The sequence below is a fragment of the Phalacrocorax aristotelis genome, chromosome 2 (assembly GCF_949628215.1).
Source record: "Phalacrocorax aristotelis chromosome 2, bGulAri2.1, whole genome shotgun sequence".
In the NCBI taxonomy this organism is placed as follows: Eukaryota; Metazoa; Chordata; class Aves; order Suliformes; family Phalacrocoracidae; genus Phalacrocorax; species Phalacrocorax aristotelis.
The window spans coordinates 93,592,179-93,664,267 of NC_134277.1; the positions used below are offsets into that span (position 1 = coordinate 93,592,179).

Genomic DNA, 72,089 nt, shown 5'->3' on the forward strand with positions numbered 1-72,089 from the left:
CAAGAGGTCTGTAATGTTCTCAGGAGTCAAAAATGATCTGAAATTATATACTTGTTCTTTATAAAACTACTTCTTAATAGGCAGAAACACACAGTGGGAGAAGAATATCATTTAGATAGTCCTGCTTTATATGCTATGCAGGGTTTCAAAGCACTGCCATGCCGAATGAGTTGGAAATTCTTATTCTAATTCTTGGAATTACAATAAAACACACACCTTCATGAGTGTGTGGTGCAAAGCCTGTTTGTTCTGGATTTTTAAAAATGTGTTACACGATTTTAACTCAGCTTTCAAGTAATGCAGGTGTTCCAGCTACACAAAGATCATTCTCTTGGAAACAGTTTATTTAAGCCATACTGCCACTTACCTTATCTTTCATGGATTCCTTACAATTAGTTCACTGACTCCTCTCTCAACCCTAGAATTTACCAAGTTCATGAGACGTCAGACTAAACCAGATGCAGGCTGGTAAGGTAGCTGACCTAGTGACAGAGACTTCATATCTTTGGATTTCCAGCTCTCCCCAAAATTTTCCATACTACCTCAGCAAATACCAAATTCTCAAGCTTCTCGCTACTGTAAGATGCAGGTGATAATGCTTCCTTCTGCTATTTACTGTCCTTAAACTGAGCAACAATGGGTGTGCATTGCCTGGGACAAGATGTGGGGTTATGGTCCCATCTGCTCTTCTGCATGCACAGGGGCTGCCTGAAGGCCTGTGCAACAGCCCAGAGGAGAATACTAGTGTGCTCCCCGTCACATCTCCGGTTGATGACTGGTCTTCGGGTCTTTTCTTACTGTTGACTGATGGAAAGGCACATAACTAACTCTGCTTTGCTGGAAGGGCTTCATTATTTGCGTCAACCCAAGTATTAATCTTTTCTCTGTATAAATAGAAACAATACATCTATATTGCCTGCACCCCTGGAAGCATTCTTTGAGCAGAATTTGGAAATTTAGATTAAAGCAAAAAGATGTCATATTAGAAAGCAAGCCTACAGCTAACAGCCTTCTCTTACGGCATGGGACATTCTGAGACACAAAGTTCAATGGCAATAGAATACAGCACTACAACATTTGCAGTTTCTTTAGGGGGGTTAGAGTGCATAATATGAACAGGTCATCCAAAGAGAGCTTTGCTACAGGAATTCTTTATTATTATTGTTATTATTGTTATTGTTACTACTGTGAATCTGTAATGATTGCTTTGCTGCTGTATATTTCCTGCTCTGAATCCCAGTTACAGAAATGACAAAATACTTCAACAGATGAAAGGCTGTCCTTAGGGTATTTCCAGCTCAGTAAGAAGTGGGAACTACAAGATATCTCACAAGAAAGCCTATCTTTTAGCAATTTATAGCTGTATTGTGCACAGCCTGAACCTTTTGAGCAGGATCTTTCGGGCACTCTCCTTTTGTCCATTCTGAGTATACCTCCTTCTTCGTCATCCTCCTTCTTTCAAATTTTTTTTTCCCTTTTTCTTTTTTCTTTAAACAAGGGTACCTGCAGGCTGCTCCTCTTGTTTCACTAGGGCTTTAGACTTCAGTATTAGGTCAGGTCTGTGAACTCTTCTGTTATATTAAAAATCCAGAGGCAAATCCTAGTTCCTTTGTGGTCCATGAGAATTTTGCCTTTGACTTCAACAGGACAGGATCATACATAGGTGCTTTGTGCAAAGATCCAGGAAAGGAGGGCTTTCTTTTCCTTCACATTACCTCTTTCCTAAAAGACACTGAAGGCGTTGTCATTTTTGGTTCTTGGATATGTAACTTATTTGAAATAATAAAATTATATAGCTCTATATTGTAGACTCACATATGTTTATCAATCCACACCACCAAAGGGACTGAAGATCATTAGCTATCCTTAACCAACATTACAACTAAAGGACAGAGGCATTTACTCAAGGTCATCATAGTGACTGCTAACAGGAAAAGTCACTAAGCTCAGGCTTTCTCATTTCAAGGACAGCACCTTACCCTCAGGAGCCATATTAGCAGCCTGAGAGAGAGGTATTTACTGATTGTGCTAATTTAATTTCTGAAAAGCTAATTGGTGACTTATGCTCTGAAACAGGAGTCAAACTACTACTTTTGTGTCCAATTCTCTTGAAACATAGTGGGGATTTTGGGACAGGACATCATATTGCAACAATCAAAGACTATACCTATCTAAATCTCATTCAAGTATTGGAACCACAGTTGAACTAAAAAGGTAATAAGCGTCAATAATTTAGCAGGTGTCATTAATGCTTGATCACCTTTAATAACATTCAGTCTGGAGTTTCTGCATGGCTCAGAAGTGGGTGAATGTTTCAATCAAATTGAGATGCCTAAACACCATAGCAAAAAAATGCTGCTGTGATACATCCTGTGTCTAGTAGAAGCTCTTAATCCTGAAAGCTGGGGAGCTGCTTCAGTAAGAGACCCCCAAAAGTTGAATATCTGTGGATTCATCAACACCAGAAGTATTGCAGGTGCTAGATCTGACTATGCGCTAGTTAACACCAGGACTGGAAGCTAAACAGCCATTTCAACATGGTTCTGTGACCACACTAATAAGCACTAATGGGAAGTAGGCATTGCATCTTTCTGGTAGCAATGAGCAATATCTCTCTGCACAGAACTGCCTTGTACCATGTCAGCTCTGCACTTATCTCTCCTCTACCTTTCACTATGTGGTGAAAAAAATATCTGTTGAAGATGCTGGGACTTTCAGTTTCCCAATCCTATGCTGCAGAGCAAAAAAGGATCTCATAGTTTAAATATACATTAGGATTTGAGGGAGTTCTGTTCCTTTGGCAGTTTCTGTGCCACTCCAGAAAAGCTTTAGAAAAAAAGGGCCAAGAATATTATTTTTGGTTTATTTTTATATGGAGTTTATATCCAACAAATTATATTAGTATGTTTTTCACTGGTTTCTATGAATTTTATAGTACAGAAGAGTTCATGAATTTGGGAGCATAAGATAAGCATTGACAGAAGTACAGAAGGGTAAGTGGCAGCATAGCTACGTCGTTAAAAACAATAATTTGCAGTATTGATTGACTGTTGCCCTGACTCATCACTGCTATGCTAGCTGCATACAGTATATTGCTGCCAATATCAGACTATCCTATATTCCTATGAGCACCTAGCATTAATGCAACACTACTGAGACATTAGGAAAAGAAAAGTAAGCACACATATATTACGAATACAGATATAGATTTTACAGACAGGGTGAGCTAATGGGTCAAATTTTGCCATTGGCTATACACCTGTAACAACCACAGAGAGCAAAGAATCTGTGTAGCTGAGGTTGCTGAATCTCATAATAACCACAATTTAGCTTGCTTATTTGTACATAATATTTTTTATTGTTACATTTTCAACTGGCACATTTCTACTCATAAACAAATAAGCCAGTCTGATTGCTAAAGGTAATTTCTTAAACCCTCATCTTGGCTTGTAAATGTGGGACCTGTTTTTCACAACTGAAGCAAATGCAGTCCTCACTTATTTTAATAAAATATCAGGATGCTTACTGAAAAAAGCTGTGACAAATTACAACCTAGGAAGAAATATTGATATTTACATGTTCTTAGATGCAGTTGTGCAATTTCTTAAAAAATTCTGAAGTCCCCTGGTTTGCCCAGCTGGATGACAACTTCACATCCTTGAAATCAGAAATCATAAGCCACATCATACCCCCCCATGGTGGGCAGACCCTGTTATGCAGCATACCAAAGGGCAAGGATAGACTGGGAAGAACACATAACACAATACAGGCTGCTTTACAATGTTGCAGATTCCCTCTGGCCTTGGAGAAACCAGAAAGAAATAATATAGCAGGTATGAGTAAGTTCCCTGTACTTTAGAGACAGATGGAGAAAAACTGAAGGAGCAGGTAGGAGAGACCAGGATACTAAAATTCCTGTAGTCCAGCTAATAAACCTATATTTACATATGTTTGGTCTCCAAATTCTGTTTGAGTAAGAATAGTACAAAGATTGCAACCAAAAATCTTAATGATAGATTGAGCTTCCAACTTCACTTGGTAAAAGACAAAACCAGGTGTCGTATGAAACTGGTTTAATGACTCTGTAATGGACAAAGATCAGAATGTCCATGCTGTTTAAGAATGATAAAGAAAATGATACTGTGGGCATCCAAAGCCTTAAAGGAATGCTTTCAGACCTTTGAAAGAATAAATTGTCTAACAGTGTTGTGATTCCTGCCTTCCCTTTTTAGAAACACCTCAGGGTGGGGGTGGGAAGACGACACAGCTGTACAACAAGATTCTTGTGTAGATTTTTACAGCTTTCTTTCAATAGCAAAGTTAAAAAAACCTAATTACTTCAACAAGTATGTACCACTACTATACTATGTTACGTGCACTTCTGCAGTTCAAGGGAAATAATCAAGTCTGATCCGTGGTACCATCAGCATATACATAGAATACCATGATGTCTTTTCTGAGCCCTCAACAGAACAATTCGGATGCTTTCCTGGTGCCTGGCTGAGACTGAATTGCCAAAAAGAGGAAGTTGTTTTAGACTGGAGAATAATCAATAAAGGTAGGCATGTACCATAAGCTGGTGAGCAAAGGAGAAGGAAACACAGAAAATATTAAGTAACTTTTTCAGTTTTAAAATCTCAAGTCTTCAGCTATTTTTGCTTAACTTTAATGGAAGGAGTTCTGCTTGTGTTTCTGACTGCAAAATCAGTCTTACTCACTGACAATTTAGGAACTGCACATGGCAGTCACATATTCAGAGATGGAGCGGCAAGAAGTGTCAAAAACAAACACACATTTCTGTAAACAAATTTTGTGTACCTTTAAAGACAAGCAGTCATGATTTTTGAACACAGAAGTGGCAAGTTGGAGTATTATGGTTATAAGCACTATACTGTAATGACATAATAGTTGTTGGGTTTTTAAAATAATAATTAAACTCTCAAAGTAGTTCGGAGAAATTATGAGGTAGAATGGAAGGTATGAGCAGCAGGTTATATTATTAGGGAACCAAAAACTGGACAGCGTAAAATGAAATAAAATAAATAAATAAAAAGCAAACAACCCACCCTAATTTAGAGTTGTGTTTATGCTTCATTTGGACTTTGCAGCGAAACCACCCCATATGTTTTTGCTGGCCAATAAATACCATACTGAAACTAGACTTTCAGAAATAAACAGAGTTCTGATATCTGCCTCTTGCTTTACCTCCTTCCCAGTCCTTTATGTCTGAGGATGAATATTCTCAGGCTCTGTCTCATTCTCACAATGTAAAGAGCTTTATAAAACAGCTTTTCAAGTAACATTTCAAGGAACAGAGCTCTAATGATTGCATTAACATAATGGCTGTTCACAGATTTAACTGTAACTGAGCCAATGCATTGCCATTTTAGTGATGTTTAATAAAGTTCATTAACCCTGGATGTATTTATTTATCACTGCTGCACTGAAATTTTAATGAAAAAAAAAAGTGCACAGGACATGCATTTAGAAGGATTTAATATATTTGTATTGTTAGTAAAACTGTCTTTAAAAAGAATTGAACAGTACTGCACATAGGTATTTGAACACATTCTTTATAATAATACATGAACATCTAATGAAGGTGGGAAAGATGATCAATAAAATTACCTTTCTTTTTCGTATAAAGTCTGCAGAATGAATAGCTAAGAATCATGCTGACTTTTATTAACAAGCAGATTTTAGTCATTAATTCATTTATTGATTTACGTTATGAATACGAACAGGGGTGATTAAATTGAAAAAGTTTTACAGAAAAATTCCATCAAGTTGTCTAAAAGGGCATCACAACTTTATGATTCAAATTAGATCTTCATTTGGGATAAAAATCATATCAAATGTAGTAAAGAAACCTGTTGAATGTTTCTGCAGTGATTCTAACTAGACAGTAGACAAAATTTCAGTCGAAGGATTTAAATTGCTTCAGATGCACTTTGCATTATCATTGCTTACATAAGTCACTAACAGAAGCATTGCCCCTATTCTGTGCTCCTTTTTTCCCCCCTAATGTAGGAATAAACTCCTTCAGATTGTACCAGTTTCTAGTAATTATTCCTTCACAAATATTCTCATTCAGGATCTTTAGAAAGCCCTAGAAACAAGCTTTAACACACACAAGAAGGTTAAATAGCACAAGGGTAGTCCCTGATAACACGAAAATTCCAAGCTCCATGTTGCCTTCTTTCTGTAAAGTCAAACTACACTACTTACATTTGATTTCCTATAGCATAAAGACTAATCTCCACAATTTTAAGATGTTTAATGGTTTTCTAGAGCCTTCTTTCAATTGTGTCCCACAAGGAGACAATATTTTTTTCTAATTGGGAATGAATCAAATTATTAAGAGAAAAAGAAGCCACAAAACAGGTGTTTCAGATGAAAGAAATTTTGTCACATGTTCTCTGGGTTTTATCCTTTTTAAACGGATCTGTGGACCTGCCAACAGCCATTAGTATCCTACAGCAGCTGCTGTGTGTCAGTCTCCTTCAGCTGCTGATGGTAATGTGTCACCTTTTGCTGTTCAATATCCTTGCTGAGCAAGCTGGGAACATGTTAAAAGGGATCTACATCCTTCTTTCACTGATAGTGCACACTGCAGCAGTTTAAGAGTTTTTGCTGTTGTCTTACTAACAATCTCTTCATCCGTAAATGACCACTTTAACTCTTTCCCTTCTGCAGTCATTTAGAAGTTCTTATTTCACAAAATCCTGCTGATACTATTGGCCAGTGGTCAACAGGAGAAGAAAACAATCTCATTTTCCCCTTTCTACATGGTTTCTTTCTGAAGTTCACTTTATAAGTACCTGTCTCAGTAAGGTATTTTTCTCTTTTGAGCTCTGAATCTGATTTTTTCATTCACAGATGGGGTAGATCCATGTTTAAACTAGCTAAAGCACTCTTCTAAATCCCAGCTGGTTTTAATATATCCATTTGGCTCCTACATTTCCCACATCTTTTCACCACACCTTCACAGGTAAGAAGTTCCTTCATGTTCAAGCTATCAGCCATAGTCATGTGGTCTCATTTGCAGGGTGGCATGGATGAATGGAGCTAATACTGTGAAATCTCAGCAACTAGAGAAGAAGATAGAAATTGTCAGCTTCTTGTAGTGTAATGTCTCATTGCAACCTACTCAATATTTATACAGTAGGTAAATCCATTTCTGAAAGTCCCAGATAGAAGTTCAATGTCTTCATTATTCTAGATGTTGCTAATCTAAGTGACCCAAGTAGTCAAACACTGTTTTTCTGCTAATACTCCTGGTCGACCTGCCATTGCTACCATGGGCATTGCTGGGAGGGACTTGCAGCCCTGTAGCCCAGTAAAGCAGTACTGCCGGGCTAGGAGCAGGCCACTGACACTGAAAGTCCTTGGGGCTGAGATCCCTCAGGCATGCTTTGTCCAAACTTGTTTTTTGCCTACTTGGAACTTTGTTTTGGCATATTTAGCTGCAAGAGCAATTTATCCAGTGGCTAGGTGGCTATACCTAATTTCTTTTATTTCTTATCTTTTTATGGTGTAGTCATAACATTTTCATACATAGTAGTAACAAACGGCTATTCTGTGTAAACTGGAATATTCAAAACTGCAGCATAATGATGCAATGTAGAGAAACACAGACCTGGTATGATAGCAAAGCCCTTGAAAGGGAGGACAAGTGTTGCAGAGTAGGGGAGCACAGGTATGGGATGGTAAGAGACAGGATGACACTGAAGACTCCAGAGCTAGAAACAACTCATCAAAGGGTAGATAAAGAAATGCAGCCACGGGAGCTAGCTAAAAATAAATTTAAGAGTAACAAAGAGAACAGCAGACAAGTATTCAACACATCTAAAACACACTACACATAGGAAATTTGAACATGACATGGACTTGTAGACCAAGGAAGACCAGAGTGTAAAGCATGTTAGAAAAAATACAAAATTAGCCCCAAGTAGAGTGTCCTAGAGTGAGGAAAAAGATGTCATTGTGATCATTCACTGTCCTCCTGGTGAAGAGTCTGGGACACTGTCAGCAAATCCCCTCTTCACTTCAACCCAGACTGAAGCTACTCCCTGAGGACACAGAGGGCTCTGGATGGGTGAGTGTAACAGCAGAGAAAAGGCCAGGTAGTAGAAAGTGTGCATATAACAATTGTAACTGTATTGCTCTTATTTATTGTTGTTAAGACTTTTTCTCTAATAGTTTCTTTTCTTTACTTTCTTAGTCTTTTTTTCCATGTACTAATTAGATCTGTACTAACAATTATTTGATTAGGCTCTTAAGCTTTCAGTTACACACAATAAATTCTTAGCTTTGTATGTAAAGTGTTTTTCTGTTTTACCAATATAGTATTTTGAGTGTAACAGGCTATCAGAATAATGCAGGAGTATTCAACCAGAGATCTATATCTGAACTACTCACCTTAAGCTTTCTTTAAAGTCACTAAAAGTCAGTCTGTGATCAATGGAATCAAAGATATAATTCATCCTAAAACAAATATTTAAATTATAACCTCTGTTTTCAGTGATTATAAAGGGATCTTCAACTTGTAGCTTTGACAGAACATCTGCACTTGAGGACTATTGAAGTTAGAGAGATGAGTTTTACTGTGTTTAGTACATGAAAGTTAGCATCGTTTTTGGTTTTGTATGGTGTCAAAAGCTTGTATTTCAGTGCATATTCAGCCCAACAAAAAGAGTATGTCTTTGAACCATCAAATATCATGTTGCAAGGATTCAAATAATCACACTGCCTTAGTATTTGGATCAGTGGGAAAAATGCCACTCAGTGTAACAGCAGAAAAATCAACACTCTATCAGCCATATACACCATCACAGTCTTTCGAGATCATATACATATACAAGTAAATCTAGCAAGGCTGCTTTTTTCCATGTTCATTACACCTTTTTCTCTCAAACTTCCCTGCAGTTATTTAATTCTTAGAGGAGTATGTCTTATAAAGAATACAAGTTAAATCATTAGATGTTTTAATCAGAGTAGGATTGTTAACTGTAATGCTATATAAGTATTTATTAGGGAAATATCTACCCTAGTGTTCTATATAATACACAGCAAGAAAGGAAAACTTAATTACTGGTCACCTGGTCTGGCATTATCTTCTCCCTCTACCAGGCTCCTTAGCAGCAGAGCTAAGAAGCGGTATTATGGTTCCCCCATCCACAAAACACACAAAAAATAGTCATTCAATTGAGTGTGACACCGCTCATCTGATGACATTTTACTTCAGTAAGAGAGGCTTCCAAACCCCAAAAGATAAATAAGAAACAGCAATCTCAAAGTTAAAAACACCTGTGGAATATACCCAATATTTGCAAAAAGATAATTAGTAATTTTGCTCAGCTCTGCCTTCAAGAAATAAATTAATCTGGATCCTGTATGTACTAAAGCAATCAGCATCCTTTACAAACAGGCCCAACAAGAGAACACTGCAATTAGTAAGTGCAGGCACAGGCTTGATTTATAATGAACCACGAAATAAAATACCTTATATACATGAACACAAAACATTTTACCTACTTATAATGATTTGATCTTTAAATTTCTGTTTGCTGCATCTGAACAAGTGGCTCAATCCTTTGACTGAAAGAGTGGTTCATATCCAAAAAACTTTGCTTACTTTCACTCGTTTGCTTTAAGTAGCCAATAAATGTTGCTTGCTTTCATTAAGTAATGAAGACTAATACAAAAATATTGGTGAGAATTATATGGATTTTACCATTTTGATTAAATTTTAAAACTGCTTACAAGTTGAAAATACCTAGCCTTATATGTATTTTGTTATCAATTTGTTGCACCAAGTTACAGAGGTTGTTTTAATTTTTACTAGTTTATTAGATTCAAAATCTTCTTATGGGCAAAATGGGCATATCTGAGAATTATATTAGTCTAATTAAATCTTAACAGACTAACCAGAGAACTGTTTCTAGTGCACTTACAGTGATCCTAATGCTTATGGTTCAACCTAAATACAGTTAAAACAACACACAAACCTTCTAGTGTCTACTGCCTGTCTTTGCCATTATGCTCACCCTTCTGCTGACCCTTTGGCTTCTTGGTCAATCAATGGCTTCAGCTGGGTCAAGCTGCCAAGTATCCCATATCCTGTGCTGGGAGGAGTATGACACTGATGATTCCTTCTTCCTCATTATAGGGTCCATTTGGGGTAATTTTTACGTGTTTACTAATATGCTCTACACTATGCTCTTTCTTCAATGATCTACAATTCCACTTTACATCCAAATTTGCTGTATACAGTAGTGGATATTTGTTCATTTTATTTCCTTAGTTACCTCTGAAGTCGCTTTAGCTGGCTCCCAAGGTTACCTTTCTTTGATGAGTAGTAATCATCCTAACTGAGCTGTTTACATCCCTGAGTCTCTGGTACCCTCCTGTGCCTCTCTTACCAACTCATGCCCATGCTTCTCTATGCAGCATTTTATTCCAGGATCACGGCTAGCTCATTTACACAGAATAATTACTTATTATTATAACCTGCTAATTATACGTCTATATATGTATAAAAATTATGTATGCTGGTGCGTGTTTATAACATATATGCACCATAGAATTGTACAAAAGCTTAAACATAGGAAGTAACAGTTCCCTGGTCATTAGATAATTGTTCTTAGTTACACAAGCTAAAACATGGCTCCAGAAAGGCCAAGACAATTCCAAATATAGTCCAACAAGCACTGAAGCATGTGGTCTGAGCTTAATGCACAGCCTGCGGTCTGTTACTAGCAATAGCAATATCATATTTGCTGTTATAAATTCTTCTAAAATAAAACCAAAAATTAGTTCTGAGGAGGTCATCTCAAAGAATTTTCTTGGGCAGTATTCAGGCCATGTTAGAAAGAAAGCCCATTTATAAAGTATAGTTTTCCAAGAACTAAAAGAGCTGCGCATGAATAAGAGAAGAGCACAAGGACAGATCAGTAATCTAAGCAAATAGTCACTGATGAATGAGATGGGTTTGTATTAGGCAGGACCTAAAGGACTTGTGCTCTTGATGAATTCTAGAAAATAGATTAACTGGAATTATATTTTTCAGTGAATTATTACATTCAAAACATAATTAAGTTACAAATACATACAAGGCTCATGTTTTTTCTCAGGAAATTGATGCTAACAAAACTACCATACATAAGTACACACATGAACATCTGCTTATGCCAGGTAGGAACAATCATCTACTCTTCATTCTGAAAAATAAATCTGGAAAATCCAAGGCTAAGAAAACTAAATTAAAACATGTCATGTTACTTACTAGTGTTATGATAAAGTATGATGAACCATGGCATGCTTCTGAAATTCCAGAGTGTTTGTTTTCTTTTTCTGTGTATCACATGGTTACAATGTCAAATTCGTACTCTAAATGTCATTTCAAGAGCACCGTTAGAATGTAAAACTGTCCTGTTTTTGTAATGTATTTCTTTCTTAATTAAGGAGTAGGTGGGTTGAAGTTCAGTGGCTAGAAATGCTTACCCCAGGCAGAGGGTGGGTGGTAAGCTGCTGACAATGTTTATTGGAGCACTTAGTTTATTACTTCAGGGTTTGAATGTGATCCTCTCCTTTATGGCAAAGCTGGGTGTGTTGATGTATCCTGCAGTGATGTTAAAAGGCTTAAAGTGGTGATGCTGTCAGACTAGCCGTGTCACCACATTCAAAGCTTTAAAGTGCAGTTACAGCTTGAAAAATTATTATGAAAAATACCATATTGCTACCCAACTGATCCAATCCCCATATGCACTTGATGTATATCTGCTTACTTTACTGACTAAAACAAATATTTTGTACCATTAGTACCTCAAAACCAAAAGAGCTCTGAAAGATTGCACAGGATTTCACCTGCACTCATATATCACCAGCAAACTTGTCAGATGAATTCCAGTTGCAGAATATTTATTACTGATGACGATGTAACAGAGAGGAAGAGCAGATTCCTAGTTGAATTTGCACAGTAGGCAGTTAAAAAATTCATTTTTTGACTTACACAGAAAAAAAAAAAAAGGAATCAGGCAATCATTACAAGGCAATAGAGACTATTTATCCCAGTTATTTCCATCCTGAATCTTGGTGTCACTCAGAAGACCAAAAGTGGGGAGCTCAAGTCCTCTGTCAGTCAATGAGAAAGGGTAGGTTTCTCTGTGAGAAACAGGGAATATGTACATTTTGTGTATGTGAGATTTCAAGTTAGATATTTAAAACATCTAAAATGAATTATGTGAATTTGCACCAGTGTTACTCCCCAACACTTCAACAGTCTTTTTCTGAAGTATCCACATTGTTATGAATATATATGTGTAAAGTTTCTTGGGTATACATACCTTCTTTATCAAGATGACTGACACTCTTCTAGTATACTTAATGACATCAGTTTCTGAAGCTTTTTTAGGCACTAGCACAGGTTATTTAAATAACTATCTACCTACTTACCTTTCTACCTGTATACTGCAATTCCTTCTTAGAGTCTGTGTGAAGCAAAATCACATTGCCAATAATACAGACACTGTTACTAGAGTCAGGACTGTCCAGTAGTGCTCCCTGATTATTCCTGCATGGTTAATGCTATAGCTAGCTAAAGGGCAATAAAGGATATGGATGCTGTGTATGTCACCTGCAACTATATCTGAGACTGTTCTCACTGTCTGTGCAGTGCAAGTCTCCATACATGTTCCTGTAGGTTCTTAAAATCTGGTCCCTCAATATACTTCACACTGACTCTTGTCCATTTTGAACAGAGAGCCCAGACTTTACAGCTCTGTGCCTTAAAAGAGCCTTGATGCACCTTATTATCATGAACCATGGCAAACTAGTAGCTCACTGTAGCAAGAAACCTCGAGATGTGTGTATATAAACTGCTCTTAAACTCTCCCTAACATGAAAAAGCTCAGGAATTTTTTCCCAGGTTGATGCAATCGACAGCTGAGACCCTAGGGCTTTTTTCTTCCAGCTCCTTCATTTCTAACACTAGGTATATTATGAAATGAGATTCGAAAAGAAAGCTACATAAGGCAGCGGCTTTTCTTTCTCTCTGTTTGATCAGAAAAGAGATACACTTGCTCAGTATCCAAAGTATGAGTTTCTGCTTAACAATTTACATGTCAAATTTCAAACTCAAAAGAAAAATAAAGCACAGAGAAAAAAATTAGAGATTAAAACAAACCTTAGGAAGAAATATGTGTGTATTCTTAATCAGCATCAGTTAATTTGTCTTATACTGCTTCTGTGAAGATGTAATTCCAAAGTCTGGAATTCAGGCTGTTTCCAGTTTAAGCCTGATCTTTTGGTCTTCGGGATCAGATCTAACTGCCAGACATCAGCTATCACACTGTGACCACAAGATCCCACCAGTAACGTCTTCTCACTGGAATCAATAAATTTGCTGTGCTGCAGGAGGAGGTTTGTGAATATGGGAGAATTTTCACAGGTACTTAGCTGAGAAATGATCCTTTATTGCTTTCAGCACTAAATACAAATTTCATTTATTTCGGCTGAGCTTTCTTCCATCAATTCTTCACACATGTAAATCCAATATCCCCTACCCCTTACCCCCAAAAGGAATCAATCTGTTTCTCCCAAAGGGTATAAAATAAAAAGGATTGTTCATTTCTGTTTTAAAATATTACGGAGGTTTTACAGGGATTAGGACTTAGACAGCATGAAGATTAAAAAAAAAGACACAGAAGTAAAGGCTAGAATCATCCACAAAATTTAGATGGAACCACATGTTACAATGAATAGCAGAAGAAATATGGGGCTGACAGCTATTCAATGATTTTTGTTCCTTCTTTTCCTCACCCTTCTTTTAGTAGGGATCTTACTTTTCTACGCCCATGTAACAGATAGGCAATGTACAATGATACATGAGGGAACTTCAGTGGTTTATCTGTGGAAACCTGTTAGCTCACACTAGACTGAAAGGTCAGTAAAAGTTGTAAAAGCCAACTTTCAAAATGTAAAGACTACTGCTTACTCTCCTAACTGGCTGTCTATTTTAGGGTCATACAGAATCTTCTATGTGTGCTAGACACATAAAAACTCCATGAATATTGTTCACACAATTCAGTTTGGAAAAAAAAATTGTGCCCAGCAAGCTGACATACCTCAGCAATTTGTTCTAAAGTCCTGCATAAAAGCTATATCACACTTCTCTCTCTGAGGTCTTTTTCCATGTTCCATGTGCCTGAAGCTTCCATTTTTGCATGGTACTGTTCTTTGGATAAAAAGGCATAATTGTTTTGCTGCTGCTATCCTAATTTCTCTTTGGAATCATATTCTGAGACTACAGAAATGCTTATCTAGAAAATATCTGGCAATCTATAGAAAATATAAAGAGAACATTTCCCGACTTTGATGGTGGCATTGAAACTAATGGAGTGCCCTCCTCAAAAATCTTTGACAGATGGCTGGTGACACCAGGTGACTCAGGGGTCCTACTGCCTCCGGCATCCACCGTATCATTTTTTGTTCCTAAAATCAACTGTTAGCAGCTTGGCCCTCAAGTTACAAATTACCTTGTCTTTGGATAGAATCGGCAAGGAAATAAATAAATAAATAAGGTCACTGCTTTTTTCTTAAGTTATCGAGAGTTTTACGAGCACAGCCAACCTCATTTTCATATTAGCTTGTATACATATTACACACATATGCCATCTTAAGAAACACCCTCAGTGTTGGCAAATAAAAGCAAATGACAGACATGCAGAAAAAGTCACCTCTGCAGTGTTAATTCGGTCTTGGGTTTTTTTCACTTGGTCAGACACTTACACATGACCCCTGCCTTGCTCAGTAAAAGGATGGATAACGTTCAGGAAAATAATGAGATGTTCAAAACTGTTTTTATCTTCTTTTTTTGTAAAGTGTGGCCTTAGGTCTTGTTTGCACTGCATTATTCAAACTCTCCTTTGAAGCCATTTGTTTAGACTTCTCTGTGGTGCCCATGACTATATTTCATGAACAGTAATGCCTTTACTTTTACAGTTGCCTACACCGGATAGCTAAAGCTAAAGCTATTAAGAACCACTTATTTGGGAAGCCCACTGTCTGGGATGACTCAGACTTGAGCGCTGTGAGCTCTCCACCCCACTTGAATCACAGCTCCAAAGGCTGCGTCCTCCACACCAGTCCATCAGCACCAGCTGCCTTTCCATTTGGGGAACTTCTACCACCAAGTATCAAAGGCAGGTCTTAGAGAAATGGGAAAGGTCATTAGTCAGGACTCTGAAAAATGTGTTTTAAGCAGCTTGCGTAGCATCAGGCAAAAATCCTGCAGCAGTGTCAGGAACAGAAATAGAAACCAGCTTTTCAGCGACCCCACTGTGAGTTAACCTTTGTAGCTTTGCCTCACGCACAGTACAAGTTCCAGCTTCTGTAAGAGGGAGGTGGGGGGGCCTGGAGGAAGCAGCCTCCCTCATGCTCCAAGGCACTTCGTTCCCACAGTCCAGTCCACCCTCTCTGAGATCAAAGTTAGGTCCTGTGGTATAAAAGAGTTGCAGAGATGTGTCATTAAGAACATAATGGGGGCTATGCTGGAACAGACCAAAGGTCACCCAGTATCATGTCTGACAATGGTTAGTAGAGGCTGCTTAAAGGAAGAGGCTGCTTGAAGTGTAAGAAACAGATGAAATATGGACCGATATCACTGCCTTGATATTGTTGCCTTGCAGCAACAAGAAGTTTAAGTTTTCCCCCATCCACACCTTTTCTGTTTTGGTTTTGTTTGGTTTGGTTTTTAATTTTTTAAGCCAGAAGTTGCATCCAGGCTAGCGCATTAACAGTCACCAATGGGCATTCCTGAAATAAAATTGTCTGATTTCTGAACCTTTTTTTTTCTCCCTGTACAATATCTTACAGCAAAAAGTTTCACAGTTGAGGACTGCAATAAATATATTTCTCAAAAATAGCCTACAGTCCTGCTTAGGACACTCTCCTTGAAGGTTCAGGCTGTGCATTTGAAACCCTTGGGTTCAGAAGATAAATTATCCTGAATCCTGCACATTAAAGGATGAGTGCTTTAACCCAAATGTACAAATCAAGATATTGATTCCTGTGTGTAACCCAAAACAGTGAACATGTCAGGCAAGCTTTTTGAATGCTTAGACCCTTCTGGCACCCCAACTCATGTCCATCTCACATTACAGGTCACAGTTTCTCTGACATACACACTGTATAAGAATAGAGCTTGAATAATAAGACTTTTACAGTTCCTAACTAACATGAACACAAGGTGTTCACACATAGTCAAGGCTCATTATATACTTAGAAGCAGGTGGTGTAGAGAAAGCTTCATTGATATTACTCAATACACCTGAATGCCCAGCAGGAATAGCCCTGCCTACTTTCTCCCCATGTATAAATACACACATGTATACACAAAAACGATGCAGTCATTTTAATATTAAATGTTAAAAATTCTTTAAAAATAATTTTTTAGAAAAAGTTTCCTCTGGAGATACACCAGATGCTTTTTCACCATATGGTGAAATGCTGAGCATTTCACTTTAAATTCCTTGCTGAAGTCCACGGGGGTTGCTAAAATATCAAATTCCAAATGGCTTAGAAATATCCAGCTCATATGATTAGAAAGGTTCTACTATGTAACCTTGGAACAATTAAATCTTGCCAGTAGATCAGGCTGGTAGCCATACACCAAAACCATACAGTTAGATATCGGTTAAATGAACCACAATTTAAGGAAATTATAAATGACTGACCTTTATCAGGTAGTCATAAAAAGAAGGAGCAACTATACATTACCCCCAAAAGCTTTCTTGTTAAATCGCAGACACTGTTCAGCCCATTATAATTATCCTAACTTATAAGCAGTAAAATGTTTAGTGGGACAACTTAGGGAAGCAGAATGTATGAGGGAAATTATGCAGTTAATGGGGAATTGCTGAAGTTGTAATTTACTAAATATTGTTGCAGATTCCTTGTGTCAGGTTGCAATAAAAGGAAGATCTTCCTAAATTAATTTATACTGGTTAATTAACTCCCAGATAATAACTAACTACATTTTTATGCAACGTGAACCCAATATTTTAAGCTGGACGTCTGAGGTTAGACACCCAAAATTTCACGGTACCAGCTGCTTTGCAGATTCTTAACCTGAGCATGGACTTAGATGTCCGAAAGCAGGCAGCCACATTTGAATATTGGTCTGTCACAATGCTACTGTGTTGGTTCAACAATTAATATAATTTGTTACTTCATTCTGATCAACCCCTCTATATCTGAGACATTTGCTAAAAAATGTTCCCTGAAAAATTAAAGTAAGGATGAAAAACGAAAACTGGGCTGCATGCAGATTGTTATAAACACTGCCCAGGAGTACAGAAGAGTAGAGTAGGTAGTTATTTATTTGAGTGGCACATATTTACTTGAAAGTGCTGGACACTCTTCAATAATGCATACCACCTCAAGCTAGGAAAGTGTGACTAACTAAACGCAGGGATGCAAATGTTGCTGTGTAAGCCTTTTCCTCCTTTCCTCAGTCCTTTATTTACAGTGGAGAGGGGGGCAGAGGAGGACAGAGGGAAAGAAATTATAAGAAAAGACTTGGTGTGCTACATTTGCTGCCTGGGCTTGCTCCTGCTGTTTCCTTTTAAAGCAGTCTTACATGGCTGTTGCTCTTAGAATAAATAAATAAAAATAAGTAAAAAAGCCACATTTTCAAAGGATTTGCTTTATGAAAAGCCTTGACAGGTTTTTCTAACTAACTATGGAAAAGCAGCTGGAGGAAAAGTCACACCTGCATCCTAGGTTCAAACAGAACCCAAACCAAGGCAGACTTAATAGTTGAAAAGGTTAGTTTCGCTTTTTGGGGGAATCCATTTTTCTGTTCATTATCCTTCCAAAGTATGGAAGAGAAAAAGCCCTGATAAAAGTATTTTTTAAATCCTGATGGTAATTGCCTATCTCTGTGCATTTTTAATACTAAGGCTCTAGAAGACACAAACTGGAGCAACTCCCTGAAGGTAATGGGGCTCAGGATTTGACTTACAGTCTTTTCACGTTGTTTCTCTGAAATATGGCACTTCCAGGAAGGGCAGTACCATGCCAGGAAAGCTCACTCAGGCCCTGGCATTACAACATCACCCTCAGATGAACCAGCACGTGAAGTAATGACGCTGTGCTACAGCAAGTGGGCAGCTTTAGCAAGTGGCCACTAGCAAGTTTAACTTAAGACCAATACTTCAGCCTTCATCTGTGAATTCCAGAGCTCTTTAGAAAAAGTTATCATCCTTAACCTAAACTTGGATAAAGGGCTTCTAATTATACACAGTGTTCCCAATGAAGCAGAGAGTCAATGCCAGAAAAAGGATCAGAGCTGAGCTCCTCCAAAAGTATGCCTGATGGGATTTAACCAACAGGCTGAGCTGTAGCTTTTAGTCAAATGTTTATAAAACTGCATTCTGACACCTAGAGAGCTCACTGAGGGGAAGAATTTCATACTGTGATTTGGTGTTTCCCAATACTTCATGGGCATTTCAGACAAAGTATGAAAGTATCACACCAGGGAGGAGGCTGGCCCTTTATTTTATTTGTTGGCAGTTCTCTTAATTAACTGAGCCTAGCTCTACTCTTTTTGGAACAGGGGAAGCCACACCACTAATGGGTAGAGCCAATGCATGCTTTGGGACAGTGACAGAGAAACCTGTATTATTTTAGAAAAGGCCCCAGTAAGCATGGTGTGAAAGTCACTTGCTTTCTGCCCCTGCACCCCTTCTATGGGCTGCTGGGGAAAGCCATCGCTCCGCAAGCATCACTTTATGCTTTTCAAGGCTAAGGATGGAGCCATATTCTTGTAAGTGCACTTGCAGTAAGTGCAAGAACTGTTGCTGCTGTTGGGCAACTTTTAACTTCCTTATCGCTCTTTGAGGTACCTGCAGGAAACAGACCTGTGTGTTCAGAAGGAAAGTCCATCTTTCTTTACTTTATGCTTTCACAGACTGTTACAATTTACCAAATGCTCCCCAGGAGTCAACTTGCGTAGCAGCACTGTGCATTATGCAGTAACTACCATCGCAGTACTTACACCAGCACTAGAGAGAATTACACCTGAAACGCTCCCTTTGGTTTTATAGGACAGAGCAGTGTCTTCCACAATACCTCCGACTTCACAGTATAAAGAATTAGAATGACTCACTGTCCTACTTCAGATTCAAGAGAAGGCAGACTTTTCCCTTGCTATTAAGGGGAAAAAAAAAGCTTTCAGGCATCTTCTGTTCCAGCTGTAAAGATGTGGCAGGCAATGTAAATTGAGCGTTCTTGGCAGATAACTTCTTCCTAATGTTTATGGGTCAGGTTGTCAGACATGAACAGCAGGGTCAGCCAACTTCTTTCCTACAATAAGTGACATACACTTTTACTTGTAGAGATCTAAGTCATTTTATGCTCTGGTCACCTTAGCCCTGTGTTTGTCTTCTAAACAAAGTCTTAAATGAAATTTTATGTGATATTTTAAATTATCATCAATCAAATGGTTGTGTCCTGTACCTAGATACAGAAGACATTTTGTTTTATTTGTTTCTCCTTTAGGTACAGTGCTGATAATTCAGGTTTTCTTAGCATTACTTTGTAATAATACAAACCAGCCACCACTGACTGTATTTATCTCTAGTGGATATTAGTGAAAACAATTAAATACAAAAACCTTCCATAGAGGGGAGTTTCCAAATGCTGAAGGAGCCTGTACAGAGATGTGAACTCAAAGTCCTAGTTTTTTCTCAGACTTAAAATTGTTTATTTAACTATTAGAGAATACAGATCTCAAATTATAGAATCTGACTATTCAGAGTACAAGACACCACTTGAATTCAGGGTGAAACATCAATGACTTGTCGTGTCTCCCAGCACCAAGGGGTGAAGCTTTTACACATTAAAGAGATAAATACTTTTACCAAAACCTTAGCAAAACCTTCCTGAGGAAAATATATATATATTTTTTTTTAATCTAAGAGAGACAGAAGGCAGAATCCCTTGATCTCAGTATCAGAAGAATCATTTTCCCAAAACTTTCCTCTCTTGCTAAAGCTTAATATCACAGATTTAAGGGCAGAATCAACAATGTTCTCAGAAAACACTATTTTCCATCAGGATTTCTTCTGACTTTTCATAGATTCCTATATCCATATTCCGTCTTGTGATTTTTCAACCCGTTAAGGGATTATGTGAGTATAGATGAGTGTTAATATCTTTCTCTTGGATTCTTATTTTGTGGAAGAATGGAGGAAACTCTGGAAAACTTATGAGGGCATTGGTTGCCTAAGCACAGACACCTAGTGCCTAAATGGCACTTTAGGATATCCTGAATCATCTCTAGCTACACTCTCAAACACATGTAGTACCACTCTAAGTTCTGTTGTGCTTCTGCCAACCCCATGCGAACACCTGGGATAGTCTAGGGAACCTAATAACAGCAGTAGACACCTTTAGCACAAGCAGCTGGATTGCTCCCCTAAGGCTCCAACTAGCACCAGCAAAGCATGGCTTAGCGATGTTACTTTCAACATCCCTGTACCTTAAGTGCAATGGCAGCAACAAGATGAAGTTCAAATATCCTCTGGTTCTCCTTTTAAAATACACCTCACGTAGTGAGAGAAAACCACACTGCCACTCAAGCTAGGTCCCAGAATTAGAGAATGATCTTGGACAGACATCTTTTCACTCTTCCAAATGCTCTATTAATTAAACTGTCTTGTAATCTTCTGCAGCGGCAGCAAAAAGCTGCTGTTGTGGCAACCTTAGAGCCATCCCTTATGAACGGGATCATGAAACCCTCAGTTTACAATATCTTCTTCTGAACAGCCCCAAACTTGTCTTTAACTGGTATGCACTGCGGTTTTCAGAGTAATTGTGACATTTTATTTATATGACTATAGAGAAAAATATAAATATTTCAACAGAGGGATGGAGCCAGTCTCCATTTAAATCAATGGAAACTCCTACATTCTTCTTCTGAAATTATATCAAGCCCTTCATAAACAAAAATTTATTTTACTTAAATAAAATACGGAATGGTACTATTCCACAGAAGGTAAAAATAGTCTTTTTCTTTGAAACGCCTATATCTGCAGGTTCCTTCCATTTCCAACAGACGCATTAGCGTCACATTTCAATTTTGTACTTAATGTCAAAATACGATATTTAAAAAAACCCAACCCTGGTTCCTCATTATGCTGAGCTGTACTTGCATAATTATTCTTCAGGCTTCACTTAATTATATGCCCCACCATGTGTTACTTTTCAACATGCTAAGTGGTAGCACCTTACTGCTAGGAATATTAAACAATGAAAGGCAACACTCTTTTGTTTGGTTACACAGCTTGCTGTGTCTGAATTCAGTCTCCTCTCACAGGTCCCCTCTCCCAGTTTCTGAATTATATCTTTTACAAGTCTTTCAAAGAAGGGCACTTACAGTCATGCTTGCTTTGCAGTTAGGGTTGGTATGTGGCTTTTTATATTTCCTGTATCCCACAGTTTCCCCCATTATTCAGAATGAAATTAAAAAAAAAAAAGAAAAAGAAGAATGAAAAGAACAGAAAAAAAACCAAAAGAAACTACAGAGATTCAGAAGTTTTATTTCAGGTCATTTTTTTCTTACCCTGTCAAGATCACAAGCTAGTAATCGAGGTGAGGAAAGAAGAACTGGAAAAACTACTTATATACAAATGGTATTTCTTAGATACTAACACTGTGTTGTTACCCTAAAAGAACAGGAATATTTAAGAATAACTGAAGAAAACCAGGCAGTGACTGAAAAGATACTGAAGATTTTGCTCCAGTTCAATTAGATGGGAGTTCTGATCAAGCCTTGTACATCCTGGAAGTTTTTTCAACATAGTAAAAAAGCAGGGGACCTCCTGACCTCACAAGTGTCAAACGTTGGCAGATTGACTAACCAACCCAGAAATGCTGTATTTATATAAGAATGCTTTTTCTGATAATAATTTTAAAGAGTTTGATTCTGAGAAGCCTATCGGCAATGTCCAAATGAGTGAGACAGATGGGATTTTTATATGGTCAGCAGTATTCTTTATCAGCCAGAGAAACTGAATCCTAGGCCACTTAAGTTAAGTAAAAGACTCCCATTGATTTAAATCAGTTTTGTGTCAAAATGAAAATGAGGATATACTAGGAGTCTCCCTGAGACAGGAAACTATTTTAAGAGTTTAGCCCAATAAAAGTCCGCTTTGTTTTATTTAGTGGCTTATTTAGTACAACAATACTTCAAATTATATTCCTAAAACAAAACCCCTCAAAAAACAAACAAACAAACAAAAAACCCACCATGCTCAAATTAAATCTCACTGATAAATCATCCTGAAAAACAAAGCAACCTATCAATCATTTCCAATCAACAAATCCTAACATTTAATCACAGGCATATTCACACTTCAACATGGATCCACTTCTGCCTTTAAGCTTCTAATTAATAATTGTGTTGTCAAAATGCAGAATCATGAGTAGTCCTTAAGGCTTTTTCTGTACAGAAGATGATGAATACTTGTACTTAGACAATCAAAAGTTCATTTACTCTTTAAAGAATATGTCCCTTTAAAATAGGTTCAAACAATCAAAATTACAGGCTTTTAACCATTTTAAATCCCATTTTGAATGTTGTAGAAAGTTAATATCGGATAAATAATTACTGACTGCTGTTCCACAGATGTTACATAGTAAAATGGATTTATTGTACCATGGTGGGTTCTAGGGGGTAAGTTTTGACGTCCTTACTCTCACTTCATTCCTTTACAGAGTGGGGATGCGTGCAAAAACAGTGGAACCTATTCTTACTGATTCACCGGATAAGAAAAAATAAATGTAAACAAATGCTGGGAAAAAATTAGATTGTTTCTAAGTTGAGAATGTCAAAGATTGGATAGTCCTTTTTAAAAAAGCTCAGATGAAAACTAGGCCCTGATGGGCTTCTGTTTACCAGCTACCTTTGTAACCAAAACTTTCCCAGTTTACAATAAACTCTGAAGCTTCCAGTCTCCCTTGGCTCCTTGGTCCTACATGGTGAAGATGGCCTCACAGTTACTGAGCCTTCTTGAAAGTTACAGTCTCATAGGCAGGCAAATGTGGTAAAATAATACCTAAAGACAAATGCTGACAGTCTTGCTTTTTCTCTCCCAGAGAATAGTTCCTTTCACAGGCTGAAACTGCTATGGCAGCTGTTTCACTGAACTACATAAAAATTAGACCAAAGGAAATACTTGGAGTTAAAAGAATGAAAGTGGATTTATTTACTGGAAAAAAAAAAAAAAAAACAGCAACAACCAAATAAATTTGTATGCAAATAGCTGAAGCTATCCCAGTGTTTTTCAACACCTCCTCTACTAAGCTTTCCAATGTGTTGAAAGGGCGTTTTAGCAGGCATTTTGCATTGTCACTGGCTTACCTCAAAGGGATATGCACTATCTATTGTTGACACAAACAGCCTGCTCTATTTTGAAATTGTTATATTTGCTCTCATCAGCAGCATAATGAAAGATTGGAGTTTTATGAAATCAAAGAGCTCTCCCTTTTCAAGCTAGGTGTACTTCACTGCAGGGTTTTGTGAAGGATGTTCATCTTTTTTTGTTGTTGTTTTTTTTAAATTATTTTTAAAAAGCATAAAGGCATTTGGGGAACAACTAAAAGGAATTGAATTCTGCAGATAAAACTTTTGTGTCTCATGCTTTTCCGTATGAATAACCGCAAATAGCGTCCAGTGATCTTGTCCTAGCTGACCACAGACAGACAATGATCAAACAGTACCTTCTACAGTCTGGCTTGCCTGTGAGTTGCACTGAATCTTCCAGTTTCCAGTTTCCCAGCTGGCTGGGAAACGTTGCAAGCAACTGTCCCTATCCTCAGCTGCTCTTCACTGTCTCCTTCCCTAAAGAACTGTCCACAAGAGGGCTAGGCATAGCATAGATTAAAAACACAAACCTAAGATCCATAAAAAACTTAATATAGACAAAATGCCATAACTGGATTTTGATATGGACTGGGATTTTTCTGAAATGCAATGGTTATGGCAGGTAGAAATTCATAAACCTTTAAGACAGTTACATTTGTACAAGTCGTGCACATCCATAAGGCTTACCTGGCAATTAGGAATTATAAGTTAAGAAAAATGACCACAGAGCAGTGTTTTTCATAAAGACTTATTTGAATTAGTAGATTTTGTTTCAAAACCGAATGAACAGATAACACCTACCACGCAACAACAGAAAAAGTATTTTCAAGTGTTAAATAAGGAAGTTGTCTTGCAAGAAAACAGTTTTTCCCTAAGGCTACTCTGTACCTTCATGACTCATTGTAAAACTTCAAACTGAAAAAACCCAAAAAAAAACCCACCATGTAACACCTCTTCTGCTTTCTTTGCTGCTATTTCAGTGTACAGTTGCTCTCAATATGCCTATGACAGTGAAGGCAGCAAAAAAAGAGAAACTAAAGTGAAAAGGTTAAATTCTCCAGGAAGTATTCCTTTGTTACTCCATTAAGAAAATTAATTATGCTCTTTAGGCACTATGAGAATACTTTTTTCCTTCATCAAACTGTCAGATCTTAAGGAATCAAGTAAATTTGGGGGCTACCTCCACAAAAACGGTATTCATTCTTTAATGGACAAAGCGTGATTGGCCTTAGCATGGTTCAAAGAAAGGAATGAAGTCTTTTATCTGACCAGCCCTCCCCATTTTTTCTGAACTTGGTAAGCACACCCCTCACTAGCTGCTCACTGAATAGCATGGACAAAACAGTGTTGCCACTGTCCTTCTCTCCAGTGTGCCTTTCTTCCAAGAAACCCCCTCAACTATTACTGTATTTGGGACCAAGACCCTCAGAGATGCAAAGCTGCAAAAAAAGGGGAAATTAAACTGAAATTTAAGCGAAGCTTGAATTTAGAAAAGCTGCAGTCAGTATCCATCGTTCAGACAGTATAAAATCCTACAATAGAATTTCTACATCTTATTTTTTTGTTTTCCTAAAAAACTCTGACTATATGATCCTAAGCAATTTAGGAACTCAAGTTTTTGAAAACTCACTTAAGCCAGAAATATGAATTTATCACACTGTAAAGATATTTCTACACTATTCTAGGTATGCACCAACTTGGGGGGGGGGGGGGGGGGTAGAAGGCCAGAAAATAGGAGGAGGTTCATAAGAATAGTAATACAGCATCAAGGTTTTCCACATCAAATGTTGAGCTTCACATGTTTTTCATAAACTGAGGGTACAGACTGTGCTTAAAACAGCTTTTATTTTTGCCCTTTTTTTTTTTGACCTTCTTGTTTTTGCTTTTTCTCTAATAAAAACAAAGAGAGAACCATGAAAAAAAGCATTTGGATTGATGCCTAAAGTCCCATTTTAAGGTTGTGTGAGTTTTTCTCCCAGCTACCTAATGGTAGAAAGAAACAATGGCAGAGAGAAAGATATAAAATGTTCACTATACATAAAAAGCTGTATTGAAAGAGCATTGTTAAAATTGCAAAATCAAGTACTCAAGAGACAGCAAAGCAAGAATTAACCTTGTTTCCCATCATACTCAACATCATGTAGTCTTTAAATACTCCATGATGTGGTGTTTTTTTCTAGACCCTCCCCCCACCTCGTTAGGGTACATGAAGAATGGAGTTCAACTAATGAGCAGGTCTTTGATACTTTGGTTATTTTTTATCATTCAGTGTGTGTCCCTAGGCCTCACCCATACACACCACTCAAACCCTGAGCTGAAGACAGAATTATTCATTTCCTTATGGGCTTCCCTATGGTGCTCATCATGCAAAGCTCTGTGAGCTTCATGAAAGTTAATTTATCTCTACAAAACCTCTCCAAAGTGACAGGATAATATATCCCGCTTTACAGACAGGGAGCTGAGGCATCCAGGCAACAGTCAATGCTGAGCTACCCAGGACTCAGGTTGTAGGCTTTCATCACATTTTGTAATAATTTGCACCTTCAAACACGGCACCCATTCACTTTAACTGCAACTGTGATTGCTCAGTGTTTCTTCATCTCAGCTCTCAGGATCTTCAGGTGGGCATTGAGAAATGAGAAGCACACAGTTACTGACCATCTGTGAAACATCTGATATAAGGGACTGTGCAACATTGCTCAACAACTCTGGCAGTCACAGACAGACTGTGCTTCTGCAAGCCAGAACTCAGCTGCCCTGAGGAGGAGGAATCCTTTCTCTTCCAATACTTGTAAGAAATAAGGGAGAAGTACCACGTACAGTGGTATCTTTTGCTTCCTGGGCCTGAGCAGGAAGCTGTTCTTAGATTAGGACAACTTTGTCTACTGAGTAATGTATGAGCCAAGGTTAAAAACAGGAGGGGTTCACCTGAAGTAGAGCTTGCTCAAAATTGCATGAGAATGAACAGAATGAATTAAGATAATCGACAAACTTCATTATGACATTTTCTAACTTTCAACCCCCTCACTGGTTCCTTGCCACATCTTTCTCTTGCCTTTCTCCAGTTTCTCTAATTACAGGGGGGTTTGTGCAGCTAGTCCCTTTGCATGTCTGTTCACTCTGTGAAGATGCCGTATAGGCACTTAGTCAGTATTCAAGGCTGTGAGGAGTTTAGGCAAGATGAACAAACACAGGCTTCTAAGGGATATCAGCTGTTATTGGTATATGCAACCCACATATTTTTAGATCTTTGAATATGGCCAAAAGTGCAGGAATTTTTCCAAGAGTGGCAAAGGTATGATGTCCAAACACAAACAATAACTGAATAAAATATCATGTCCCTGATCCAAAAAGTAAGAGTGTGAGAGTATTTAAAATAAAAGATCTTAAAGGTAAAACAGGACTTACTTCTGTCCTTTATTATAATCCCCTCTTCCTCCACTGTTGGTTTCATAGATAGTTGATATACATTTGAATAAAAGTGGGGGAAAAAACCCAAACCTAACCACCACCACCACCTCAAATCCTGAAAGACACAGCTAGCATAGAAACATCGGAGAACAAATGCTTAGTTTCACAATATTACACACTTACAAATTGCGAGCATGGAGTGTATGGCTTGTGTATTTGCAGAACAGTAATCAGAACAAGCAATTCCACTGCAGTAACAAAAAGCATAATCTGGCAAGTATTATTTAGACTGGTATGTATCCCAAATGCTACTATTTTTGAAAGGTCGTACTTTTATTCTCTGTCATGATTAAGGTTATGGTGTTAACTTTCATTGTGAAATAGCTATCAGTTACATTACCATTTCTGGGAGGCCATGGTGGCATCATACACAGATATGAGAAACTCTTGTCCCAGAAATACTTAAAACATACAGATTTTTTTAACTTTTCCCTGTTCTTCAAAGATTACAACTTCTCTGAGCATAGCCAAGGCTCTCACTGGTCTGGATATTGGTAATTCTGTGCATGCCTTATCTCCTTAACCTTGTGTAAGTTGTATCTCTTTGTATCTCCTTAAAATTGTGTAAGAAGTCCCACTGATACTTGAAGGTTTGAAAATTAACACTCCACAAATTTTTCCGGAATTATTACCAATGTCATTACTGTTGAGTTATGCTGCTACTAGCTCTGCTAATCTTGCAAGTATAGAAACACTGAAAAGTGATTGGTTGGTTGGTTCATTGGTTTGTTTTCCCCATTTAAATCAAGCTTGTTCATAGACTTCCTATATATTTTAATTACTTATGGCAAAGATACAATGATACTGTTGCAAAGAGTCAACAGTGATTTGCTGGAAGAGGCTCATATGAGCTCTTGGGTTAACAAAGCCGAACAGCAGTCCTCAGTGAAGAAAACCAACCACTTTTTTAACTTTTATGAATGAGAAATTTAATCAGAAAATGCAAATTTTCCTTTGAAACAGTAAACAGATCTTTGAAATAACAGTAACGGAGAAAAAAAGCTGAAAATATCAATCAATCAAAAAAATCAAACAAAATATCAAAAAGTAACTTTTTTTTGTTTTCATTTTTAACTGAGTGTGTTGGTTAGCAATACTCTGTTGAGGTCTTATACAGAGAAATAAGTCGTCAGCTGACCAGCTTGCTGCAGGGCAAGGCAGCCCATACCAGTGCATGTCTGTGGGACCAAAGCACTCCAACCTTATTGCTGACTGACAGTACAAGAGCTTTCATTTTTAACCTTTATTGAGCTTGGAATGGTAACCTCCACAGCCACTTTTTTCCTTAATAGTTAAAACAGATGCATAGAACTGGGGTCTGTAAGCTGGGCCAAGTGATGAACATTTATGGTTTCGAAGGAGCACTTGATCTGGAACATGTGCTGAAGTAGTAATAAGACACGGGATGAACTACACAATTCAGCTCCAAGGCAGCATAAATGGGTCTTCCATTATTACCTTTCTTTGGCATGTTTAAAAAGTCACTCCCCTGTGCATGAACATTCTGGCCATGACCCGGGAGAGTGTCCAGTGATGACTCATCTGTTAGAATCATTGGAAGGGGGAAAAAGAGGCAGTAAAAAACTCACATAAACCAAATCTTTCATGCCATACAGCACAACTGATACTTCTCACATAAATCAGGCTACGTGAAAACTCTTTCTACAGCACAAAAGGCAGAGATTTCACATAGGTAGCTAGACACATTCACTGCCCAGATTCATACAGCATGGTTGATTGTGGACAAGCCACATCCATCAGGGTGAAATTTAACATTGATGGCATGAGGTGGATTATTTCTGTTTTCTGCTTGCAGTATTTGGCAGAATCATGTGGTTTGTTGCAGTATGTAGACGAAGTAAAAATAATAACATGTAACCAAGTTTTAGGATTCTTTCAGTTAAATCCATTTCCTAATGAATACATCCTCTATTTTGATATTTTAATAACTGTATATATAATTTGTGCCTCCCTGTGACAGTAATTTAAGTTTTCATTAGTTCCATTGACTATAAGGTATTTGTGAGAATTATTCTCGTTTCTAAATTACAAACTGATAACATTAAATTTACCTATCAAGTGTCTTGAATCAGAATAGGCAAAAGAGGAAAAAAGTGATCTATTTTTGTTTTTTGCTTGCCTTCTAAACCAGGTGATGCTGCTTAGATTCTTTTTCCCTCTGTCTAATTTACATTTAACTTGGCTGCTGATAATATGCCTCTAATTTGTAATTTCAACTGATTACTGATGACGTACATGGGTTTGAAGTGAATCCTATAATCAGCCTTCATTTTCAGGAGTGACTTAGGATTTTGGCTGCCCATCTGAAAAGGATCTGATTTCTTTCATAGAAACTATTGAAACATTCTCCATCTGAACCTGTGAAGACCCTTACAGTGTGTGTCTAATTACTGAATCACTCACAGTCCTTGGCTACTTCAGATAATTTAGGTCCACCACCTTTAAAGACTTGTGCTTTTCTTTTGTTTTGCAGGTTTTCTTTGGTTTTGAATATGTCCATCATGACCTCCTTTAAAGTAATTAAAACTCTGTGGTAATAGAAAAATTTTCAGGCAATGTAATTGTTTTCCTATTTGGGGATCATTTTAATCATTTAAATTATATTTGATTCATTATACTCACTTTTTACTCAGAATTATTGCTATGCTTAAGATATGACATCAACAGAATAGACCATTACCATGGGGAAATGACTCCCTTATTTTCATAAATAATGATGGGAACTCATTCAATTATAAAAGAAATAAATGCTAAAATGTAGACAAAAGGATTGTTCTCCAGCGAGATGGCATTAGTTCTGTGAAGGAGATCTCTGCAGCTATGTCAGATGTCTTGTAAGAACGTAATAATTAGGATGGTGCAGTATGCAAGGTAAAAGTTGCATCTTGTACCTTGTGGAGCTGCTGCACTCCCATTACCAGCAATGACAGAACCCGTCCAGTTCTTCATCCAACAGAAAAACATATTGCCCATGCAGATAAAATTGCCTTTAATTTGGTACAGCTTATATCTTTTTTTAGTCTGTGACTAGCAGTTAAGTTCAGCTATTTGGCAGTCTGAGTGCTTACCAGGTGCTCTTTTCAGATTCTATTTGGTCTTTGTCTCAGCCTAGTAAAGGCATTTGGTGTTTGCTTAGTGCAACAAACACTTTCTAGATGGCTTCTTACTACAAGCAGCACGCTGATTTTAGTCATAGAACTTCCCTCAGTGCAGATGTTTTTCAGGGTGTTTTGAACACCTAATACAGTCAAGGTTAGTGTCTTGCCTAAACATTATCAATATACATAGGCAGAAAACAGGGAAGAAAAGGAAACATTCACTGCAGGAGGAAGCATTCTTTAATATGCTGCAAACACCTTCTCTGATGTACATAAATATATATATAACTGAGTAATCTGTAGGATATCAAGATCCATTTTTATCTAACTAAGTATTTTTCCATAGAAATCTATATAAATACATGTACCTTAAGCACGCTCTAAGTATCATCCTCTTTATCTGTCTTCGAAGACAAAATGAACAACATTCTAATGTTTCTAATGTAGGATGCTAGAAGCATAGGTATTTGGAGAAGGCATCAGCGAGTGCAATAGGATTACTGAGTAACTAGTTTCCCCTCAGACCCTGTAAGAGGGAGAGAAAAAGGAGAAAACAGAAACAGCTTAACTCACCAAAAATCAAACCACTGCATTGCCCTCTTAGCCACTGAGTGTTTTGGGATGTAAGACCGAAGATTACATCAGTACAATAAAGGTTCCCTGCTCTCTCTACAACCACAAGCTGTACACTATGCCAAAAAAAAAAAAAAAAAAAAAAAAAAAAAAGTGCGGCTTTACCCCAGCATCAGAGCCAGTAGAAGTCAGAACAGGTAGAGAGGTGTAGAGAAGTAGAGAACAGGGAGAGAGAAGGAAGGGTTAAAGGCATTATCGCAGCCATTAGAGGGAAAAGTTGAAGCAATACAAGCACAGTAGACTTCTCTTTCTCCCCCCCTCCCCCTTTTCTTTCCCCCACTCCCCTCTTCCCAAGCTGGATCAGTGTATAGGGAGGGCAGTCATCACGCCATCCTGAGCAGCAAGAGCTGACGTTGGACGAAGCTGCCAGGTAGCTGAAAAAAGGCACAGAAGGCAGCTGATACCCACTTTTCAACGTTTTTTTTTTTTTAGTCTGAATCTGGACTTCAAGCAACACAGCGCCTGAGACAGCTCATCTGAACCACACTGTATTGCAATACTCGCTCTTCCCAAAGAAAAAGACTCCACTGAGTAGCAGAATGCTGCCAGTGTCGCAGCCAGGGCTACAATACAGAGCCTTTTTGTAACATTTTAAAATCTCTTTCTGTTCACATATTTAGAGATACAGACATACATTCATATATCAATTCTTCCTTTTTTGAGGGCACCTTTGGCTTTTGTTACCCTGATGTGACTTCTTCTTCGTCTTGGAATGATGGGGATCTTTTTAGCTTATGTTGGATTCATTTTCTTTTCAGTTATGTATATTCAACAAGGACTTTCTACCCAAGGTAAGATCACTTATTGTCAAATACCTGTGTGTGTTTTTCTATGCTAAAACAGACTGAGAACAGGATTTGGGGGGGGAAGGGGGGGGCATGAGGAAGAAGAGAATAAAAAGAAGGAAAACAACCACAATGGATAGGGGATGAGGACACCAAGCATCAGGTTTATGTTTAGCTTTAAATTGTCTGTAAATAGGAACAGAAGTGAGAAGTTTCCCCAAAGTGGGAATAAAACAGGCTTCCTTTACTTGACTGCAAAGAGGAAAATAACAGAAGAGTAAAGGGGTGTTGGTGAATGGACATACATGTGTTTGGGAGTGCATGTTTGTATATATGCCTGTACACATACAATATACCCCTACCCGTGCATGCATAATTGTTGCATTCAGACCAAGTACCGGATGGCTAAATCTGCTGCCTCCCTTAAAATATTGCAGTCTCCTTTCGTGCTGCGTCCTTTTTCTTCTCCTATCATCCTGCAATCCTCAGAGTCAGACCTTAATTTCGATTCTGTGACTATGTGCGTTTCTGCCCCCGCAAAAAAAAAAAATAAAAAAAAAAAAGGAAAAAAGGGAGAAAAAGACAAAATCCAAAATCGACTTCTTTGAAGACCTTCCCCGCCGCCCCCCCGCCGCCTTCCTCCCTCCTCGCCGAAAGGCGCGCCTTGCATTTCAAGCAGCCCCGGCGCTGCAGGAACCAGTTGTTTGGGACCTCGGGGCTGCGGCGACGCTGTCAGCACCATGGACAGATCGCGCGGGGACGCCCCCGCCGCCCCCTGCCCGCTCGCCGCCCCCTGCCCGCTATCCCCTGCCCGCCGCCCCCTGCCCCCTCCCCGCTGCCCGCTGCCCCCTGCTCCCTGCCCACTCCTCCCTGCCCGCTATCCTCTGCCCCCTGCCCCCTCCCCGCTGCCCCCTGCCCCCTCCTCGCTCCCCGCTGCCCGCCCACCCCTGCCCCCGCCCCGCTGCCCTTGCCCCTTGCCCCCTTCCCGCTACCCCCTGCCCGCCGCCCGCTGCCGTTCCCTGCCGGCAGCTCCCCGCCGGCTTTGCGAGCCTGTGCCGGCTGCGCTTGGCGGTGCGATCGGGGAGGGTGCTGGCAGCATTCCCCTCCGCGTCCCCGCACCACTCACACACTCACACGCACTGACCAGGAGGGGAGGGGACGAACAAACAAATGGGGGGGGGGGAAGCCAGAACAAAACAAACTCACAAGCCCCGAATACACGAAATGCACAGTCCTTCTGTCAGTTTAACTCGGTGACTAGCAATCGCTGACTGGGGGGAGCGGGGTTGGGGGGCGCAGAAGAAGGGACGCTGTGAAATATAAAGCTAGTAGCTTTGCTAAGTATCTGTTGCCAAGCACAAATGTAGGGGGAAAATGAAGTAACACTGGTTGAGTGTATCACTAAATTATACCCCCAATTTCAGGTTAGCTAGGAAGACTGGATAAAAAGAGAGGAAGAGGGGAGGAGACAATGAGCAATATTTCCTTCACATCATAATATGCTCTAGTCAATCTGTAACAATGCATAACAGAAAGCAACATTGCGGGGTCTTTTCAAATTTTCCTCTTCTTGAAACACAGGTTTTATTTATTACATAGTTTGTCTGCAGTCCCTCTCACTTGACTATCGTGTTTGATTATGTTGCACAGTTTTAAACGGAGCTGTAGGAAAGGATGAAAAGGAAGTAAAGACTGAGACTTAAAGAAATACTGGTGCCCTGGGCTATGTCCATCAGGATTAGTTTTTAAACCTAGCAGTGGTACACTGAAACGGGCAGATCCCGTTTGTTACAGGACTGGGATACAAAGGTGAAGGTTAGTTCTAGAAAGTGTCTGCCAGGACTGAGAAACAGAAGATGTATTGCTTCTTGGTCTGATTATGCAAGCAGAGGTTCTCAGAAAGAGCAACTAACTCAGGTAAAGCCTTTGAAATGGGCTTTGATGAGTGGTTGTAACCCGCGCCTCAGAAGAGTGCCCCTTCCAACAGCTGCTCCAGCCAGCTGTGGAAGATTTAACAATTCACACATCTCCAGCTCAGCCCTACATAATACAATAAATCAGTCTGTTTTTTTTTTTTTTTCCCTCTTCCAAATTGGTTTTGCACAAAATCCCTCGGTGAGTCTGGTGAAATACTGCATTCTGCCCAAGGGTATTTGGACCTAATTACACGAAACTTTACTAACCCATGGGAGAAAGCGGGGTGGGGAGGTCTATAGCATTTCCCATGAGCAGAGCTTAGAGAGTAAAAAAAGGTGGATTTGTGCATACTGGAGGAAAGGCATACTTGGGTGTGACAGAGACCACGGGAGATAATGTGTGGGAAAACTGGAAAATCAGAAAAGAGGGGGAATGAGGAAAAGAAAATGGATAAATTAATTGAAAAAAAGAGAGAGGCAGAAGGGGAAAAGCAACAAAAAGCAGAGAATGAGCAGTGAGTAGGTAACAGGAGATCCCAACATGTTATGCATTTGTTTTGCAGCAAAATTCACTGAGTTTCCCCGAAATGTCACGGCCACTGAAGGGCAGAATGTGGAGATGTCTTGTGCTTTCCAAAGTGGCTCTGCTTCGGTGTACCTCGAAATCCAGTGGTGGTTTCTGCGGGCCACTGAGGACCAAGAGGCTGGAGCTGAGGTGACAGGCACCCAGGTACTGATCCTCTGCCGTGGGGTCCCCAAACCACCCAGGAATGCCACAGGAGGGGAGGCGGAGAGGAACAGAGGGAAGGAAGGGGGTGGGGGGAGAGGGAGGGAGCAGAGGGAGGTTCTGGATCTCCCCAGGGACTTAATTCTGACCATGAAATAACAGTATAGGAACCTGCAGAGAAAAATGCCCACCTCAAGGGATGGTGCTTATGGTGCCTGCCGCTCTCAGGAATACAGCAAGGGACATTCACAAAACCACACAGATTCCCAAAGCCTCTTCCCCCCCCCCCCCCCCATTTTCCCTTTGGAAAGCAGCTGTTCAGAGACTGCTTCTTGTGGGAATTTGTTATTTCCCAAATGGCAAGATCCTACACGTGCCCTCCAGTTTACAGCCGCTTGACAGCACTAACTCTGCATGCAGCTGCCACAGGAGGGCACACACACCGCGGGGGGTGGGGGAGGAGGCGGACAAGGGGGAACCAATGCCCCAAAGAAAAAGAAAAAAAAACAACCCCCAGAAACAAAAAATCACACGACAGCCAGAAATTGCCAATTTCAGCTTTCCGAGCGGGACAGAGGGGTCCGTGACCACTTACACTGCCGCCCAGGGACGCTCCTCCCGTCCTCCGCTGCCACCTCCGTACCGGTCCGGCGTTCGGCTGCCCCGAACGGACGCCCACGCGAGTCGGGTGGGCGGCGGGTCCGTAGGGCAGTGCCCCTCTGCCACGCTTTGGTGGGGCGCCTGGGGGCCCCACGCCGGCGCTCCCCGGCGCGGCCCGCAGGTGGCAGGCGCGGCGCGCCGCTCCACGGTGTGCGCGGCGCGGCGCGGCGCGGGTCGCGCGGCGGGGCGTGGGCCGCGACCCACGGCGGCGCTCCTTTCCCTGCAGGTGGAGCTGCTGCCCGAGCGGGACCTGGACAGCGACGGCACCAAGATCAGCGTAAGTGGCGCCGCAGGGCGCGCGCGGCCCCCGCCGGCCGGGCGGGTCCTTCCTGAGCCAGCGGCCAGCCGGGCGCGCGGCGGGGTGCCGCGAGGCTGCGTCCGTGTGTCCGTCCGTCCCCTCCCCCGCACCCCCGCACCCCCTCCCCATCTGCACCGCAACCTGCAGCGGGCAGGCGGCCGGCAGCCGCAGCTCCCCCCTCGCCGGCCCTCGGCGGAGGGTGCCGGGCCGGCCCTGCCCCACGCGGCTCACGGCCCGGGCACCCCGGGGCGTGAAGGCATCGGCCAGCGAGGCCCAGGCTGTAGACCTTCGCCAGACTCTGTTTACACCGCGTGAAGCAGACAGCCTGCGCCCATCCTTTTACCTCTTGTTTTCATTTACCTGGGCAACTGCTGTGTCTGCCTTAGCGCTCCAAAGCTGGTTTTGAGGCTGAAATTTGGCCGTGAGGCTGCACTTCCCTTCAGTGGGGTGTGCAGCTATTTAAATGGGCTCATATCAGCTGGCAGAAAAAAAGCTCAGAAAGTCTCTGGGCAAGACCTCCCCGTCGGGAGTAATATCCACCCTTGGCTGCAGAGACTCTCTCTTAGGAAAGTGAGGTTCTGACACCAGAGTTAACCCATCTGCTGTTTGAAGATTAAACCAGAATGTTGTCTTCACAAAATTACGAATAGCATTGCTCCAGCCCTTGTCCAGGGAAAGGATGCCTTCTTCAGCAGACCCTGAGTCAGGCACAGCCGCAGCCTCTGACCTCAGAAGAGTTCAGACCTTCCTCCTTCAGTGTCCCTAAAAATGTGTTGGTGGTGGGGTTGTGGTGTGGTGCTCACTGCAGTGGAAAGACACAGGCACTTAGCAGATGCTGCAGCATGAGTGTTCCTTACGAGCCCAAAGGGTTTTTTTTTTTTTTCCCCCTTTCTCAGACACTATCTCTTAGAAAGAGCCTTTTAGCTGCAGCCAAGGCTGTGAGTACCAGCAAAGCTTAAAAGAGCAGCAGATAGAGGTGAATCATTTCTGTTAAATCCTTTACTCTGCTGCTCTTTGGTGCCTACAGATAACTAACCAAGTAATTACTTCAGGTCAAAGTGCAGCCAGGTATAGCTAAAGGGCACTTATAAACAAGAATTCAGATATGTTATATTCAAAACAATATATATTCTAGCCATAGTTACATTTCCTATGATACTTCCCACCATACACTATAAATGATTTGTGTCATGGGCCGTATCTTCAGTTACATTTCTAGACTATCTTACAAATGAGGCCCACATGAGGTCTTTGGATACTATTGCACTAGACATAGTGCTAGAAGCCAATTTATTTCTTATCCATACTGGTTTATTCAAAATCCCCATAGTAATCCATAAGATCTGTGACACAGTGTAGGCTGTAAAGCTTGTCCCATCTTTCAAGTTAAAAATCTCGTTGTCTCATTATGTATGATAATAATTCACGGTGGGGCATTCATACAGTTTTTATAAGCTTGCAAAACCATTTTATATTTGTAATAAAAAAAGTCAGCATTAGGTTGACAGTCTAAATACACTTGTGACAAATGTAGCCTTTTTTTCTTTCTTGAAGACATATACAGAATCCCCATTAGTACTACTGGAAAGTATCTTCATGAAGAGGAGAGCAAACTTTTAAGTGCATTTAATAAATTCTTTAAAGAAATGGTAAAATATACTAAACGTGTTTCTAAACTGTGCTGAAATACGCCACGTTTATTGGTTTTAAATGATAATCGGGCATGAATTGAAAACATGCATACATACTGACTTCAACAATTTCAAAATTTCAAATCAAAAACCAAAACAAATTCTGTTTTTCATTAGTGCTATGCAACAGTTAATTTTGCAGATATTGCATGGGAGCAGATGAAGGCAGAATATGACCAACAGATCCTCTTTCCATTCATATGAAACTTCTTTAATCCTTTGGCTGAATATGAGCTGTTCAGTAGAGATAGATTATTATTGAATACGGTTTAAATAACTATACAGTGCTTTCTGTGTAATTAATATTGCGTATGTTATGCCTGAAAGTATGCAGTCCATACTTTCAACTCAGTTTGCCAAGTATAAACTCAGAGCTGGATACAACACAACACACTGTAAAGTCCATCCAGTACCTTAAAGCAATAATGTATTCACAAGTATTGCTCTTCTGTTTATCAAGCAGGCAGAGTAAGTGCTTTGCCAACACTGGTGACTGCAGCATGCCAAGCCATCAGCAGCAGCGTGTTATATAATCGCCAGTAACATGTGCCTAGTTTCAATCTAACAGTTCTCCATTTTTGTGGTCTACCGTGTATTCGTCATCCTGATGTTTCCTCAATGACTGTCACTGATACGACACAAAGCAACATTTGCATCCGTGTTCGTGTAATGGTGGAAGTAAACCAGGTTCAGTTGTTCTTCAAAGCTGAAGTTTTCTGTCCCACTGAATCCTTCTTAACTGGCCCTCTGTGGGGCAACAGATATTAATCCAGATAGAAAGTAATAGTCAATTAATTAAATATAAATTCTCTAAAGTGATGGACGTACAGAAGGGAATGTGTGTTACCTTTCCTAATGCATCTTAATACTTGTCACACATTTCTGGACGCATAATTTATTCATGTCTGCTTTAATTATGTGAGACAAAAATATGTTATGTTACCTTCAGATATTAAAAGCAATTAAAAATAAATCAGGAGTCTTATTTTAGCTGACAACTTTTAAGATTATCTTGAATGTGTGCTACTTGAATATGTGCTGCAGAAATTATATATGACTTCTAATAAGTACATATTTATATAAATGAGACAAAATGAACCACCTGACACAAGATGTCTTGTTATGGTTAATAAATAGAAAATACCAAAGGTTTGGACACGCCTGAAGGAGACAAACTGAATGTCAAATATGCAGTTTCAATGTACTGAAAACTACAAGGTAATCAAATAAATTGTTATTAAAGACGTTTAAATATTGGCAAGCATCTCCAATAAAATTCTTAATGTACTGCTTCAAAAACTGAATTATTCAATAAAGCCAACTAAATGGAAAGTTTTAACCAATGAAGTGCACAGATATTAGGTTTATGTAGAAAAGCTCATTAAGAATGTTTCATGATCTTAAGCAATTAATTGGAATGAGCACAGTAGTTTGGGTTATTTGTCTGAGGCCAATTAGCTTTTCAGAGCAAAACAGCTAAACAGTGTTGGAAAGAAGACGTCAGACATCCTCATAGATACAAATAATCATGCTCATCCTTGATGCAACTTCCCTGCAGTAAGCACAATCACACCACTGATTAATTTGGCACTTGACTTCTCTGAACAGGCTCTACATCAGTAGAGTCTTCCCAGAGAAAGAATAATACCTGACAACAAGTTTGTTTGTTTGTTTTCTGGCAAATTTGCAGACAGTGAAAGTACAAGGGAATGACATCTCCCACAAGCTGCAGATCTCAAAAGTGAGGAAAAAGGATGAAGGCTTGTATGAGTGCAGGGTGACCGATGCCAACTATGGAGACCTTCAGGAATACAAGGCCCAGGCATTTCTCAAAGTCAACGCTAACAGCCACTCTCGGCGAATGCAAGCCTTTGAGGCATCTCCAATGTGGTTGCAAGATATGAAACCTCGCAAAAACATCTCAGCAGCTGTTCCAAGTAGCATCCATAACTCTGCCAATCAGCGTGTGCGCGCCACCTCCAGCCCTGAAGCAGCAGCCAAAATCCCCAAACAAAGTCCACAATCAGGTATGGTAAAGCATTTTGAGCTTTCATTTGATTGCTTACCAGCATGTAAAAGGAGGCTAACTCAACAAGGTAACCAGGAATTGTGACCAGGAAGAGTGTGGTGCTCATTTATTCCTCCTTCTTTCTGGCTCTCTTCCTCCTGCTATCTCCTTACTTCCTAAAAGCTGAAGAATAAGTTTCTGGGCAGAAGAAGCAAAAAGCCTTAAATTCCTATACATGGATTTTATCTCTACTGGTTTTATCCACCTAAGGTTAGCTCTCTAACCAAAGCTTAGCTTTCCCTGTAGTGTGTGTGGAGAGACAGGGGCATGCCAGTGAATGACGCATCCCATTTTAAGGTGGCTCTGCATGATAAATAAAACACCTATCCAGAAGTGTTTCTTCCTAAGTTAATTTACACCAGTCACCTAACTTTTATATCTCTAACATTCAGTGAAAGTAGTCTGCTTTTAATATCAAACCTATTTTCATAAGGAACTTGACTTCTAAATCTAAGCAGACCTTAGGTACAGCAGATGGTTTCTCCCTTGTATAGGCTTTAGAAAGACCATGGGTTTGTCAGAGAATGTGGGTTTGTCATCTTCAGCTGCTTGATCACTGGCTTTGAGTCAAGCATTAAAATGGCAACGCCTCAATTTTCTGTCATGTAGAAATCAACATGCTACACATTTTGTTTGAGGGGTTTTGTACAGCACTGTATAAATAACCTATAAGCAATGTAAGTCTGCATCTTCTACATTGATACAGTAAAATTCAGGGTTATGTAAAGGTACATGAAGATACAGGAGGTGCAGCTGTTGACCACTGTATGATGGCAGTAGAGAGATGGGCAGGGTAAAAAATTGACGTCTGTTGTAAATGATCAAAAATCCTCTAGAAAACAAACTGTGCAAGCTTAAGGGTTTCTGGGTTACTTCTGCTTACACTGAGGGCCCACTGTGCGGCAGGAGACCACAACCTAGCTTAAACCAACCTAGTTTGTTCTGATGCATCATGTTTCTGCTAGCAAATGCCATGTCATCAAAACCAAAACTGGGAATACAACAAATTTCATAGCACACTTATTGTGAAATCACTTTCGTCTTACAGGCTTACTATTAGAAAAACGTTTTGATAAGGAAAATACATTTTATTACAGATTGGAACAATATGATTATTCATATGAAAATTCTTATTGCTATTAGAAAAGATGATGCACATACTATCAGCATTTTACATCTGTGTACATTTTTTATTTAAAAGATAATTCTCTTTCTCTGAAATGGAGCCACTTGCAATTTTTTAGCTCTTCCAAAAAATGTTTAAGCTGTTAGAAGAAAAAAAATACTTCAGCTGATTTAAAATCATCATTCTACCAAGGCTTTCATTTCAGAGAAATATATATACCACTTATTTTCCATTGGACTCATACATTTCGAAGTAGCAGACTCATCTATAAAATGAAAACTCAGGTTTCTGTTCAGTTTGATGTGAAATTATTTAAAATAGTCACAAGTTTATGAAATACATAGCTACAGACTACACTGCAATGCGGCCAAAGTGTGCACACAACAGCTAATCCACAAAATCACTTTGGATATATACTTGAATCTATAATATTTTTTATGTCTTTAATCCAAGCAATGTCTTGCCTCATTACTGGACATTTGTTATTTGAGAGCTAGTAGCTTATTACATGGAAAGGTCCCTGTAAAAAAACAAAACCAAAGCAAAACAACCCCCCCCCCAAAAAAAAAAAAAAACATAGAAAAACTTAATCTCTAATTTTTTTATTGAACAAAGATTATTGCAGATCAAGTACAGACAATCCCAATCATAAATAATTAAAAAATTAAAAGATTAAAATATAATTTAGTTTATTAATTCATTTGTTTTGTGATGAAGCACAGATTAATGCTGTATTCATCAGAGGTGAAACTCATCTACTGAAGAAGCAAAGAGTGTACCAAGAATCCATATTAGGCCTAATTTCAATTTAACGGTCAATTGCTACACAGTAATTACTGGTGATATTTTTGATGAGCATCAGTTTAACTCTTGAGAACCAAGATTTACTTTCTTTTACTGGAGAAAATCTGGGCCTGATTTTCCAGCTGTGATGTGATTTGGATTTTCACTCCATTTTACACTCACTCTATACCAACAGAAATACCCATGGGAGCACAAAGCAGTGAAGGTTTTTAGCTCTGTGTAACTTTGAGGAGCAATTTCAGCTGAGGAAGGAGAGATATCAGTTGTGAGACCTCAGAAAAGCAGAAGGAAGGCGTCATAGACAGTAATAGTGGTTCTTTTTATGATATTGAATCCACATAATCTCCTTATATTGTCGAATGAGAACCTCTTCCCTTCTTCAACATCATGCTAGCTATATATGCTAGCACATACATAGCGCAAGATTGCTGTGTGACTACATTATATGTAAGCAATGTATCCATCCAACCTAGAACACAGAAACATGGTTGAATACAAATCTATCGTTATTAACCATGTTTGTATTTGAAAGACATAGGGGGTGATTGTGATGTGTTTGTTCATGTTGAGTAATACATTGACTTCAACAATACTGTTTGAAGAGAGAAGTACTATTAGCCATAGGTAATTGTATCTAATATTCTCCAATATTAGAGAGCTGGTACATAGCTATTGGCAAGCAATAAATTTTACTGCCGTTGCTCACAGACTGTTGCAGAATACAAATACAGCAGAGGGAAACGTGACACTGAAATTATTGGGAAATCTGTATTCAGTTATTTCTGAAGATTTTGGCTACTAATATAAGAAAGAATGGCTCTGATTATATGAATGTTTTGTCCCCAAAACTTATTTTTGAAAGGTAGATAGCACTCTACTTAACTCCTTCTACCCTGAAGCACAATGAAGAATTTTGTTTCTTAACAATAGATATTTAATACCATAGCCTTACAAAAGCAGTTTACAGTCACTGCCATTTTAAAATATCAGCATTTCCCAACTGAACAGATATTTCTGCCATTCTCCTCTTTTACACAAAACTAAGAATATCTGTGATAACTATGAGGGACCTATATAGCCAGGGCTGACAAATTAAAGTGATATGAGGTCCATTCAGCATTTTGCGCTGCTCGGAAAAATGCCACATGAGTGTAAAAAAGATATTTGTTATTGTTAGCATAATGGAGATGCAGTATAGGAAGAAAGAGCTAAAGAGAACATCTCCCACAGACAGTCTTCAGATAATATACTGAGGAGTACTAAACATCTACCTCGAAGTCAAAAAAGTCAGGAAAGCAAAAGTCAAAGCTAACACAGCTTGACCCTTTCATTTCATATTCATAGGCTGCAGCAAATGAAGTAAGCCATCACAGTTTAACAGGAATCTGAGTAATTTGACAGGCAAATCTGCATATATCCAGAAAATATCCTATGTGGGTGGAATGACAGACTTTTTTTTCTGCATAATTCATAACAACGTATCTTAGTCCAAAGGTAAAATTACAGAGTTATCACACAGCCTTGTAACTCTAATCAATGTTGCAATTAACTGAGGTCCAAGAGCTGCAATGAATTCAGGTAAAAGGAAGCTAAATAATCTACAGGCTGCACCAAGTCTCACTGTTTCATGGATATAAATCTAGCCAAATCCTGCTGCCTGCATTCAAGTCACTCAACATTTATAGCAGCACAAAGGGCTGCAGAATTTGATGTGCTGCAAATATCTATATCCCCCAAACTCTTCCTGTTCTGCCAATGCTCTGTTAAAGCACTCAAACCCATTAGTTGCTTTTCAGACTCAAGAAGGTTTAGAAAACTCAAGAGGGAATAGCTGCAAATGAAGAAGTGACGTTAGGTCCATTTTCTGACTGCTTACATATAGACTCTGCACATTTCTAGGAAATTTTGTTCTTTCCTCAAGCTACAAATACAGCTATTGACCCAACTACATGCCAAAAATGTTCCTGTGATAATGACAGAGTTGCAGTGAGTGACTTGAAAAAGAGCAAAAAGGAGAAGGTCCTTACCTAAGACAGAATGACTTGGATTCTTGGCATCATAAACCACACAGAGAGCTGATCATCAGGCGTGAATGCAAAAGAAGAGGATGAAAACATGTTTCTTCAGTCTGTTGATACTGACAAACCGATGACATTCCTTCCGGCCACCATTTTTATCTACAGAATCCAGGAATCCTTTATTATCAACCCATTGTAAGCACAAATTTTATGTCCAGTTTGGAACCTTCTGGGATATAAAACAATTTCTGTGTTGTTTCATTCTTCTTTTATATTACATCTCCTCTTAAAGTGAAGGGACAAAAAGTCTGCTCTGGTCTCCACCAAGGCGACAGCCAGCATGACTGCTTTATTCACTAAGAGAAAGACTTTGGCTTTTGCAGCTGCTGTTTTAGAAACTGTGAGTATCCATAAGGCTAGGAGGCACCAACCGTTTCTGTGATTGTTGCATAGGGCTACATTAAAGCAAAAGCCAAATGAAAGTTTTGTTTCTCTTGTTCTGAACCTTATTCAGCCATTCTCAGCAATTCTTGCAAAAAGATGATGCAAGGACTATCCCATTTTACACCCATGTACACTACAATCTCTGTTTTTACTTGAAACGTACACCTTAGTTTTCTGTTCCTGAAATGAAGACACCCCACTTTTCTAGCTTCTCTGAAACAATGGGATAAATTCTAACCATGTTAATTGATGTAACCCTATTAGCCAGTTAGTTTTTGACCTTGAAACTGAAAGCATCTTCTGAGAAGTGCCAATCTGCTCCAAAAAACTTAACTGACAAAGTAAGATCTTAACAGCAGCTAAAACCCTTCTTTTAGGTTAGGATTTCCAATGCAGAATGAACTCACTGCTGCCTTAAGTTTCTTTCAAAAAACCTACATCTTAATTTCTTGTATGTGCCTACTTACTGATAGAACCAAATGCACACAGGTATTTAAACTCCTGTACCTAGTGCTTAGTCCAACTGACCCCAGTAATAAACAGTCTGTTTTCAGTGGATCTGCAGTTCTAACTCCTGTCACAAGCAAAATGGTATCTACTTTTTGTAACCATCCCTCACCGCCATTGTCAGTCACTGATGCTACAACCCTGTCATCTTTCTATTGGTTTCTATTCCTGTTACAAAAACACAGGTTCAGGAACTAATAAGGGAAGGCACTCGCCAACCAATATGTGTTCATTTTTGTTCTTCTTCAGGTTTTAGCAGTTGTTAAATCCCACATGCCACTGCCAGACTGCGTACTGGGTATGCTTAGTTTCAAACACATCCTCTCTGAAATCAGAGATATTTTCATCCTTAGTTATGCCCATGGTTAAACACTAATACTGAATCGTAGAAGAAAATCATGGTCTTCTCAAATTTGTTGAGATAATAATGGATTCTATCCTTACACATACCATTTCTCCACTGTAAACATATTCCTGTAAAAGCGATGATGTTCGGAAATAAATGTTAAATAACCTTAGCTAATTGCAAGCAGGGGTAAGGAGGAACCTAAGAAAGCAGGTAATGGCAGATTAGAAACAGCCTACTACAGAAAAGGGGACTCCACGGCAGACATCCATTTTTAGTATTCAAACATAGCCTGGACTACTCTCAAGCAGTTGCTTTTTGAGATACCATACAGGTTATATGCATGAAAACATGAAAAACTGTCTTTAGATGCAGCACTACATATTTACTTCATATGAAGCCAGTCCAGAAACAGTGGGACAGTCCAGACAGACACAGCAGGAACTAAATGCACAAAGATTAAGAAACTAATTTTGTCCTTTCTTCATCTACATTATTGTTTATCTACGCACATGTGTACTGAAATATTTCCTATCATTTTAGTAACATTACCAGTATATTTCACTGTCCATCTGCCATTGCCATTGCTATGTATGACCTTAATACTGTCTTTTCCTGTCTCTTGGCTGTTTAAAAATGAACCTTTCAGATTCATCTCACCTTTAGAACAAACCTGATTTATAAAGGCCTGGTAGGGGACCCCATAGCAGTTCCCTGAGTAGCAGAATCACAGTCATTCTGTTCTATGTGCCTGATATAACTTTCTTTGGTAATTAACCACTGGAAAGATTGCAGATGGGCCAGAGTAAAGAAAAAGAAGAGAAGAAAGGAAGAAAAGAAAAGAAAAAGGGAGGGAAGTGGAGCAGGTCAGAGAAAGCCGTTTATGACTTGTTCATCAGTTCACTCAAATTGCTTTTTGTTGCTATACAATCAGGCAGCTTGCACTGGGTCATCAAAGATTGCAGCATATGTGACAGGGCCTGCTCTTGAAATAACTGATGGGATTTACTTTCTTCAGAACACAACCCAATTGTTACTTGACACATATACAGCAAAGCAGAGGACATTCTGCTTGTTTCAGACAAGGAGCAGGAAGTTTCCCATCTATAGTGCCCTACTTCATTATGAAAATCATGTGCACCACTTAAAATTAAAAAGAATGGGTAGAACTATCTGCTAATTGGAACGGATACAACTCTGCTGAAGCCAAAGAATGGCATTAATTTACAATAGCAAAAGATTTGTCTCAAGCATGAAGATGAAGATGAATTCTCTTCTACTCATAAAGTGAGAGTGAATTATAAGAAGAATCTAAGCTTTACCCAGCTTATACCACTGAAAGAAGTTTAGGAGAGGGAAGCTGTCTGGGAGCAGAATAAAGAGAAGGAAAATACCTGAAAACAGCTATTTTCAGTTCAGTCACATTTAGGGGGAGGGAGCATTCTTGGTGGTGAGTTTTGTTGCTTCAGATTTTTTGTGTGTTTTTTCCTTAACTTTGATCAACTTTTCTTCTGGTGTTTATCTTTGAAACCTTAGGCCAGACTAGCTAGAAAGCTCAAGACTCTTAGTATTTTCTTATTCTCTGGACAGGGGTTTTCCATTTTATTAAATAATTCATAAGCTTCAAAGATATTCCAGACACATAACCTTCTTTACAGCTACAGTAATAATTAATTAATCCTGCTTTGCTGATGAGAAAGATGGATGTCATTTGAAGAGCAGCTGAAGATCTTTCTGCTGGCCTTGAGAAAAGAAGGCTCTGCCCCAAACCCTTAATTTTACCTTATTGTAAGGAAAGTTGCCGTCATACTTTTTGGCAGTGCAACTTGCTATCCTGTCTGTGTGTGGGTGTTCCAGTCTGATCCACCTCACTGAAGTTTGTTCCCCCACCTTCTGACAAATGCTACTGTCTTGGAACAAAGCTGCCTAATGTGCTGAGACGAATAAAAATGTGAAGGTTAACTGCCATAGCCAGCATTCCCACTCCTTCATACATACGATCTGTGTGTTCATCAACAGCAACAAAAACACAGATAGCAAATCTGGATGTTATTTCCGCTGCCAGTCCTGCTGCTGTTGCCTGTGACACTGACTGAGGCTTTTGGCCAGCAAATCACAGCCATAGGGCTATAATGACTACAGAACTGACTTCTACATGACTATAGAAGATGGTGTATCTGTCTCCAGTTCATTCTGTGCAACTGAAAAAAGAGTTGAAAGGGCAAGATGTTTTGTCAAGGAGCAATAATTAATCAATTATGAAGCCAAGAACTAGCAGTAGGTCTCACAGAGAGCTAGCTATTCAGTCATTGCAAAGTCCTTTAGTAGAATAAGACTGTTTGAGAATATGGCTGCAAAGCAATGTGCCTGTCTGAAGCTCTGCCAAAATAACAGGTCGATTACCTATTTTGTACTCTTGATTTATTCACATCCATACAATATGTACTGATCAGTGACCATCTTATATCTGAAGAGTCTTTGAATAATGATGAATGACATTTCATGATTATGATTGATCCCACATCTCAGAACTGTATTGAGAAAGGTAAAAAAATCTGAAATAAAAGTAGAAAATTACAACAATATAGAATGTGAAAGAGATAGAATTAATTCAGCATTCATTAATTCAGGATTCAGCAGAAATACTTCAAGCTTCATTCTCACAATTCACCGTTTTTGAGCAAGTGCACTGTGGTTGTGGGGGTGATAATGTGGTTTTTTATTTGTATTACAGTAACAGCAAGGGTGAAGGCTTTGACTTGTGAACTCTGATTTAGCTCTTACAGTTTAAAATGATGCCATTCAAAGTCTGTGTCTTGTCCCAGTCAGAAGTTATTGCCCCAAACCTGGATGGCAGAAGGAAATAAGTGCCTGCTCTTCAGCTCTCCCAGTTCACAGTGTTGAGCATTAAATTAAGCCTCTATGACAGTTGATAAACTAAATCATCAGGTTGTTAAATTGAGATAGATGAAGAGACAGCATGGGGTTTGCTTGTATCACTCCTACTATTGGGGGTTTAATTTCCATAAGAGGGGGAGGTAGAAAGATGGAGGCACTATCATCTTAAACTGCTTTAGCTAAAACCATTAAGAGCTCATGAGTCATCGCCTTTAGACAGAGGTATGTTCTGTTAGTCAGAGGTATTGTTCTAATCTCTATAACAACTGCATTATCCACCAGGCAAACAAAGGATCAGAAGAACAGTCCCTTGCCTCAAAACACCATCTAGGAATCAGACAGAAGAAAACAGACTCATCCAGTCGGATGGGTACAGATAAATGGGAGCTTAGCTGAGTTCTATGAAAATAGCTCTTACATAAATGATATAAATAGAAGGAGATCAGGTTGACTGTATGTCAAACATAAGCCTAGGCAGTGTCAGGTGTGAAAAGCAAGAAAAGGGATTGAATATCTCATGCTGAAATATTTACAAAGAATGATAATTTTCCTTCTATGTTATAATAAACCTCTTTGTATATGTTTTTCTTGGTATGACAGTGCTGTTGAAGATGATAGAGTAATATTAAAGATCATCCCACTTAAGATTTTTTCCTCTGATAGTTGAAAGGCTGAACAGGATGCAAAAAGCACACAAGGAAAAAGATCAGTTCAAGTCTGTTTTTCTTCAAATAAAACTTGTTGCAAATTTATGGTACCTTTCAGAAATGGCTCTGTTAAGAGTTTGATTACAATGTGGCATATATAAAATATACACACATTTTTATATATTACAAAAATGCTGAGCAATTTGTGCTGGATCCATATTTAGTTACAAGAGCAGAAGCTAGTTACTAAAAAAAGAGTCAATTCAAGAAGAATTTTTGTTAAAAGCCTAAGTTCCTGCCTTCATTCAGGATGGGACATAACTATAAGCAAGTAAATGGATGAGGATGGGTTACCACAGACAGTCAAAAAACTCTGCATTTGCTTTGGAATCAGCTATTTCATGCAGATGAATAGAAATGCACTGGTTTATATATTTTTCTGTCATGCATTAAAAAAAGTTTAAGACCGTTTATGTCCATGGTTTTCAGGGATAGGATGAGAGAGAAAGGTGACCAGTGCTAATAAGAGCAGTTATAAAGCATGCTGCCAGTGGTTCTTAAACAATACCAATTAACCAATTTAGGGCCTGCATTTGGTTAAGCTTGCTTCTCTATCCCTCAGCTTTTAACTGTTGCAATGGGCAACTGAATACTGGACTGTTTCTAACACTGGTTTTATTTAAATAACTGATACGGGTGTTTTACAGACTATTTGCAAACACCTCTCTTAGCAACCATTTTCTCCAATAGTACTCACTCTCTCAAATAGAAACAGCTGAAGTCAATACATTACTTATACATATGAAGAGATATTAAATGTAAAAAAAAAAAAAACCCACAAACAAAAAGACTTTAAAACTTTCCAGGCTCAAACACCAGCTAAAGGGAGGAAGAGAATTAGGATATCTGCTACAAAAGGCTGATGCCTGAACGTTTGTGACTGAGAGCCCCAGGTAGGCAGAACGTCATTCTCCTGAGAAAAGAAAGTCAGTCAGGGAAGTTTGAGTATCAAGACAAAAAAGCTTCCACAATATAATAAATCTGTAGTGATGGAAGTAGTAATAGTTGTACGGCCAGTAAACAATTCAGAGACATGAAGAATTCACTATATCCTTGGCTGAACACATGAAATTTGAGGTAGCTGAGCACTAAAAAAGTTTCAAGCTACTAGGAGGAGGAATATGCTTCTGGGTATATATAAAGCTGAAAGTTGTTTGTCTTAGATTCAAAAATCATTTTGACTCTACCCCACATATCATCTGCAGAGACAATTCATCTACACTTCATTTCACTGAATGGGTATCTAACTTAACTGCTACTTTACTACTCTAAATTTGTTTATGAGGGTATCACATGAAAATGCTAAGGAAATTAAAAATTCAGAAGCTGAATTTTTAATGGAATAGTCTGTCCAGATAGCTAGACTCACTGTCAGTCCAAAACAACCTAAATAAGTTTCCAAGAAGCATAAGCCTTTGAACAAAACTTAGGATCACGGCTACAGTAATGAATGACAGTCATGAAGCCAATGCATATCTGTATCAGGCTTTCCTAATCATGCTAGTATGCAAAGTATTATTTAGTTCTGAACTACTTATAACACAATTTAAACAAATCTACTTATTAAAACAGAAGGAAATACACTGGTGAGAATGGAATGGAAGTTGTGAATTACAGGATAAAGGACATAGGAGAGAGCAAAAATTACAGTAGAGATGGACTAATTACACTAGAGATGGACTAAGCCAACTGTGCTATCCAGTTCATCTTCCTGAAAAACTGTGTTTAAAGTCAGCAGTGAGTTTTGGCTATTTTCGTCAGAACAGTATGAAAATCTATAAATGTTGATGCACCTCCCATTTCAGTTCTATGTTTAGGGATCTAACCCCTTTCTCCTGCCTCGTCAACATAAAAGGATGAAAGGGTCAGATCATTTTTATGATCTCGTTTTTCATGTTTGAGAATGACATTAGAGATCATTTTAGCTTCTGCATAGTGCATGATGGCCCAATTAGGAAGCCTGATTCTAGTCAAGGTGTTAAAGAATGAGAGGTGAACAAGAGCACTGTTTGAAGAATTAAAAAGTAAACCATGGCTCTCAGATATGTGGCAGAGGAAGAACAAGATTTAAATGTTTCCCTATGTATGGGTTAATGTAAGGGATGATGTAGAAAGTGGCCTGAATGTGAAATCCCATGTTTGTTCACGCCGGTGCACCCATAATTCTACTTCTGTCCATCTTGGCATTGTGAAATTGCAGAAGTCATTCAAAGTCCCACTCCTCTTCCTTTCTCCCTTCATTCTGTTTCTGTGTCCTTTTATAGATTTACTATGGCTTGTTCTGGACCACTGCCTGAAGCCAGATATCATTTTACTACATGCTACCTATATTTGAATTCTCCTCATGTTTTTCCTTTCCCAAGTATTTCTGTCTCAAGTTTCACTAGTTTTAGGCTTTACGTGTAGCTGGCAGCAAGTTAAAGGCTGTGACCTGCTTTAGCCCAGAAAGAGCTCCAGGAGTTATTGTGGCTCAAATCTCTGGCAGAATTCTCTCCTCTACTCTGGGTTGGAAAGTTGTCACTTTCTTTTGTCCTGTGATAGGACTGAACACCTCAGTTTGCCTGGGTGCCTTACCTAGAGAAAGCTAGGGAATAACCATCCATCTAGGATCCCATCCCTCTTCCTCACCTGCTCCTCTGGGCACCACTGGCAGAAAAGGAACACACAGCAGATGAACAGAGCTACCTGCTGAATGCAAAGTCTAAGCAGACTTCATGGAAATTCAATACATAACCTATTTTATTTTTCCATCAATTTGGAAGCAGTAGTTTTCTTCCAAAATGCAAAAAAAAAAAAAAAAAATAATTCAGAAATTTAGAACTTTTCTTCTGGGTGTAAGATGAATTCATTTGCCCTCTGTGGTATGTTTGCCCGAGACAGTGATGAGCAATTCACACTATTTTAGGCTGACTACTGTACAGCCATCGGAGAAAGATGGACTGGAAGCCCAAGCAAAAGTATCTACATTAGGAGGCTTGAATATAATACTTACTGCTCATCTTTAGCCATCCAGTTCCCCAAAAACAAACACAGGTGATTGAACCTTAAAATACACATGAGAAGTAATTCCCCTGGGGAGGGAAAGGGGGACCTTACGTTTGTGGAAGGGAAATTTTCTTCCTGAGTGTGGGCATATATTCCAGCAGTATAGGAGAGTTATAGGTATCTGTGATTTCTGCACTTCAGAGGAATAACATGGTAGCAATTGGAAGGCCAGAGAGGAAGAATGTATTTATTTAAAACCTGTGTGAGACATAGTCAAATAAAACTTCAAATAAAATCAAACATACTTGGTTTCCCCTATCTTTATGGAGGTAAAACTGCAAACGTCTCCCAATAAACCTTATGGTTCATTAATATCCCTAGTAAAATTAAGGCAGGTATTTAATGAACTTTTACTTACTTTACATGGAAATAATGCAAAATTATAATCTCATGTGGTTTCAGCTGGGACTGACAAGAAGTTTATTTCAAATCTAACACTATAGAGCAAAGCTGAGTGTCGCAAAACAGCAAACCAGGCACTTAAAGATAGAAAATAGCAGCACAAATTCCTGAGACTTCCAAGACATCAATACATCTGTGATTTCAGAAACCAGTAGTACAAAAAAAATTAACTCATACTCAGCACAGGCTGAATATATATCCCCCATACATGTGCAGGGGTATTTGGCATCATGTAATAGGTACAGAGAATCTAGGATGGAGTTTTGTGTGACTGACTGTGCTTCTCTTGTACTGGTCAGCACAAAACCAGGACTCTACTTAGGCATTAGTCTTCCTTTGTGATCAGCAGCTTACTAATTAAAGGAAACTGAAGGATACCCTCACTAAACTGATATGTTTAGTGAAATATTAAGGCAGTGCTGTTGAATTTATAGATTTGTTCTGTTATTTATGTGAAGATGCACCACTCATTGTAAACATAACTCTAAGAATCCAGTTTTCAGAGGCTCTGATGGGTATTGAGGCTCAGAGTGCCGGAGGTTATTACATCCCAGAGACCTCCCAAACTTTAGCAAGCACAAGAAATGCCAAACTTGCTAAACTTCAACTCCTGCAGATGCAAACTGCTTGAGACCCAAGGTGGCTAACCATGTAAGGTACTCTGACAAATAGAGGATGCTAATACTGTAGGGCCTGAGGCAGATGCTTAGTTTACAAATCAGTGTTTTGTCCAGTTGTGAAAAATAAATGGACAAAATTATGAAACCAGCATTTGCTTTTCTTTGTTTGCATCCCCAAATCCTGTGTATTTTTACACAGATTTTGTCTGATCAATATCTTAGTGAAAGCAAGGGATTATAGTCATTCAGGCATGCAGTGGATATTTTTTTATTATCAGTTAGGGTTTACTAGCAATTTATAAATTATGCTGGCTTTGTTTTATACTTAGATGCTCTAAAATTAATCTCGTTAACAGAACAAAATTAATGTTAAGCTATTTGGTCAATACATTATGAGCCATGGAATATGGTTCATCATTGAGACAGATTATTTTACTGTTTTAAACACTAAGATCACAATATTTATCACTATTGTATTTTTCTGTTTTCCTAGCATTTAAGTAAACTACATATTTGAATAAATCACAGGTTCAAAGAGTTTAATAGCATGAACTACTCTTTCATGCTGTTGCGCAGAAACTTATCTCATGATCACATGCCTTTGGCCATACAGCATTTGTTTACAGGGGAAGGCTAAGTATTTCATAGTCATTTGCACTTTTGGATGTATGTCATGGCAGGAAACAAAAGAAAATAATGTTAGAAATGGCAGGGAAACAATCAATTTAGCAAATCCACTGCTAGATCGACAGGTTTTTGCTTATATTACTGTGCTAACAGTTCCAGTGATACTATTTAAGTCCTGGTCAGAACTGTACACCAAAACCATATCTGCATGAAAACTCTGAATTTGGATACTCTGTATTTTCAAGACATTTGGATTTGGATTCTGATCTGTACTTTGCCTCTGCCTTAAGTCTAAAAATAGTGAAAGTAAATCTCTGATTTAAACACCTTATGACTTTCAGATTTGCAGTCAAAATGGAAATTTCTGACTATTTCTGGTCACTTTTCCTTATCAAGATGGAAAACAAAATAATAGAATATGAGCAAATATCACAGAATAGAAAAAGGAAAAAAATCTAAAAAAGGGCTGCTTTCAGTTTTGCTATGTTTTTATTCTACATTTGCAGCTTTCACCCTTCTAAAATCTAAAGAAATACTCGGGATAATGAGGGAAAAAATACAGTTATATTTAAACTCCAATTGTATTTCATAAAGAATCACTGAAAAAATGAGACTGTACCTAATAACCATATATGTCACTGTATATTGCAAGTCAATTTTATAGGGGATGATATATTACTGAAAGTGTATCGGTTTGGATTAGGTAGCATTTTGGAAACTATTAAGCCAATAAATACACACCTGATATGACATTAGGATACACTAATCTGTCCCTGAAACCATGCAGAGGACACTGTTTATGGCCAGTGATTTCCAACAATCCTAACACTCTTTTGTCACCTAGAAGCTGAAATTATTTTAGTTGTATTCCTCCGAAATTTTTCTCATGTGTTCTGTATTCCTTTATCTTCTACTTACTTCATGTACTCTAACCTTAATCCCTTGCAAGATAAAGGAAAACAAACTTGTTGTTTACAGAACATGCATGTAGAACATGTGATATGAGTTGGAGGGAGGTTGTGATTTATACAGTGACTGAACATTATAAATAAAAAGGTTATCATGTGTATGCAATATATGACCCTTAATTTAGGGATCTACAGATTGTCTTATTGAAAAAAAGCAAAACAAAACAAAAATGAAATGCTTTGCCTGCAAATATTATGGTGGTCCTTTTCCCACTGTGAAATGGTTTAAGTCAAACCTATTTTGTATCATACTGTTTCTCTTCCACAAATTACGTCTTTCAAATTCTCAATTTATAATGCCATTAATCATTTTAAAAGCTCTTTTTAAAAAATATCCATGAGACCCTTCTGAGTATTTATCCTTATTTGCATTGTACATATTTTGTGCAGAGGAAATCTATCTCCAAAGACCTCTTTAGAATTGACTTGAGCAGTGTATTTCTCTAGTTCAATCAAAAAAATATTTAAATGGAATAAAATTAGTGAAAATAATTCAATACATCGTGAAATGATCTAACACTAACAAAGGTTCTAACTAAGTTCTGCTAACCTAGTGAGGGAAAGAAAAGCCTTTATAAAAATCTGACAAATTTTACACCTTATATAAAAGAGAGAAGAAAGCCATGCTGCAATAAAACCAAAACCAGAAAGTGAACTCAGCCCTTGGGCGCAGTATTGTAAATACTGCCTGTATGAGAACAACCCACAGGAAGAATTTATAGCAAATTTGCTTGTGTGTTTGCTTGTTCCTAATACAGAGCAAGTGTTTTGAGGAGCCCAGCAAACTACTGCAGTGTAGTACAGGTAGGCTAGCGTTACTGGATAGGCAAGAGAAAAGGAGGATTCCCATTTCTATGTTCAGTAGCAACTAAGCTCAGAGTTCCCTTGGACTTCTTTGAAAACCTTGGTAATCTCTTTGAGGCATGTTTCAATTTAAAAGTTAATATTAATTTAGAAATTCAGTTTACCCATGGACAGTTGAAATATCACTGTTACTTAGAAGCTCTGGTGTATGTGACAGAGGACTAAGAGTCTTTTATGGCAACTGCTATGTATGCAGTGTCTCACACCATGTATTTACAAAAGGAAGCAGTGTTCAGAGGTCTGGGATTTAGTTTAATCCTTGTTTTTGACGGGAAAAATTTACTAAAGGCAGGAACAGAAATACTTCTTGCTACACTTATAAACATAGCAGGTACAGATAAATGTTTTACTGATAAATGTCTGAAAACTTTAAAAAATGATCATTTGCCTTGAGTTCTTGTTGCTTTCATTGTATATATTCTTGGTGAGAAGATAAATGTGCTTTTTGGGGCTGCAATGGAGTTCAGCATACAGTTCAATATTAAATTATTTTAAAAATAGCTTATGCATTATTAATATATATTTTTAAGAATAACCAATTATTAAAAGTCCACCACTATTATGGGCTGCTTATAACACCATTATTACTTTGTTATAGATTTGATGCCTGTAACCATCAATAACATTCATCCTTTTTAAGTATACAACGCGGCTATAAAATCTATTAATCATGCATTAACCAGTTATAAATGGAACTTTTATTTATAGTGTAACCAAATTAAATTCATGGTTTTCACCTCAAGTAATATGTTCCAAATTCTAAATGTCATTCTTTACGATATAGGGAGTTATCAAACACTGAGACTTGGTATGTAAGGCATCTATATACTCATGTCATTGGTGTGCAAGCGTTTTAATTAGTCTAGTTCTGAATGTTTTTATTCTGATAACGTACTTAGAATATAAAGTTATGCTTTTAGAAATAATGATATGTACTATTGTTTTTATAGCTTTTGTAAAAGGAAAAAACCTGGGAAAATACAATTTCTCGAAAGTAAATACTCCAAACCTTTTAGCATTCTGTTTCCCCTTTGCAAAAAGCACAGCTATTTGCCAGTACCTCCTCTGTTCTACAAGAAAACAATCTTTAGCCACTAGATTACTTTTTTGTTAGCAGTCAATTATGTGATGCTGGAAATAATTTTGTAAAGGACATTCTGACATGGAAGGTGTTTGGGTTTGTTCCTCTTGGGATATGGTTTCACTGGATAACATTGTTTAAAAAGACAGACGAGAAACAAAAGCAAAGCAAACAAAAAAAACCTCCCTGGGACTGAAATACTTTGTATGTGTTGTTATTTGCAGTGCATGCCAAGACATTCATGGGCACCAGAGCCAACCTGGCGAGCTAATTAAATATATAAATGTATGTGTTTAAAACAGCCTTATAAGGAGCATTGGAAATCTGCAAGATGAGCGAATATCTTATAACTTCTTCCGCAGGTGCGAGGATAGCTACAAGCCATGGACTTTCTGTCCTGCTTCTTGTTTGTGGCTTTGTGAAGGGTGCTTTGCTTTAATCTAAAAGTGCTGACTTTTTCCAATATCACTTTCTCTTCTTAAAGCAAAGAGCAAATCGCCTGTAAAATCCACGGAGCGGACAGCAAAGTTGACCCTAACCTCCAACCACCACTCTGCACCCAATGTACTCTAAATCTCTACACAAGGAGCACCTTCTTCAGGAAGTACAAACAAAAATACTAAATAAATAAATAAATAAATAAATAAATAAATAAATAAATAATATAAAAAGAAGAGGATACTACATGTTTTCTTGATATATCTTATTTTCTTTGGCGTACCACTGATCTTTTATTTGAAGAGAACTGGTGTGATGTAATCAAATGTTTTGTAACAGCAAGACCTAGTTTCCTTTTCTTTTGGCAAGGAGAAGCCTCATCCTTGACTTCTCAGGGGTTGGCCTGCGAGTTATGAGTATTACAGAATTAACCATGGATGACATTTGGTTTCCTACGCTGAAAGAACCATTCCATCCTGGAAGCAAACAGAGGCAAAATAATGAAACAAAACATAGCAATTTAATATCAACCCCAATAAAACACCCCACAAACTTTATCAAAAAAACTTTTTTTTTTTTTTTCATGAGGAATAGGGAGAAGAAAATAAATTCTTCAAAGCAGCTAAGCAGACTAGAGGACATTGCTGCTGGAAAACAAACAGATGAGGATATTTTTCTTTTGAGTTGTTTGGAATTTTTTATTATTCTTTTTCCCCTGTGGGGTTTTTTCCGGTCTTTTTTTGTTTGTTTCTTGTTCAATGGTGGCAATTCCTGACTTAGGCCAACCCCTGATGACTGCGTGGAGGTTTATATATATATACACACCTTTTTTTTTTTTTGTCTGTGCGTTCTATATTTCAGTGTGTTTTCTCTAATTTTGCAACTCCTGTATATGCAAAACTAACTTAAATTCTGTAAATTGCTTACGGTCTGTGTGATATAACTTCAGAGTAGACATATTTTGGTCTTCATGCAAGCCAGTTTTTAATATTATCTATATGTCGTGCCACCTAGACATCTTTATTTCCTTTTTTGACAAAACATCACTTTTTAGTTTGTAATTCAGTACTGTGTGGATTTTGTAATACATACCTTCATTTCCACTGGTTTGACCCCTTTCAGCCCTCTGTTTACTCTGTAAATGCACATTAAAATTTGTTATGGTCTCTAGACAATGAATTATTTTAGTTTTGTGTATGTTGTGTTGGACTTCAGTTGCTGAAAGCTCTTTTAATTCGTGATGTTTATAGAGGATGAAGTGATTTGATCACTAGAGACTGTAAAATGCAGGTTTGCAGTCAAATACTGCATGTAAAGGAAGGTTAGAAGGGAAAACAGACAAATAAAACAGCATGGCTTAAAGGATATTCTTTTGGTAAAGGGTTTTAGGAAAGCGAATTTATTACACTGGTAAACTATATTCACATCACAGCTCCTTCTACATGGCCAAAGAAGCATCTTTCTTTGCTTTTTCTGGAAGTGGATTGTCATTACTCATTGATATTCTTAATTAAAATACTTTATGTCTGTGAACTGAATGTGAGAATTTTGCTGTTGAATGAAGTAATATGCATTACATGAATTACATTCATTAATGCAGGAAGGAAAAATTGCCACCATTTGCAGCTGCAATCAGGAAGGATTTTTTCTTGTTCCTCTCCTTCCACTGATGCTGAACAATCCACACCCTTTCATTTATCAGCACAGACAATCACATATACCACATGCTTATTATGATCTATTTACAGAAGTGTTAAGTAGCTGCAGTGTGGTCAGCTGTCTGATTTCTCCTGATTGTGTAAGTAATATAGAAGGAAGTAGAAAAGTATGCTTAATATCTCCTCAGTCCATGGCGTACAGGCCTAACGTTTTATTTCAAAATGCCCATAAGTCTAAAGTCTTCCCCATTAATTTCAAAGAAGAAAGAGCAAATAGTAACATAGAATCAAAGGATAGCATGCTAACACTTTGGAAGAGGATAACATATCTGTGCAAATCTTATTTCCCTTAACCTTGTAGACTGTACCATAAGTCCTTTGGTTATAGAAAAGTCTTAGCAGTAATAAAGAGTAGAAGTTTGGGCTAATACAAGCAAACAGGAATAATTGTCAGGAGAAAAAGGGAAATTTTATTTTATTTCAACATAAAATTAATGACCCAGTAGGAATATTGTGTACTGAAAGGTTTTGCTCCATAGTAATAACAGTTTACCAGCCCAGTGACAAAAGAAATAGAAACAGTCCTTGTTAAAGTGTTCGGACTCAAAACAAATACTGTGGATCGAAGAGGAAGTAAATGAAAAAAGAGCCAGAGCTTTTTGAAGTCTCATTTTCTGAACACACCTATGGAACCAAACTTTCAGAGCTCTGGAAGAAAGGCTGCATTTTCACTGTGAAATAGATATCTATGACGGGATGTTGTGAGAATCTTCCAAGTGACGTTTGGAAACCTCAGTTTCCATTGGTCTTAAAGGGAACCAAATGCTTAACATCACATGTGTTTCATATGTTTACTGTATACATATACCTTGTATGAATATTCCATGTATGCACACAGTCATATAGACAACCTGCAGAGACATACGGCATTTTTCAGAAGCAGTTTAGCCTCACATTGTTAAAGTTAGCCTCTGATTACTGTTAAACTGATAATGTGTTGTGCTTTATGCTGTTAGCTGCTTAGATATAAAACACGATGTACCAGAAAGTAAGATTAAAAAAACAGATTAAATGAAAAGCAGAGTTCTAGACCACTCAGACTGGTGTGATACAACAACTTAGAAGCCATTACCAAGGAAAATGCCATATTGTTTTCTGCTGTTGTTCTTCAAAAGTGTCAGCAAAAATGGTCAAAAGAAATCTGTAGGACTTTTGAAAAGCCTTTAAGTCTTGCATGAGATGCTAAGGGAATACAGTAGCTGTCTTCTTTCCTCCCTCGCCAAGATAATAAACCCAAATTCTTCAGATGAGACTGATCCAGCCCTTCTGGTTGCAGATCAAGAACCTAGATTTACAGTTTCTGCCAAGCTGTGTGGGTGAAGCAGCAACACCTCCTAACAGGAGCAAGTATTGCATTTCTAAATTCTATACTGTGTCTTAAGAGCTGTTCTTCAAATCAGGAATCTGCCTGAAGCTCCAAGAAATTCTCAAAATGGCAGTTAAGCTGCAGCAGCCCCCCTTTTTCCTAAAAAACTTAGTTATGAATAATATTTGGTATAGGAATGGAACTACTGCCATTTTCTCCTCCTAGTTTGGATTTAACACTAACAGAGAAAAACAATGGCTTATTTATATCCTTAAAAGCTCCATTGAGTTAGATATGTAAAAGGACAACTTACACCTAGCAGTTACAAAAATCTCTCAAAACCCGACGTCCTTAACCTTTCTACAAAAATAGTCTACTTTTGAGGTGGTCATTTACAGGACTCCTGCTTCTCATTTGGTGCCCCCAAGGCCTCATTGCAGGTATGACTTTCTTCAGCTTGTTCCAACAGGTTTTGTTTTTAATAGAAGAGTAAACATGGGTGAGTATGAAACACTTTTGTATTTCAAGGTGTATGTCATCTAAATACAGCTCGCACATATTGAGATGTTATGTCTTGTGAAGCTAAAAGAAACATATTCCAACCCCAATAAATGTCAATGTCTGCTTTTGTATTATATGAAAAAAAAAGTTCTGTAGCACTTTTGTACTACTATCAAGGATTAGTACTGCTACGGAGCCTGTCCCACAAATTCTCCTTTTCAGTTGTTACCAATATTCTTTAATCCCTGGAAATTCATGCTGAATGAATTTATAATGAATTTATACACTGAATTTATAATGAATTATGGTTATTTCTTTTTGACTCTCAGTATTGAATATTTGTATTACAGCACTACCTGCAGGCAAAGATCAGAAGTAGGTATAAACACGTGAGGCATCACAGCAAAAGCAATAGGACCGCTTAGAGGTTCATACTTTTGCATGTAATTCAGTGCCACTGTGATTTAGGATCAGAACACGCCCTAGAACCAGTTTTGCTTACATTCATTCTTTGAAGTATTTTTCCTTTTTTTCAAATAAAATGAGGAAACAGAGGCCACTGCAAAAATTTGAATGTTTGCCTAATATTTTTCAGTCTTAAACATTTAACTTCTGATGATCTCTACAGTGATGTCATAATTTAATTCACCATTAAAAAACAAAAACAAAAAACCACAAACCTGCACTGCTGCCAATCTTCAACTCCTTCCTCAAAAAAAGGAAGAGAAAATTTAAACCTTTGTTATTTGCAGGATGGGGGAACATTTGTCCATGACATTACTATTGGTAAATGTCAAATGTTGTTTACTGAGCTAAAAGCATTAAGAACTAAGGATGGGATCAACATACTTTGCAATATAAATTTTTAAAGGTTAATCTTCCATGATTAGCTTAGCTAAACAATGCTAAGCACAAAGTAAATTGCTTAATGCAAGTCACCCTAAATGGCTTCAGTCTTTTGTTCTGAGCTTCCTAAATATTGGTTTATTTGATTTCACAGTCATAAAGTCTGCACATACATTCACAGGGTTGAAAGATTATACATAGTTTTCTTAGTGCTCTTCATGTAAACGATACAGGAAGACAATAGCAAAGGAGAAAGTTAAATTTGTCTGTAATAATGAATCACAATCAATTGGTAGAGTTACCTGCAAAGAAATAGAAGTGTGCTTTCCTGAGAGTCAAGTGTAATTGCAATCTTATTTCATTTTCTCCTTTTTGTGCTATTCTTTTTTTGCCAACGCTTCAATCTAAAAAACAAGACAATACCGTATTTCTTACTACTCACTTCTTACAAGGTGAGAGAGGACAAAATTATTTCATCTTTGTTATGAAAGAAGTTTTGGGAAAAAAAGAATCTTTTCATTTAACAACAATCTAAATGTTTACAGTGTCCTATCACCTCAGAATATCTCTGCTCGTAGGTTTATGGGGAAGGAGCAATACAGAAAGTGTTTTGTGTTTCTGCTTGACTTCCCAGCTCTGAGAGTGTTCTCAGTTATTTGTCATCCTACAGCTAAGGACAGGACTCTTCTGTAAATTTCACAAATACAGTAATTTTCCCTGTAACTACCAGTGACAGACTGGTTTGAGTTTTGAAATGATGAATACTTGCAACTCAGAATATTTTTCCATACAGTCATAAATGTTACAAGGAATGGTAACTATTAAAACCATAAACAAGTCTGGAAGAATATCACAAACTCGTAATCTCTCACAAGTTTCAAAATATGACAGACCCTTTAATCAAAAAAAGGCTTTTGGTGGGATTTTCTTTTACAGTTTTATTGTAACCCACTCTTATCCATACGGCTACAAATACTGCAGATTTTAATTCCAAGTACAGAGGGCCTTCAGATGGGAGTAAATGAAATTTTCACTTATTGAAATGCTCCTTTAAATTGACATTACAGCACAGAAAGAGATCTTATGTGTATATGAGACTATTTAAAGTGACAGCTCATAAGGAAGCCAAAGTGTACATAATAGACTATTAATTCCTTCCCTCTTTTTATATACCATGAACTTGAAAAACAAGAGAAAGATCAGGTTTGACAACTAGCTGCTTAAAATAAACTATTTCCTTTAAATCTTTGAAGAAGCAAAGTCTTAGACATTGCTTATCAAAAAGACTTGTATAATTATGACCTTTTAACTTACATTGGGTTTAAATTTTTGAGCAAAGTTATACATATTATACATTAAATCCCTGTATATAAAATTGAGAAGGAAGGACATGATGGCTTCTCTTGTTACTTCTGATAGAAGATTATGTTAATAGCTGCTAATTGTTTTCAATATCAAATGGTTTAACAGACCCTTCAAATCATTGGCAACTATACTTAAAAAAAATAGGTGCCAAATTTTTTTGTCACCTGCACTACACTTTATTTTTCAGATGTTAACCACCACTGATTCAGGTTTCAAAAATGTTGCTTATTCACCATAACACAAAGGGAGGAATTCACATTATATTACATATAAATGTCACCATCTTCAATAAACTACCTCAATGTCTTTTTCTTTGTTGAGTCAAGCATGAGAGATGTTACTTTTGTCCTTATGTGGCATTGCCTCAGTGGGGCTAAGCACTGACAAAAATGACATGGAAATGTGGATCTTAGCTGTTTCACCTGCTAGCTGGATTCCTGTGTAAGAGACAGAAAACAGAAGGCGTGATTCTTTCTGTTTCCCTACAACAGCCCACAATGAAGGACCTTTACAGGGACTACCAAACCAGATCACTGCTGTAAAAAATGACATTGATAGTTCAACTCTGCAATAAGGTGAAACACTCAATGAAATTAAATGGAATTTCTCTAGCAAAATGCAAAGGTCTTTCTTCCAAAACTATCACTCTTTCAGCTGCTCTGAAAGAAGTCCTTGTAATTAGGGCTTTGAACAGGGAAGAGTTTTGTCTACCTTTTGCAACTTCACAATGGCAACCCTGAGGAGACTGTCAGCTGCCTCCCGTCCACCACCACTGCCCTACTCTTGATTATCAGTGATGAGGGCACACAGGAGATGAATATATATTACACAATAATAAGTTTCTATGCTTAAAGGATTTTTAGTTTTATAGAAAAAGAAAATATTATTACATGGCTTAGCTAATTTTCTTTTAAAAAGTAAGACAATGTTTACATGATTTCATAAGTATTGTAGATGGTTAGTTATAAAAGAAATAGCTCTTAGCACTCAAGATAACAGAAAAGGCTTAAAAAGTGACCCAATAGCATTCTAAACCTCTGTATCTGTCAAGAGCTACTTGCATTAACGGGAAAGTAAAAAAAAAACAAACAAAAACACCAAAAAGAGGAAAACCTCCTGGCCTGGAGTTCATTCTAATCAGGTATGCAAAAGGCTGGGAAAGGAGGCAGCCAGGAGAAAGCTGTTGGAGTGATTCTGGTGACGGTGATCTGATCTTTGTCTTTAATCTTTCTAGTATTTACTTGGACCCAGTAAAGGAGTAAATTCTTAGAGGACTTATTCTGCATGTGCAGCAGCAGAAATAATATACGCAATAATACTGGCAATCCTGTGCAAAGCACAGGACCTACTGAGTTTTCACAGCAGCACTGTGCACACAGGCAGGATATCTGGCATTCTCTGGGTTCTAGAAATGCTGAATGCCTGGTATATACTGGAGATCTCATCACACATCACATAAGGAGCTGCTAGATATAGGTTGATCCTGCCTCTGGATGGGATTTGTCTAACTAGAAAAGTTGTTCCCTTTCTAAGGCTCCTAACCCATAGCACAAATAAAATATAGAATACTGAAAAATAAAGAATATTGAACAAAATTCCACAGGAGTCTCCGCACTTTCTGTGTTTATGATTGACACTTCTAATATGGAAGTTCAAGAAAATGGCTCTTCTCATCAAAAGCCTCCACACATGGACTTGGAGAATACTGTTTCACCTGAAGTGTATGGCCCAACTTTATTGTTTTTACTTTTGAAAGGTATGTCAACATTCAAATAGAATATAAGCAAATAAAGAGAGGCAAGAGCAGCACACTGTGCCAAAATTCCCACTGGAAACAATATGAAACATAAATTATCAAGGAATACTAAACCAAACTCTTTTCTTGGACACATTACTGAACTGTAAAAGTGACTTTTAAAGTAATCGTGAACTTTAAGGAGACATCTGTGAATTTATGCTCCATTATTCATTTGTTTCAAAAAATAACCTTAGAGCTGATTGCAGTTTAGTAGATTAAATGCTGTTTAGTATGTTAATATATGTTAGTATGTATGTTAGTAAATTAAATGCTATTTAGTATGCTAGCTAGTATGGTTAACTATAAAGTTACACAATATAGGTATTCAAGACATTTGTCATGAGGATGTGCACAGAACACACAGAATTACAGGGACAGACCTGCTAATGGTAACACAGCTCTCTCTCGAAGCAGATGGATGAAGCAGATGGATGACTTCTGTTTTCTTCACGCTCTTCCTGCTGATCATAGTGTCCAGCAGTAATATCAATATCTACCCTGGGAATATATACATGCAGGTTTTGTTTCTTTTTTATTAGCCACTTTTAGTTCTTCATCAGACTAGGTTTTGGTAGTCCTCAGTAATATGTAGCACATAAAATAACACAGGCGGTTCTACAGAAGTATGTGGGCCTTCAAGTATTTTCACTGGACAAATAAAATTAGGAAAACAGAGACATCATGTTACTCTGTAAGATGAGTGTGTTATATACAAGTCATATTTGAGATAGCGTTCAGAAAGTTTTACTATCGTATGTGCCACAATGGAGGCTTTACTTGAAACATTCCCATTGCAAAATTCTAAAATACCCTATTTGTCCTGATTTTATCATGGATTTCTGTATTGTATTCTGTACTCTGTTTCAGCAGGTTAAGGTACTAAGCCATATAACGTTGCTGAAGTGGATGAGAAACAGTTGCACAATCTGTTTCACCAGACCAGCTTTGAGGGCTCTGAGGGCTGTAGGGTGGTAACAAAAAGGTGGAGTGGCAGAAGCGTTTTAAAACAGTAACAGCTATCTCTGTTCATCATAAAAAATTTTTAAAAAATCATACATCTGGGGGGATTTCAAAGGAATGTCATTCAGGAAGCTGGCCCAAGATCTGCTGATGAATCAGCATACAAAGCACCTAGTGTAGGTGAAGCTATGCTGATGGAAGAACACAACACTGGGGAGGCAGGATGAATATGCCAGCAACTCCTGTGCTCTGTCCAGGACCCTTCCGGTGACACCTATATTAGCATGGGTATAGGTTTTGAAGGTTCATTACATAGGCAAGGTCTTAACAAATCTGAGCCTAACATGGGAATGGTTTGTTTGTGTACCAACAGTAGTCATTCCAGAGAAAGACGTGTTCAATGTGACAGAATCAATGAAAACACCATTTTAGTGGTTAATGGGTAAACAAGCAGAAAATATATTATGACATACATGAAACAAACACTCTGAAAACAATGACATGACACATGTTTCTGCTGTAAGCTGCTGAGGAATACTACATGCAGGTTTGGACTCATCATCACTGACACCACCGATACCAGAATGTGGCAGTGAGATGAAGCCCTGCCTCAAAAGGGAGCTGTGATGGCTGAAGCCACTGCATTCTAAGAAGTAACTATATGAGACAGATAGCAAAATTCCAAGTGAAACTGGACACTTGTAAAATAATAATAAAATCTATGGATCCAGCAGAAGAGATTTTTGTAAAAAGCTTGTGTGGGTGTGTGGCCAGCAGGACTAGTGAAGTGATCGTCCCCCTGTATTCAGTACTGGTGAGGCTGCACCTCTAATACTGTGTTCAGTTTTGGGTCCCTCACTACAAGAACGTCACTGAGGTGCTGGAGCGTGTCCAAACAAGAGGAAGGAAGCTGGTGGAGGGTCTAGAGAACAAGTCTAAAGAGGACCAGCCGAGGTAATTGGGGCTGTTTAGCCTGGAGAAAAAGAGGCTGAGGGGAGACCTTATCGCTCTCTACAACTACCTGAAAGGAGGTTGTAGAGAGGCAGGGGTTGGTCTCTTCTCCCAAGTAACAAGTGATAGGACAAGAGGAAATGGCCTCAAGTTACACCAGAGGAGGTTTTGATTCAATGTCAGGAGAAATTTCTTCACTGAAAGGGTTGTCAAGCATTGGAACAGGCTGCCCAGGGAAGTGGTTGAGTCTCCATCCCTGGAGGTATTTAAGGTGTGTAGACATGGCACTTAGGGACATGAGTTAATGGTGGACCCGGCAGTGCCACATTTACGGTTGGACTCTATGCTCTTAAAGGTCTTTTCCAACCTAAATGATTCTATGACTTTATGATTCTATGAATATAAATATTCATGTTTAAGGACTGAAGGTAACAAACATCTACTGGTGGTGAGGAATAAAATAACCTTTAGGCATAATTAGGAATAATTTCCATGAAACATTACTCCATAAGAATTCTTTTGCCTATATCTGAGAAGCAGATAGGTATGGATACTACTGAACACTAGATACTGAACACGGTGGACCCCATTACGTGCTGCAGAAACAAACACTGTAGAGATTTCAGAGATTTTTCTGACTGGGAACATGTACAGGACCATGACCACAGCTAAGACTGTAAAGCTGTAGTATGCCTTTTTAAACTTCCCCAGCAATAAAGTCTTGTTTCAAGATTTTCAAGGTTTTTACACTATAACTCCTATACTCCAAGAGATGTCTTTTGAAGAGAACTGTGAAAACCAATAATTTTTTCATAGTCTTCTCTGCAGTACTTTTCAAGCTCCAGAAGGAAGATTTTGGTGGCTTATGAACTGAAAAAAATTACAGTTTGCTGGCAGCAATTCTTAGTGGGAAGAAAAGTAGATGTGGTGGTTACTTCCATATATCACAAGTAGAGCATTAGCACTAGCACTTTAAGGAAGCGTAATTGAGATTTTTGATTTTTAAATTCATGAGATGTTGTAATGAAGTTGATTGATAGTTTTATTTTGCTTTGGTTGGAAGTACAAGCGAATAATTTCCACATACCAAGAAAACATGAAGTGTCAATTCCGCCAAAGGCATTGGGCCATACTGCTAACTACACAGTACCCTATCTAGGAGAAACACACCTTGTATTGACTTATAAATTGGTTTCTATCCTCACTACACAGCACATATTTTAGCAGAAATAATCAGGCTAGCCTTAATCCTAATGCAGTTACAACAATCTTGCCACTGATTCACTTGAGCAAGAGAGAACAAGCCGTGGATGAAAATGGAGGAATGTAGAAATTAATACATAAAGAGTAAATGAAGGTAGATTGGCAGATAAGTTGTCATCACTACCAGATCATGTCTTTCTTGCAGGAAATACAATGGAAGAACATTTTTGCCATTTAGTACCAAAGGCTGCTAATACTTTTCCTTCCCCTCTCCCTTCATTTTCTGTTTTCTTCTCATGCATCAGTTGTTAAGGAATGTATAAATATGATGTGCTCAATTATTAATCATGTATCATTCAAGCCTGGCAAGCGGCTTCTGAAATAAAAATGCAGAGAAGACTTAGAATTAAATCCCGCTTCAGGAGTTTTACCTAAAAATAGCTGGTTCCTACACCAGCCACATCCTATTGACTTTTATCACTGAAGTACCAGGCTGGAAGTCTAAGCATTCACAAACTGTAAGACATAGTCACTTTTTAAAAAAATAATTGAATGAGTGAAGCTAGACCAACCAAAGCTCAGGTGCTTTCCTCTGCTGCGCTGGTACAAAGAACCTGCTGTCTGTTGAAACTGTATGTGAAGTCATGTAGCAATAGGATTTGTTTGCCCAGATTACAGAGGACTGACATTAAGAAGAAAACAAAGCAGAGCCTTAAATCACAGTCTACTTTTGGGTGGCCAGCTTGAAGAGGCCTGATTAGAATTTACTGAAACACTCTTTCTGCAGATTATTTAAAATGTCACCAACATAGCATAAAACTAAGAACAAACAATCTCCATTTAGTTTTAAAAATACAGGTCAATTCTGAGAGAGGTAGGAAAGGAGAAGTGGGAGAACTGGAACTGCTGCTGCTAACAGTAAAGGCAAAGTAGGACAGTACACGCCTAGCATATACTTTTTTCCTAATCTCTTCCATAAAGAACATCTTATTACATAAGGAGACATTGTTTCCCTTGTTCTCAGACTGGGTGTAAATGACAAGGTTTTGGTAGTTTGGGGGCTGCAGCGGTGGCTTCTGTGGAAAGAGATTGGGAACTGCCTCGTGCTAGACACAACCAGTTTCAGCTGGATCTGCAACAGATCCACCACTGCACAAAGCTGAACATACAAGCCTGTGTATGCTGCCTCTGGAAAAACATATTTAAGAAAGGTCAGACAATGCTGGGGAGAAAAAGAAGGAGGGAACAAAAGAGTAAGAAACAACAAAGGGAACACCAAGGTCAGAGGAGGAGGAGGTGCCCATGGAAAGCACACACCAGAGCAGAGGAAAAAAGTGAGAAGCAGGGAGCGGCAGAGGGAAACCACTATGTATGGACTGTAACTTCCCCCAGCAACAACTTTGCAAGGTGTGTTGCTTGGCTGAAGGGACTGAGCGTAACCTACAGCATTAAGAAGGAGGAAAGAGAGGAATTTGGAGTGAAGTTGAGCAAGGAAAAAGGGAAAGGAAAGGTGTTTTCCCTAAGTGTGTAAATATTTGGTTTATTGTTCTTTTCTTTCCAATACCCAAATCAGTAATTATATATTTATTTTGATTATCAGTGATTTAATTTACTCCAAATCAAGTCTGTTTTGCCCACAATTGTAATTGGTAAGTGATCTTCCAGGCTCCATCTTTATCCAAAAGATTTCTTATTCCTGTTCTTTGTTTTCTTCCCCTGTCCCACTGAGGAGGGGGACTTGGAGAGTGCCTGAGTAGGAATGCGGTTGCCAGCTGGGACCAACCTATCAGATCTCTCCTTGTGGTTCTGGAAAAGAGGAGTGAAAAAAGAAAAAAAAATATTACATTCTTCTCACATATTCTCAGTTGCAGAATGCATGGGATAACGTGTGACTGGCTTTTCCTTCATTTCAATAAAACCTTTCTGGTTGTGTCTAAGGCTTTTAATGAATGTTCTTCAGTGCAGGGTTGGATCTCAGAAGCAAATGACTCAAAGTCATATGTGAGACACTTCCTAAACTATGTCTTCCTGCCTTGTTCATTCCAGGTTAGAGCAGAACGCAAAATATAGGCATTGTTTAAGCAGTTCAGGAATTTGCATTCAAGTGCAATATCAGATTAATCCAATCCCCATCCTGTCAGCATCAAAACAGGCAACCTCCTCCTTTCTCAGTGCAAGAGTTTTGGACTACTTAGCTCTAAGCCACACAAATAGAAGGTCTCAGGTTCTGCCTTGTTGTTTCCTGACATTCAGTTGCAATAACTTTGGAAAAAAAGCAGTCCTCTTCACCCCACTACAATGTCTCTTTAAAACTTCTGAAAGGAGTTGCTTATGTTAAAATGTAGAAGATATTAAATGGCAGAAGGAATATAACAGAGTCTGGGCAACAAAATGGTCATCTATGAACTGCAGCCTTCGTAAGCAACAATCATGGAAGCAAAGAAGTTTTGTCCAGAAATCCTTGCCATATACTGGGTTGACTGCCTCCAAGGAGCTAGTGTTTCCCTGATCACTGTCAGTCACTGAGTGCCGATAAGGAAGATGGTTTTTTCCAATTTCCTTCACTGGGTTGCTTTGTTGGGGTCATTTGTTGTTAGGTCTTCTGAATGTTTATTTATTCAGGCATTTATTTGTCATTGCAGTTGTGGGAAGGAAGAAAAGGAAAAGGGAAGAAGAATCTTTGATGAGTCTCTTGACTAGAAATAGTTGTCTCCAGATGGAAGTGAGTAAGGCTGTTTAGCATGGGGAGCTGGGGTGAAAAGACAGACAGACAGTGTTAGGTCAGAGAGAGAAATTGCAACTATTTTTCCTTAGAAAGATGCCTTTTAAAAATGAGAGAGTAGCAATACTAAAGCTGCCTAGAAGCATCTCAAGGACTAAGATTTGGAGAGCAGGGAGCTCCAAAGGCAGCCAGAGGCTGGAACTTTGTATCAGTGAGGGAATCTTGTCAATATAAAACAGTCCCTTCATTAGTTGTTATGAGAAAAGGAAAGATATGAGAAAGAAGAATGAAGTCTTTCAAATAATACAGTGACCAAATTAAATAGTTACTAAACCCCAAAAATATCACTAACCAAAGCAAGGCATTTAGAAGAAATAGGGAACCGGTTATATTTAGAATTTAGACTTCGAAACATAAATTCTCAGGTCTTTGAATGACTATATACTTCAGCCAGTTTCCGCTCAGTTAGGCAAGGGACTTTAACTATAATAAGAGAGAATTTTTTAGCTGGTAGGACGTTTTTCAGTGTCAAATTCTCCGCTTAGAATCTGTTCTGAAGCTGATTTTGTAGTGACAAATGGCAGGCATCATGAATTGCCTCCCATACTGCTATCACATGGGGTTCAACTTTTCTTCAGAGTCATTCTGAGTAGTGATAATGATGGTGTTAAATAGCATGGGGGAAATCACTAAAATGGCCTCATACAGACAAGGGTGAAAATGCATAAAAGGGAGGATTACAGACTCTGTAAAATAGGGGAAAAAAGATTGGTAGTTCTGTGGAGAAGGGAGAAAAAGCAGAAGACAAGGAAAATTCTGATAACAATAAACCTATTAACAGCATCTTGGAACAGAAAAAAAAAATACCCAAAATATTTGAGTTTATTTGATGAGAAAGTTGATTAGCTCAACAGTCAACTGCCTCTGTGGCACTAGTTAAACTATATGACACGCAAAGGAAGACAGAGATAAAAAGAAAGCACTCTTCATCACTTGCTCAATTCTGCATGGTAAAAGGAACAGAAATTATTATATAAAACTCTACCTACTACCAATAAAATCAACATAAGTATATTGATCTGGCTAAACCTCTGTGTCACACCTCTCTCCAGTTATTTTGTGCATGCTAAATTGGAAATCACACCATGCAATTAATTGTACTTTAAATTTGCCCACATACTAGAAAACTTTAACACTTTCTAAATGTATTTTTATCTCATTAGAAAATGTATCTATGTGTCATTTCTGTATACTGAACCATAAGGTTACTTGTTTCTTTTCCTTGTGTAAAGAGAAAACTGAGAGAAGGTATGATGGAGGAAAATACAAGTGGCATAAAGTAAGATGGATTGAAATTGTTTTCTAGTGCAGGAAACAGGAGGTGTCTGATTAAGCCAGTATGAACACATTTCAAGACAAACAAGAATAGGTGCAAAAGACCTTGCCAAAACTGATGTGGATCCTGGAATTTCATGTAGGTTGATTGGGAGACTAAAAAGGTTTATGGCGGAGAAATTCGTTGTGGGTTACAAATATATGGAACCATGGAGAGTCAGGAGATTTTTGAAGTGAAAATAGCTGGAGGTTTAAATTAGCATTAGGCAGAAGTATCGTATTATAACCTTGTCCTACTCTTCCTTTTTCCAAACCGTTCATCAACCGGATGCTGTTGGATACAATACACAACTCAGCCTTTCGCTTGAGCCACTACAGGTGTTAAAACTGTATTAAATTCTCTAACTGCTGTCACCTACTGATGTCCCCAAGTGAATACTGTAAATGAGTCTTCAAAGCTATTTGACTCTATTAACTTTATACAGTCTAAGTAACTACACCGGAATTCTTAAGAGGTTTTAACAACCTGCAACCTTTCCTTCTATTCCTACAGGTTTCATAAGGAAGATTTATTTATCTATTGCATTTTTGATGTTTTACCTAAAACATCTATAGCAACCATATTTCCTTCTGCCTGTCTCTTCTGACAATGGTTTCCACCCCTGTTATTCCTACCACTCTCATCTTCACAGAGATTCTGTCCTATATGCATTGGGTTTTACAGTTGTGCTGAGATCATATTTTGTTCTGCTTTTTTTCTTCTACCTGTAAACTGAAAATTTGCAATAAATTTTCAGTCAGGTATCAGCTTTCATTTGTGTACAGTTTTTCTTAGATTCAAATTCTCTTTTTAATCCTGTCCCCTCCATTATTTTGAATCAGTTTTAGATAGGTAACTGAGGAGAAACTTGCCATTCTCTGCAAAGATAGGAAGAAGTAGAGAAATATTTTAAAGATTTGTGGTCCCCTAGAAAATGCTATAGGTAAATTTTTAAAAATAAAATAAAGCGAAAAAAAAAAAATCTCCATTTTAAGAGAAAAGTTTTATCTCCATAGTTTTGTTTCCCAACAGCAATTCTTCTATTGCACATGACTTGTTTAGGGGATATATCCTTGGCCAACACTTAATCTCTTCCTAGTCATATGCATCAAACTGACTATTCAGATAAGATTTTGCTCTGGAATGGATTCCAGAAATTTTATCATGTGCATACAAGATAAACTGAGACTGTGCTGAGCAATGGAAATCCATTCAAACTGTTCATGTAGACACAGTCATAGTCTTCCATTTTATGTACAGAGAAGCGATACTAATTCCTTCATTTTGAAACTTACTTTGTTTAACTGTGCAAATTGCCAATCTCTCAACTTCATTTCTCACATGGAAAGTTTTCCTCTATACAATATTTTTTCCTATAACTTGATGAGATGAAGTAACACAAAGCTTTCCATTGAATAAGATCATGAACTGTCTTTGGTTGCTTTCCAGAGTGGTAAATTTGACTTTAGTACCCAATTTGGCTATCTTGCAGTCCATCATTGGCCATATATCACATCTTTATTTTTCTTTCTTTATTAATACTGTTTCCTATTAATAATAATAATGATTTACATTCATATAGTCCTTTCTCTTATGCAGTCCAAATGTACTTTACAAACTATACATTAGAATCACTTTATCCTGCACTAA

The 72,089-nt window shown here is 38.3% G+C and overlaps 1 protein-coding gene across 3 annotated transcripts; it reads left to right on the top strand.

The window, feature by feature from the left end:
* The first annotated feature begins 30,343 nt into the window (after positions 1-30,343).
* Positions 30,344-57,232, top strand: VSTM2A (V-set and transmembrane domain containing 2A). 3 transcript variants are annotated; one of them, XM_075084391.1, is made up of 5 exons: positions 30,344-31,445; positions 33,919-34,085; positions 34,969-35,019; positions 38,422-38,758; positions 55,481-55,612. In XM_075084391.1, exons 1-5 carry the CDS (start codon positions 31,367-31,369, stop codon positions 55,525-55,527), a joined length of 681 nt encoding a protein of 226 aa, XP_074940492.1. In that variant the 5' UTR covers positions 30,344-31,366; the 3' UTR covers positions 55,528-55,612. The 3 variants fall into 3 exon arrangements, with proteins under 3 accessions (XP_074940492.1, XP_074940491.1, XP_074940490.1); XM_075084390.1 differs by lacking the exon at positions 55,481-55,612 and adding an exon at positions 55,619-57,232 and having other exon boundaries at positions 30,426-31,445; XM_075084389.1 differs by lacking the exon at positions 55,481-55,612 and adding an exon at positions 55,741-57,232 and having other exon boundaries at positions 30,432-31,445.
* Positions 57,233-72,089: the final 14,857 nt, after the last annotated feature.

Coding starts and splice junctions, on each gene's coding strand:
- VSTM2A (XM_075084389.1), top strand. CDS start 31,367: ATGATGGGGATCTTTTTAGCTTATGTTGGATTCATTTTCTTTTCAGTT. Junction 31,446..33,918: donor ACAAGGACTTTCTACCCAAG/GTAAGATCACTT, acceptor TTTGTTTTGCAG/CAAAATTCACTGAGTTTCCC. Junction 35,020..38,421: donor GCGACGGCACCAAGATCAGC/GTAAGTGGCGCC, acceptor GCAAATTTGCAG/ACAGTGAAAGTACAAGGGAA.